The following is a 52,507-nucleotide window of genomic DNA, read 5'->3' as shown; positions in this document are numbered from 1 at the left end:
TGGAACTTTTCACCATGAGCCTGTCAATTAAAAACAAACACAAACATCTCAGAGGATCAGTGCATGGAAAAGCTAGAGCTGATCACTGTTGAGAGAGGATCTTGCATTAACAAAAGAGGAGCCTTGGCAAGGCAAAGCCGTGTCAACCAAATTCCTCAAATGAAGTGGCTGCAGAAATGAAAAGCTTGGAAGGAGAGATAAGGTATGGAAGAAATACACCAGAAAGTAGATGACAGTGACGGAAGGTAGGCAAGAACAGGACAGGAATTTTAAAGAATCATTTCAGGAAGGCCAGCGATAGAAGTTTCAGAAAAGAAAATGCTTTTTTAATAAAAGGACTGAAGGCTGTGATTCTAGACTGCAAGGTCAATACCTGGATCTGTAGATAGACAATTGAGTTTTATACCGGAAATGGTTGCACATTTCAGAATAATGGGGACAGAATCTACAAACTACAGTCAGAGGGACTGGGGATGGGGAGGGACTCATACACAAATATTTGATGGTTCAAATAGAAATATTAGATGGTTTGGTTTCATGGAACCCAACAGTGAAAACCAGAAGGTACCGAGCACTTGTGTGCAATATTCTGAAGGCAACAGTCTCTAGTCTAGAGCTTGAGGTCCAGATGGATTATCAACCAAGTGTCAAACTAAAGTACACATGTTCCTCGGTCTCATGGAGGGACAGGTTCCAGAAACCACCATGGATACTGAGATCTACAGTGCTCAAGTTCCTTATTTAATACAGCCTAGTATGTGCATATTTCTCTGCATTGTTTAAATCATCTCTAGATTATTTATAATGCCCAGTACAATGTAAATGCTCTGTAAGCTGTTGTTGTACTGTATAATTTAGGGAATAATGACAAGAAAAAGTCTGTACATGTTCTGTACAGCTGAAATTTTTTTTCCAAATATTTTCAACATGAGGTTGGTTGAATCTGAGGATGCAGAATCCACGGATATGGGGGACCCACCCAATCTGTATATGCTTTCAGGCGTATAATGGCTGAAATTTCACCTCCATGCACCCTATTAGAAGTTACTGGAGGAGTCATACTGCTGAAAGGGGAAATCAAGTCAAGTGGTAGAGCTTGAATCTGGAATGTCTCCAAAGACCCTTGTGTTGAAGGCTTGGTCCCCAGCCTGTGGTGCCATCAAGAGGTAGTGGAGTCTTTAGGAGGTGGAGCCTAGTGAAAGGAAGTTAGGTCATTGGGGGTGTGACCTTGAAGAGGATATTGGGACCCCAGCTCCTCCTCTCTCTTTTCTTGCAGCCACCATGAGTTCAGCTGCTTTCTCCACCATGCCTTCCCCACCAGGATATACTGTGCCATTTTGGCCCCAAAGCAACAGAGCCAAGCAGCCAGAAACTGAAAACTCTACAAACATGAGCCAAAATAAACCTGTTCCCCTTGTAAGTTGATTAGCTCAGGTATTTTGTTACGGTTTTGGAAAGCTGGCTAGCACATCAGGAAGGAATGGAATCCAGGGAACAGGGAAGCCGACCCCAGAGAAGTGAGAGGAGTACCCAGGATGGTGGGAAAAGGTAATCCCAGGACAGCAGATGTGCTCCAGGGATTAAGGGTAATGACTTAAGGGGGCTGTACATTGGAGGCGAGTGACAAGGACATTGATGGAACACTGATGTTCAGGAAGAGGTTACACCTGTAGCAGAAAGTTTGGTTTTCCCTGCTAAGTTCAAGGAAAACAAAGCACCCAGGCAAAGTGTGTGTTAATTCTAAGGAAAACAGAGTTCTGAATAGAATTTACATAAGCAGGATAAAAACTGACGTCAAATCAAGAAAAATTAGGTGTCTATCAGGAAGAACAGGGAGGTGGGGAAGAATGGGAACCTCTTCTACAAATCCGAAAATCCTTAAATGCAGCATAAGCATGTCATTTAGAAATATTAAAGCAAGTTCTAGAAGAAATAGATCTGAGCACTGGTTTCTAGGGATACATAGCATAGAGGGGTGGTAGGAGAAGGTAGGTGCTCCCCTCCTACTTTATATAGCTGGTGGTTTTAAAGCCAATCTGTAGGCACTGACAAAGTCCACTTAAATTAGGAAAACAGATTCATAAGAAAGGCATGGCCTAAGCACGAAGATGTAAAAAATTACAGTTATCCTCCGGCCCTTACCTGTGGTTTTGCTTTGCATGGTTTCAGTCACCCACTGAAACCATGCAATAGTAGTCCAAAAATATTAAATGGGCCAGGCATGATGGTATACACCTTTAATCCCAGTGACTCAGGAGGCTGAGGCAGGAGGATCTCAAGTTCAAGGCCAGCCTCAGTAATTTAGTAAGACCCTGTCTCAGAATAAAAAATAATTTAAAAAATAGACCTGGGGATGTAGCTCAGTGGTAAAACATTCCTGGGTTCAATCCCCAGTACCCTTCCAAATAAATAAATATTAAAGTGGAAAATTCCAGAAGTAAACAATTCATAAGTTTTACTCAGCATTCTGAGTAGCATTCTCCCCATCCTGCACCATTCCAGTTGGGAGCTGACTCACCCCTTTGGCCACACTTTACACTACCACCCTTTGGTCACGTAGTTGCCATCTAAGTTCTTAGATCAGCTATGGAAATATCACAAGGCTGTGTTCCAGTAACCCTGATCTTACTTAATAATGGTCCCAGAGCCCAAAAGTAATGGAGCTGGCAATTTGGAAATGCCAAAGAAAAAATGTAAAGTGTCTTCTTTAAGTGAAAGTACAATAAGATTTGGGATGGGGCAGGGATTACATTCACATAAGTTTTATTACACTATAATTGCTCTAGTTGTTTATGTAGGTATTAGCTTCTTACTGTACCTAATTTCTGAATTAGACCTTATCACGTGTTTGTACATAGAGGAAAATACATAGCACAGGGTTTGGTACTAGGGGTTGAGACCTGGGTTCCCCTGCAGGTAGGAAGGAACAATGATATGACTTCAGCCTCTGGGTGACCACAAAAATACATTTAATTTTGAGACTGGAAACATTTTCTTTTGATCAACCCCAAAGTCACTGGACCCACAGATCTGGAAGTTGAACCCTAAAGGCACTACCAGGCCCAATACCAAACAGTTACATTATAAATGCTGTTTTATTTTCCCATTGGAATTTATCAGAAGAGTGCAGAGACTTGCTGGGTCTAGGGCAGGTCAGACATTATCCTTGACGATGTGAAAGTAAAATATTATCTGAGAGAAGCCAGGACAAAGAAAGGTAGAAAGGATGGTAGCTGAATCCTTTTTATTGTCATTCAACTACTATTGAATAATAAACCACCCTCAGACAATAAGTGTTCATTATCGCTGGCCAGTGTATGGATTAGCTTAGGCAATTCTTCTTATCTCATCTGGGCTTCCTCCTGCATCTGTGGGTCAGAGAGGCAGTCCTGTTGATCTTGGTTGGAATCACACTTGTTTTGGGGCTGGCTGTTGGCTGGTCTCTTCTCCATGTGGTCTCTCATGCCCAGCAGGCTAGCACAACTTGTGTAATGGTGGTGGCATGTTTCCAAGAAAGCAGAAGCAGATGAGGCTTAGGCCTCAGAGAATATTGTTTGAACCACATTCTGCTGGCCAAAGCGAGTTCAGGCCAAGTCCAGATTCAAGGGGTAGGAAAACAGACTCTCTCTCTCTCTTTTTTGATGCAGGGGTAAGGGCGTGAGGATGGGAAATCTGTAAAGTCACATTGCAAAGAACATGGATATGATGAAGGATCAAGAATTGGGACTGCTTTTGCAATTCATCTACCATCAAGACAAAACAAAACACTGAAGTCAATGAAACAAAACATGCAGGGTCAGGTATATTGTTTAAAAAAGCAAAGGTAAAAATATATTCAAAGAGTACTGCATCTATTAAAGAAGACAGGGGCAGAACAAGGGGTGGTAACCCTACACTGACTTTTCATTAGGCATTAAAGAAATCAAAACATAGCCTGAAATTGGTAAGTATATTACAGGTTGAGTATCCCTAATCTGAGAATCCAAAATGCTCTAAAATCTGAAGCTTTTTGAAAGCTGACATGACACTACAAGTGGAAAATTTCACACCTGACCTCTTGCGATGGAGCCACAGCAGAAACACAAGCACAGTAAAGTCATATGAAATTATTTTCAGTCTATAAGGTATATATGATCCATAATTGGATTTTATGTTCAAACTTGGGTCCCATCTCCAAGATATCTCATTATGCATATGCAAATATTCCACAATCTGAAAACATTTGAAATCTGAAATGCTTCTGGTCCCAGGCATTGCTCTGAAGCAAAATTGGGAATATGAAGTTGTTTAAGCTTTTCTGAACTATTTGATTTAATGATTATTTCTTGGGAGGGGAAGATCAGATTTCTGAGTTGGACTCAGTAGAATATCTGTGCCCCCCACATGCCTTAGTAGCTAGGTGGGGCTGTGTCCCCCAAAGTTTGTGTACTAAAAACAATCCCCAAAGTCCTAGGTTGTAGGTAACTGGACATGGGGCTTTGAGGAGGTAATTAGGCTTAGTTGGGGGTCACAAGGGTGGACCCCTGTGATGGGATTAGTAGTTATGAGAGACCTGAGCACACATACTCCCTTTTTCTACGTGGTGACATAACAAGAAGGCCCTTACTGAGGTGAGCATCTCTGATATTGGGTTTCCCAGACTCTAGAACTGTAAGAAATGTTTCTTTTCTTTACGTACTACCTAGTCTCAGGCATTTTGTTATAATATCATGAAATAGTCTAAGACAAGTGGAAAATCTTACTTTGAATCTTTTAAAAGACCTTCCTCCTCTCCTGGCCTGCTTGAAGGGACAAAGAACTTTTTTTTTTTTTTTTGATGGTGCCGGGGATTTGAACCCAGGGCCTTGTGCTTGCAAGGCAAGCACTCTACCAACTGAGTCATATCCCCAGCCCAACAAAGAACTGTTTGAAAGCACTTGACCTTTACAGATTATGGTGGATAGAGCCCTTTGATTTTGTCTGATCTCAGACAGCTGGAACGACCTCAGGAAAGAGCTTAGATATGAACCTCTGGCTCCTTCATGATCACATTCCAAGTTAGGTAGCTACCTACCTTTTGTGTGTGTGTGTGTGTGCTGGGGATTGAACCCAGGGCCTTATGCTTGCAAGGCAAGCACTCTACCAACTGAGCTAGGTCCCCAGCCCTGCTACCTACATTTTTATGCTTGCATAATGTAGTTCTTTCTGAAAGGTGAAACACTTACATAATCAGTATGAAAGGGGGGAACATTGGTGGATAGACCAAGGGTCAGCAAACGCTTTTTGTAAAGAACCAGACAGTAGATACAGGTTCTTCCTACTCAGTTCTGCTACCTGTGGTCCAAAAGATATGAATAAACAAACATGGCTATATTCCAATAAAACTCTACAAAACAGGTAGTGGACTGAATCTGGCCTATGGGTTATAGTTTACTGACCACTGCCTAAGACTTGTGGCTTTCTTAGTTTTTTGCAGTGCTAGGGATTTAACCCAGGGCCCCGCATGTGCTAGCTACATGCTCTACTGCTGAATTACACCCCAAGTCAAACCAGTGGCTTTCAAAGTGTGGCATCTGAGTCAGTAGCAGCAGCAGCACCTGGAAGTGTCTTAGCAATGTGAATCCTCAAGTTCCACTGAGAACCTCTGAGGTGGGGGCCATTAATATGATCTAACAAGTGCTCCATGGGGTATAGATAAACCTCAAATTTGAGAAAAATACTGCCCTAAACTAATGATTGCATTAAAAAAATTATACTTGAATATCTTAGGAAAAATATGAGGGATTTTGAGTTTCTAGGGAAGACCATCATCTTAGAACTTCTTACAGTGCCAGGATACCAATTACCAGAGGAAAGAAAGCTAAGCCTCCCACCATCTCTGCTGCGCTGAGAACTGGTGATGTTATATCTTAAGTCAAAGCTTATCTGAATGGGCCATTTGACAATTGTTTGAAGTTCTTGCTCTAAGATTCTTAAAGGTAATTGCTCAAACAAATGTTCTCAAGAGATGAATTCCTCCTGGCTTTAGGATGCAAGTGATTTAAGTGACCTTTTGATAGAGAGGTGTTAGCTTTCTGTGACTATGACAAATACCTGAGGCAATCAACTTAAAAGGTTTATTTTGGCTCACAGTTTCCATTGTTTTAGTCCCTGGTCATTTGGTTCCACTGCTTTTGGACCCATGGCAGAAATGTGTGGCAGAGGAAAATGTGTTGACCTTGGGGTGGCCAGGAGGCAAAGAAAACAAGGGAAGGTGCTGGGGTTCCACTATCCCCTACAAGGCCACACCCCCAATGACCTCACTTCCTTCCCTGAGGCCCCACCTCCTAAAGGTATCACTGCCTCCCAATAGCACCACAGTCTGGCAACCAAGCCCTCAGCATATAAGCCTTTGGGTAACATTTAAGGTCAAAGCTACAGCGAGAGTTGAAAGTGTTGAACATTTTATTAAGTTTTAAAAGTTTTACATTTGTGATTCACTAAGAAATAGCAGTGCTGCTTCTCAAAGACGTTATCCTTTAGTGCATGGTCATGGGCTTTAGGACTTGTGGAGGAAGTACTGCTATTTTTTCATTGCATTCATCATGCATTCACATTCTTGGTTCAGGACCGGGAAAATTATGTCCTCTTCTTCCTTCAGGGAACACAAACAGTTATAACTCCAGAACCCAGCTGGTCGTTACCGCACATTTGACTCTACAACATCCAAGGTGGGCTAGAGTTTGTTCTTGGGGGCGAGGCCATGAGCCTCCTCAGAGGAGAGGCTGAAAGAGGGAAACATGGAAGTACTTCTCAGAAAGAACCCTAGCCTCTTAACTATATACAAGCAGATTGTTCTGTGGCCTTAAGAACATTCGCATGGGCTGGGGTGGTAACTCAGTGGTAGAGCGCTTGCCTCGCATGTACGAGGCATTGGGTTCCATCCTCAGCACCACATAAAAACAAAGGTATTGTGTCCACCTACAACTTAAAATATTTTTAAAAAAAGAACATTCACAGGGTTGCATAGCTATCGCCATCATCCACCTCCAGAACTTTTTCATCTTGCAAATCTGAAACTCTCTCCCCATTAAACACTAACTTCCCATTCCCCCTCCAGCCTGATCCCTGCACCCACTATTCTGTCTGAGTCTAACTACTCTAAGGATCTCATAGAGGTGAAATCAAACGGTATTCGTCTTTTCGTGATTGGCTTGTGTTTTATTTTTATTTATTTACTAATTTATTTTTCAAAGTACTGGGGATTGAACCCAGGGGTGCTCTACTACTGAGCGATACCCCCAGTTCTTTTTATTATTATTATTTTTTTAAGGATCTCACTAAGTTGCCCACGTTGGCCTCAAACTTGTCATCCTCCTGTCTCTGCCTCCTGAGTAGCTGGGATAACAGACAAGCATCACAGTGCCTGGCTTACTTTTTAAAAGCACCTTTAATATACATAGAACATTATCCTTACCATGAATAAGGATATAATGGGTGTAGCTGTTATTTCTAGAGCAGAAGTCTCAACCTAGAGCTCTTAAATGAGCCCCAGGGATATAAAGCCATTATGGGATGTGTCTCCTATTTGTGAAGTTCTCATATGATCTTAAACCCAGAAAAATTAAAGATGTTCATTGCTTTTCTAGGTCTTCTCTTCTGTGAGAGCATCTTCTTGGTGTCCCAAACCAAGATCGGCTACCTCCAATTAGCAACCAGTGGGATCATATGGCTTCTATGATTCCATCATACCATTTTGCTGATGATTCAAATTTGACTCCTAACAGAAGGGTCACTCCCCCTGAAAACTCCTAGCCCCAGGTTTACCTTGCCACTGAAGAACTCTGACCTTACTTTCCTCATATGAAAAGCATTTGATATAGTTTGGATATGGCTTGAGTGTGTCCCATACTCCCCAAGAGTCATATGCGAGAAGCCTGGTTCCCAGTGTGGTGGAGTTCAGGAAGTGGAACCTTTAAGAGATGGACCTGGTGCAAGGTGGTCAGGTCACTAGAGGCCTCACCCTGGGAAGGAATCAATGTTCTCAAGGGACCCCCAGTTAGTTTTCACGAAAGAAAGTTGCTATGAAAAGAAGCAAGCTTGATTCCTGACTCCTTCCCACCATGGGGCCATCTACCATATTCTGATATAGTCAAGGAGGCCCTCACCAGAGGCAAAACAGATGGGGCTGCCCAATCTGGGACACTGAACCTTCCAAAACCATGAGCTAAATAAACCTCTTTTCTTTGTAAGTTTGCAACTTTAGGTATTTTGTTACAGTAATACAAAACGGCACCCAAAAAATGCAGAAGTCAAAACCATAAGATACTACTTCATACCCATTAGGATGGTTATGATTTTTAAAAAAGACAATAATAAGTGTTGGCAAAGATGTGGCGAAATTAGAAAACTTGTATACAGTTGGTAAGACTATAAAATGCGACATCCATTGTGGAAAACCATATGGTGGTTCTTTAAAAGTTAAAGATAGACTTGCCATATAATCTAACAATTCCACTTCTGGGTATCTATTCAAAAGGATTGGAAGCAGGAGGTACTGGGGAATTAAATTGACCAAATTATGTTGTGTGCATGTTTCAATATGTAATAACAAATCCCACTAATATATATAATTATAATGCACCAATAAAACAAAATTTTCTTAAAAGGGGGAAAAATTGGAAATAGGAACTCTAACAGATATTTAGCTCACTCATGTTGATAGCAGCATTAGTCACGGAAGTTAAATGGTATAAGCAACCCAAAGTGTCCACTGATGGAAGAATTAACAAAATGTGGGGTATACATTTAATGGAACATGATTCTGCCTTTAAAAAAGGATGAAATTCTGACACAGGCTATAACACAAAAGAAACTTGAAGATATTCTGAGAAGGAGAAATAAGTCAGTCACAAAAGACCAAGTACTGTATGGTTTCATATAAATAAGGTCCCAAGAGTAGTCAAATCCACAGAGACAAAGTAGAAGAGTAACTACCAAGAGCTGGGAATAGGAAGCCATGGAGTTAGTGTGCCTGGGAAAGGAGTTTTAGTTTGGAAAGATGAAAATGTTCAGGAAGCGGATGAATTAAGATTGATAGTTGTACATTATGTGAGCATATTTAACACCAGTAAGCTACACTGGTATTAAAGGGGTTCACTTCATATTATATATATTTTACCACAAAACATTTTTTTAAATATCTAATATTTGATCATGGTGGACTATATGGCCTGCCCTAATATTTGATCATTATTCCCTGCTGCTGCAGAAAACTTAGAAGGCTTTTGTCGAATTCATCACCCAACATTGTATTCCAGAAAGAGACAAAATGGTTTCTCAAAAGTTGAACCTGACTTCCTCGTTTGCATTCTTGGGTAGAAAGTCACCTTAGTACCACTTCTTGTCCCTCTCCAACCCTCCCCAACGGAGGGAAATAGCTTTAAGCCAGAGGCATCAGGACAAGCCCCTTCTGGGCTTAGACCAGCTTCCTGACACTCAAAGGCCAACTGGACAGAAGAGTGTAGACAGCCACCAAGCGAAGTTCAGAAGGAGGGTCTGCAGGGAAGCCGATCTGCCTGGTCACCTGCCTCATGGTGACATCACCAGCAGAGTGGTCATGAGCAGAGGCAGGCCACCAGGAGGGATGGACACCTTTCCTCTTGGAAGTCACTTACCTCACCAAAGTGTTTCTCGATGATGTTCAGAGCAGCCTGGCTAATCTGACGGTTCTCGTGCAGCTGTAAAGCCTCGATCCTATCGATCCCGCCCAGCTCTTCTATCAGAAGGCACAGGCTTTCCTTCTCACCCAGTTTCTCTGCCGTCTGGGAGCCACACAAGACATGGTGAGACCTGGGATGTGTCCCGGGGAGGTAGAACCTGTGCCCCCGTCATGGGAGCTTCCCTCAAGGGAATAAGACCAAAGGTTCCTGGTCCAGCAGGAGCCAAGTTTCATGTTCCCCAGATTGATTAGAATGGGCATGATCTTAGCCAGGCACAGTGGTGTACGCCTGTAATCCCAGCAGTTTGGGAGGCCGAGACAGGAGGATGGCGAGTTCAAAGCCAGCCTCAGCAATTTAGTGAGGCTCTAAGCAACTCAGTGAGACCCTGTCTCTAGATAAAATACCAAAAAGGGCTGGGGATGTGGTTACGTGGTAAAGTGCTCCTGAGTTCAATCCCTGGTACCAAAAAAAAAAAAAAAAAAAAAAAAAGAAAAAAAGAAAATAAAAAGGAAAAGAAAGAAGAAAAAAGCATGATCTTCCCATTTCAGATGTTTATGATTTATAAATATGCCATATCATATATATGATTTATAAATATACCTATATCATATATAGGTATACCATATCATATATATTATATATATATATCATATCTAGATATGAAATACATGTATATCATAAATACATGTATATAAATATTTCTATAAAACATTTACATAAATTCTGTGTATTTTTTGGTGCCACACAAAATACAATATTTCTAGACTATCAACTTATAAGGGATGGTGAGCATTTTTTTTGACTGAATATATTACTGTCCATAAATATATTATTATCACTATTTAGTAGATATCTCCTTCTAATTAATGAAAATTGTTTTCAATACAGTTTGAAAGAATGTTCTAATAATGCTATGTAGTGCTCGCTTCGGCAGCACATATACTAAAATTGGAATGATACAGAGAAGATTAGCATGGCCCCTGTGCAAGGATGACACGCAAATTCGTGAAGCATTCCATATTTTTTTGACGTTGAGGCTGTGGGGGAAGAAGCCTTTTGCAGGGGCCTTAGCTTAGGGCTTATACTGTAAGGCTGGATCTGCTGACACTGCAGTGGGCATCTATTTAACTCTAGATTGTTGGGCTGGGGAGATAGCTCAGTGGGTAGAGTGCTTGCCTCACAAGCACAAGGTCCTGGGTTCAATCCCCAGTACCATAAAAAAAAAAAAAAAAAATTACACTCTATTAACTCTAGATTGTCTTGGTTTTGTATATGGTGATATAGCATTCTGCTTCCTTTCTTAGTTATGGAAAAAGGGGGGTCAACTGGCATGATAAGTATTTGAATTTTTTTTTTTTTAGTTAAGAAGAGTAGATTTTAAACTTTGTTTTCAAACAAACTGTAGGACTCTTCATTGTCAGCAAAGAGTCACTGCATCAATTACAGTTCAAGAATCTTCTGTACTTAAATACAATTTGCAACGTCATGTTATTTTTTGTATATTTAGAATGCCGAAAAATGTTTTTGAAATTAAACAGTATTACATATAAAAAAATAATGCTATGTAAATACAGTCTGCTCTAAGCTCCCTAGAAAACTTTAAGAGAAATCAAGAGACCCTTAGTCACAGAAGCCACAGTGTGGCAAAGAATGAAGTCCTTGAGAGCTGATCACATGAATGAATTTAATCCAGTGCCAGTCATTGGCTTATTGGCCAAAGGTTATTCATTCCCTCCAATGAATATCTATATTATGGGTGAGGCACACACAGCTAGAAATACAGTGTTGATTTAGAAAAAGTCCTTCTATCACTCACTATTGGGGGCAACCAGTAAGTAATTGTTGCAAAGTAAAAAGTACAATATCATAAATGATCAGGGTTTTGTTTTAGAAGATGCATAGGGTAGGCTTGGAAGGGATCACATATCCTTAATGAATAGCCCTTTGCCAGAGATATCATCCCTTCTTTTGGGATAATGACATTCCAAAAACAGGGATAGTAAGGAAAAAGTTTTGAAAGCAAGTGTCTTATATTATGAGGAAAAGAATAGTTTGGCTAGATATCATATTTGGAGAACAGAGTAAAAAAGTTCTCTGACGTCATAATCTGAAGGTTATAAGCAGTAACAGAAAAACATCCTATAGGTCAAATCAACATAATATAAGCCATGTTGTTGATCTGGTGAGAGTTTGAGCTGCATGTCTGAGCCTTGATATCCCTTAGTCCTGTCTTTAGGTCCAAAATGAGTTATTGGCTTGGACTAAAAAACTGAGAGAGAAGCCAAAGTCCTACATCAGTCTCAGAAAGAAAGCTGGAAAATAAGAGATGACCCCAGAGCAGCAGGATCCCCAGAGGAGGATCTCAGACCTTGAAAGAACACTAGAAGGTCCAGAAGTTACTTCACAGGACCACAGCATCCCTCTCCTGGCCACCTGAAGCTTTCTGCAACTCTACCTGATCTTTCCCACCCTCAGTCCCAGAAACCCCCATTGATATAGGTGTTTTGCTGGATCCATCAGATGCAATTTGCTCAGTCTATCCCAAGATAAAAATTCCAATGTTTAATTCAAATGAAGCAGATGAAGTTATATTTTTATAGCCTGGATGTGTTTTCATAAACCTGTCAGGTCCAACTTTGTCTAGTGGCTGCTGAGTCTCTACCCTTTATCTGTATGATTTGCTTGAAGTGTCAGGGTGTAATTGGGCTGGGTTTCAAATCTGGCCTCCACTGAGTCTATTCATTCTAAGATGGTTACATGAAAAGAATTCTCAAAGTAGGTTTTTTTAAAGGAGTTTCCTGGTGCTACTTTGAAGCTTTTCTAATGGCTTAGCCACATAAAAGGAGCTTAATCAAATGAAAATAGCTAGCCTCCAAGATGGCCCCAAATGATCCCCAAATCACTCCTGGTATTTATGCCCTTGTGTAATTTCCCATCGGATTGAATAGGGCTGTCTTGTGTAAGCAGCAGGGTACTGTTGAAATGGCAGTATGACCTCCAAGGCTATGTCACAAAAGACATTGGGACTTCCATCTTGGTTTAATTTGGCTTGCTCCCTTGAAGGCCAGCTGCCATGATGTAAGGATGCTCAGGCAGCCCTACGGAAAGGTCCACAGGGTGAGTGACTTGCCAGCCAGGTGAGTGAGCCACCTCGGCAACTGATTCAAGTGGAAGCCTGCCGGTGACGTCAGCCCAGGCTGACATCTTGACCGAACCCTGACCAAGACCCTGAGCCAGAACCATCCTGATAAGCTGGCTCCAGATCAACTCCAGAAACTTAGTGAGATACTCTGTGTTGGATTTAAGCTACAATTTATATAGCAATATAGACATAACACCAATACTATATAAACATTAGTTTAATTTTCCTTTGTTATTTCAGAACTTAGACTTTTCTAGAATTCTAGTTCAATTCTTAGTAATCACTTTCCCCAGTCACATAGCTGAATGGTGCAGGAACTTCAGTGTGGTCCCGAAAGACTGACCCCTGATAAATTGTGCTGCTCCATTCAGTATATCCTATGTTTTATCTTTCTCCACCCTCACTGTGTAGAAGGGTCTAGCACTCCTACAATAAAATTAATTATTCTCAAATAATTTACGACTTTGGTCCTGTTTCAAACCTTCCACCAGTTTCCTGGCCTCACTCAGAAAAAGTCAACATCCTCCTGGACCCTACGTGATCCAGCCCCTGGCTGCCTTAAGCCTGATCTTCTACCACTCTCCATCCTTTTATTCTGGCCACACCCCCTCCTTGCCATTCCTTTTGCCTAGAGCGTTCTTGCCCCGCGATGTCCACAGACTCACTTGCTCTCTTGATCTTGACTCAAAGGCTCCTCCTCAGAAAACATTCCTTCTCCCGCCTACGGCATATACAATAACTCTGTTGGTTCCCCACCCTGAGCGATTAGTGACTGCGCCTAATCTGATTTACTTTATCTAGAACTCCCTCCCTGGTGTGTCTGGCCCCCACCCCACTAACATAACAGCTCCTCTAGAATAGGGACTTTGCACTGGCATGTTCTGAGTATTCCGAATGGTGTCTGGCACAAAGACAGTCATCCTTCTCTAAGTCGCTTCATTTTGTGTCATCCATAGGACGCATGATGAGGGAGGGTAGAGAGGTAACAGCATCCTAGTTGGGTTTCAAGAACCAAACTAAATGTTTAAAACTAGAGACTGCTATTTACAGAGCAACCTGTTCAGAAGAGCTCACCTGGAGGATGTAAGAGAGGACATCCAGAATGATGAGAACAGTCCTCACATCTGGGGCACTGAGCAGAGGCAACAGTGGCCCCAAGACTCCCGAGTGCACAAGCACAAACAACTGGTCCACGGTGGCGCCCGTTGCAAAGTTAGCCACTGTCCACACAGCCTCTTTCTGAACTTTGAATTCTCCCTGCAGAGACAGAACATTTACATTCTCTACCTGTCCCAAAGAACCCAAATACAGTGATGCTGACTCGGGTCACCTTCTGGGTGCGATGGTGACTGTCAGGACTACCTGCCTCCAGTTCTTGATCAGAAGATGGCATCTGAGAAACCATGAAACAGGAAGCAGTTCCAGTGGGGTCCTGGAGGGAGTCCCTAAGGTCAAGTAGACTCATTTCCCTACGTCAGGCTATGGGGAAATTAGAACCAACATAATCCAGGTAATCTACACAGACTAGGAATTATGCTTGAAATTTTAGATAGTGGCCATATATACACATATATATGTATGTATATATACGTGTATATATGTGTATATGTATATATGTATATATATGTGTGTGTGATTATACACACACACATACACACACACACACACACACACACACAAACACACACCCAGGGGTGCTTAACCACTAAGCCACATCCCAAGCCTTTTTAAATTTTAATTTGAGACAGGTCTTATGAAGTTGCTGAGGCTGGCTTTGAACTTGTGATTCTCCTGCCTCAGCCTCCAGAGCCACTGGGATCATAGGTATGTACTAGGCTTTATTTCTAATCTTCCTGACCAACTACAACTTTGGACACATTATATAGTAGGGCACACAAAAGTGATCTATGGGACTGAGTCAGCCCAGAGGTAAGAGAGAAAGACCACTGAAATATTGCTCCATGAATCTTACATTTAGAGAAAGCACTTGGCCCAGAGATAGGGGCCTAATTTATCATGGATCCTTCTGTTCCTGGGTCGAAGGACTTGCTCTCATTTTTTGGCTGGGGAAAACCAGCCTCAGCATTGAACAAAAACAAAAATAAATAATTTATGGTGCCAAATGAGTTATATTTCAAAAGACGTGGTTTGAAATATGAGTACTGCTTGATTCGTAACTGGATTTTTAAAATTAGAACAGGTTTAGACTTAGGTACTCAGAATAGGAAGTGCCTCAAAAGATTGGAAGATGCTACAATCTGGACCGCACACCTGCCTAACTTTTCCTAACTGACATGCACCTGGGAACCAGCCATCCCGAATCCGAACAGAGAAGCTTCTCTTCCCCACGCAATGGCACCTGCCTCCCCACCCCCAACCAGAGCTAACCACTCCTGACTGTAGATGGTTTAAATGTAGTTCATTCAAAGGTGGCAAAAGGAAACACTGATAATAATTGCTCCAGGGAAATGGGAATCAGGAGGTAGAAGGAAGCTTTATTGTATTTCTACTTTTATATTTGAATTTTCCATTTCGATCACCTCTTTAATCAACTTCATCTGTATACTGAAAAGCTACCTTTTTTTCTTCATATGACATCACCGTAGTCTGATAAGTTTTTCCTCTTAAAACAAAGCAAGATCTCCTCCCTTTTGGCAAGCATATTCTTTGACCATGCCATTAGAGATAAGCCATTATTTGCTAGCTCAAGATTATTCTGGATGTCTGAGCTGTGGGGTAACCTTTTCATTGAACAATGTTTGTTTAGTCTTCCAGATATTCAATAGGCTCTTCACCAGGGAGGGTCCCTTCCTTTCTTCAGACAGAAAGATTCATAGCTTTGCTGTGCTCTCAATTTCCTTCTAAGCCTGTATCTAAATCCCTGAAGGAATCAGGAAATACTCTTTTGCTGTGGATGTTTCAAGTGTGCCACTTACATTCTTCAGTAGATCCACCAAAGGCGGCAGCATGTTGAAAGCAATCAGCTGCTGGATGTGCTGGTGGGGCCCGGCAGCAATGTTGCTCAGGGTCCAGGCTGCTTCCTTCTGGATGGAGGTCTTGGGGTGCTTCAGCAGCTGGGGCAGCACACTCAGCAAGCCCGCACTGATGGCCAGCTGGGTCTGGTAATCTGTTCCCGTGACAACATTCCCCATGGTGCGGAGAGAAGGGGTCTGGAAGAACAAGGTTAGGAGTCTAACCAGTATTGCAAATCTATCACAGCGGAGGTGACCATCATGCCTAGTTCTGTGCCCTCCCAAACATCAGTCACACTATGGACTTTGAAAGCTTTGAAAGCTCACGAACCAGAATTAAATCCTTATTCATTCAATACAAGCATGGCGGTGTTTACACAGTTTCAAGGTACTTGCCAACTTCCCGAAAGTTCTGGCGCAAGTGGGATAGAGATCAAGGGATACCTTTATCAGGAAATGCTGTGTCTCCTTCCACTTTCAACCGGGGAAGACACCGAATTGAGAGCGTCTATCATGTCAAAACTTCCACTGCCTTTGTATTTGGCACTAGTATTGAGCTTTTGTTTTGTGTTTAATTGGAACGAATGAGATTCCGGTGGCATTTCTTGGTGTATTCATGAACCCCCTCACAATAACTGTGAAGGTCCCCACCACGAGTTTATGACTAGACTCAAGGCAACGACTCTCCTAGAGAGACCGACTACAAACTTCTTTGGGATTCTTCGCACTATTTTGACAGACTGCATGAAAGTCCATCAATAGTTCAAGAGTTTTCCTAGCCTATTAGGCTATATAACAGCTACTCATGTGAGAGGTAGAAGCAGGATTATAGGCCAATCACTGCCTTGCCAGGACAGCTCAATTGTGCCCCAGAACCTCTAAGAAGTTGCTTCTTTTCTTATTCTCTTCACTCTGTGTCCCCAGTTTTATTCCCAAACCAATCTTGACATCTGAGAAACACTCTACTACTCTCAGGATGTAATCACTAAGGCTGTGCAATCTACAATATCAGGCATAAAAATCAAAGGGACAGAGTAGAAGCTTCTTAAATATACCACATCTCTTAAAACAGTATATTATGTGGATGGTATGTGTTTAATAACCTATCAGAGTGTCTGTTAATGGATTTTTGTGCTATTTGTATCAAGGTAACCTAAGAGTATGGACTGGGGAGAATAATTTTTCTTTATATTTTTATAATAAATTCAAATATACAATGAACTTTGCATACACACATACACACACACACACACAACTGTATAAACAAAATTGTTTAAGTTCACATGCACAGACCACTAGAAGGAAAGACAAAAATAATTCCCTGCATGGTAGGTTCTAAGCAATTTTCACTTGGTGGTTTTCTATATTTTTTCCAGTTGTCAGATTAAAAAGTAAATTCTTTTGCCAGGCACATTGGTACATGCCTATAATCCCAGCAATTTGGGATTCTCAGGCAGGAGGATTGCAAGTTCAAGGCCAACCTCAGCAACTTAGCAGGACCCTGCCTCAAAATAAAATTATTTTTAAATGGTGTTGGGGATGTAGTTAGTGGCAAAGTGCCTCCAGGTTCAATCCCCAGTGTCACACAGAGAAAAGTCCTCTAATAACCACTATAAATTTAGATCAAAATAGATCCAAATCTTTGGTTAGATCATGGCAAAGACCAGGGAAATGCAGATGACATGCTTTGTCCCAGGCAAAGGATTAGAGCTGACTGTGAAGACCAGGAACAGGGAACAGAGCCTTGCAAAGTGAATCTGACTGTCAAATTCTAACCTGAAGCAAGGCACAGTAGCGTATGCCTGTAATCCCAGTGAGGCTGAGGCAGGAGGATCTCAATTTCAAAGCCAGGCTCAGCAAAAGCGAGGTGCTAAGCAACTCAGTAAGACCATATCTCTAAATAAAATACGAAATAGGGCTGGGGATGTGGCTCAGTGGTCAAGTGCCCCTGAGTTCAATCCCTGGTACCCCACCCCCAATGAAATTCTAATCTGAAGGCCCCTACAGAAATAGGTGGGACCCAAAAGGACATTTACCAAGACATTGAGTTCCGAGCTGGTCATGAGGTCTACCAGCCTGGGCAGAACCCCAGTGTTGACCACTTGACCGATGCGCTCATTGCAGCCATCGGTAAGGTAGGACAGAGCCCAGCAGGTGTCCGAGAGAATCTCACTGTCATGATGCCGCAGCAGGTAGGACAGGACAGGCAGCATTTGCCTCACCGCTTCTTTGCAAGGATATGGGTTCTTGTTCCGGCACAGGTTGGACAAGGTCCACGTGATATTCCGCAGAAATGTGATCTGTAACAAGGAGATTGCTTCCAGCATCAGGTGCAAAGGAGAGAAATTGCAAATCACAGCGTGCCCTTCCCATCTTAGATCAATATTATCGATTGGCATGAACCAAAGCTTTAGAGCTTCAAATAGGAACTTGTTCTAGCAGGGATGCATATTGGAGACCAAGAGAACGAGCTTTGTATTCCACGTTTGAATGTTAGATGGAGGTTTCTTTTTTCAAAATGAAGAAATAGTATTCTTTACCCACTCTAGTGTCAATGGATGATCTAATTTGTTTTTCATTGATAGGAAAAAAAAAATCAAAACACGAGTCATTTTGTCTTTTTTCCAGCCTAAAACTCTACTGGCGTGTTGATCATATTTCTGATCTTCTATTTGAGATCAGTCTTCTCCACCCTACCTCCGAGTCCCATCAGGGTCTGCTTTTAAAAATTCTAGCATCATCTGTGTCTGTTGAATTTCTCCCACCAGTGTAGAAACGTGCTTGGGGACCTTCAACACCCTGCTCCTCAATCCTACCCTTGGTCCCTCTCTAGTCACTACCCCACTTCTATCTTTCCAAGTCCATTCTCAAGGATGCATCTTTCCTCATTGTTCCCTTGTTCTTCCAGCTGTCCTGATCTGGTTTCTGCCTCTACTTCTTCGCAGCTAGTAATGGAAACCAGTCCCTCCCAAGTCTCCTAATCTACTTGCTGCTTCTCAGTCCTACAACTATAGTCCCTCTCAGCTATACCGAGCAGCCAGCCATTTCCTTTTGAAAAAGTTCTTCTTGGCACTGACACTGAACCCAGTTTTCCATTGTCAAGTGAGCTGTTTCTTCTCCCATCTTCTTGCCAGGCGCTGCCTGACTTCTGAATGCTGGAGTCCCCAGGATTGGTCCTAGCCCTTGTCATACTGCGAGTCAGGGTTGGGCAAACAGTGCTGTGAAGGGCCACCTAGTCAACATATCCAGCCTTGTGGACAGTACATCTCTAACTGTGACAATTCACATCTGACCTCATCTTGCAACCCCAGCCACAGAAAATGTGTAAGCCAACAGCACGGGACTGTAAAACTCTACAAAAGCAGCAGCCAGCCGGGTTCAGTCTGCTCGTTGGTCTTGTCCAGCTGGACAACCCATGTGTGTGTGATCATCTAGATTGGCACATCCACCCACCTGCCGCAGCTGTCATGATGCCTCCAACTAACCTCTGCTGTATGTCTGTAAAGGAAGTTCTGATTCCTCTTTCCCTCCCTCTTCGTGTCTCTAAGAGGACGGTCATCTAAACAACTATCCAGAAGCCTGAGCATCCTTGCTTCCCTCCATCTGCCATGTTTGGTGTAGCTGCAACCTCATCCATCAGCCTCACCAGCTTCCTCTGCTATAATCCTACCACAGGCAGCCAGGAGGGTCTTTCTGAAAGATCAGACCACCTTCCTTCTTCCTTTGACATCCTCCATAGGCTTCCCTGTGCCACCAGAATGATGTCTAAGCCCTTGGACCTACCCGCCATCTTAAATTTCTCTCTCCTTGCAAACTCCCTTGGCTGCGACCACCTTTTACTAGTTCAAATATGTCCAGTGTTCTCCCACCTTGAGGGTTTTGTTCTTGATCCCTTTGCTTCTCTACATTTTTGTTGGAGGCAAATCCAGAATCTACTCCCTAAATCAGGTAGTCCTCTACTGTTACCATATTGATCAACTTTGTCGCCGAGTCTCAAACCTAGACCCTATCGCCCATGAACACGACCGGAGCACCATCTCATCTGTGGCTGCCCCTTTGTTGGAGATCTTAGTCAATGTTTGCAGACTGACGAGCTTTGAAAAACTTTAATGGGGGCTGGGGTTGTGGCTCAGTGGTAAAGCACTTGCCTAGCTTGTGTGAGCCACAGGATTCGTTTCTCAGTACCACAGATAAATAAAAAATAAAAGGTCCATTGACAACTAAAAATATATTTTAAAAACCCTTTCATGGACCTCTTTTAACACCCCCCAAAGAAAGATCAGTGCTACTGGTCCCTAAAGACAAATTTGGGTCAGTCTTTTCCCAAAATGATACTCTGTCCTAGACCCCTCACTATCAGAAGGGACTAGGGAGCAGCCACATGACATAGCATTGTTTTGGAACTACTTCCCCAAATTCCCAACCCTGGGAATTTGTCACCTAGCTAGGTCTTCTACTTTAAAGACACTCACTGGTATGGTTGACGAAACCAGGGTCAGCAGATGTGGGATGGCATTGCTGGAGATAACGATATCTCTGAGTTTTGGACCATCACCTACAAATAGATCAGAACATGACATTCAAAGAGAGAACAAAGGATCCTGAAGTGGGTGACTCGCTTTTAAAATGTTTATGCAAAGAAGAGAGATGAAAACTCATTCTTGGGGGTTTGGCAAGTAGGTAGTATAGTCATGTATTAGATCTGAGGTCTCCGATATATCTGTTGGGTGGACATTCCTGATGTGACAAGCAGGTGCTACTCATAGCAATTGCTAAAAGAGGAGGCTGTGGACACATGGAGACAGTCGACCTGGCCCAGGTGGTACATTGTAAATGCTGGAAACCTTTCACATCACAGTTCTCAGGAAGACAGAGGCGAGCACAGACCCATAAGACACTGGCGGGGGGCAGAAACTTACAAATGCAATTCAGAACAAAATCTGGGGATCCATGGAGGCTGGCAATCAGCCATCTGCAACTCTGACTAGCATACCTAGGAATCTTGGTATTCTTCAGCCATGAAGGCAAGGCAGAAGTCACATTAGATCACCAGGCTTGCCTGTTCCTGACTGGACCAAGAAAAATGAGAAACAATATATCTGCAATAGATGCATCACTTCCACAAGCATTTTTTAAAGTAGTTATTTTATACTCTGTTTGCTAATTCCAGTATCTGAAGTCCTTGGAGATCTAATCATACTAGTGTTTCTGCTGACTCAGTCATGGAAGGTTGCTGCTTCTCCGAACTTGAAATTGCTAATATTTGGCTGATCTTCATTTGTCAAAATCCTGAGGGGCCCAATTGAGGTTTTCTCCCCCCCGCCCCAAGAGAGCAAGTGGATTTACTTCAGCCAGGAATCTGGGGGCTTCCAGCCCTGCAGCACTAACTCTGTACCTTGTGCTTTCTCACACATGTGACTATAGCCTCAGGTCCCAAATCTACACAGTTTTAGGACTGCATTTTGGGGGATGATGTTTTACCCCAAACTAAGGAACTTCTTCCCCCTTAACACTTTCACTGGAGGAAGGGTTCTGGATCATGCAAGGATCTGTCACAAACCCTCATACTGATGGGCCAAAGACTCGTCTTTGGTTCCTGAAGCTATTAAGACTGGAGGCTGTGGGACCCTGGCATTGACAGCTGACCCAGGCAGCCTGTTGCTTTGGTACGCATGGCATTATCTAGTTTCAGTTATGACGTTTGGTCTCTGAAACTGGCTCTGAATTTCAAAATAGCTGACAGTACTTTTCCCAGAACCTTCTAGTTTTTCATACTGGGAGGGATTCCAGAATATCGAGAGCACCATACTACCCAAAGAATCTGCGTTGCCCACCGCACGCCTTAGCCCAGTAAGGAGAGCCTCACCGGCGATGTTACCGAGGGCCCACACAGCCTGCTCGCACACAGTCATGTGCGGGGAAGACAGGAGGTCGATCAAGGGCAGGATGGCACCCGCTTCCACCACGGCTTGGGTCTGCTCTGGAGTCCCAGAAGCAATGTTGGTCAGAGCCCAGGCTGCCTCAAACTGCAGGTAGGGGTGAAGAGATGACTTCAGGAACTCCACCAGCCTTGGAATGAGCCCTGCTTCAACAAAGGAGTTTAGAGGAGGGTTCCGTTCCCGGGACAGCATTTTCCTATGAAAGGATAGAGAGGGGAGTGCAGGGAAAGACACGTGAGGGAGACATTCAGGACCTCCTTTCTCCATGTTCTTGGCATTCCTGTCTATCAGATGAAACAAACAGCTGGACCAGAGGTCCTCAATGTCCTATTGCTCAGCCTGAAGCACTCTGCGGTCACCAAGCAACGTTTTCCTCTGCGTGTTTTCTATAAGCTAAAGTTCCATAGAGGCCAATGTAAATTAAGCAATTCAGCTCCGATAACACATTGCATCTTTTCAGTATAGCATAGAATCTGGCCTTGCTTTTAGAAGGGCTAGTCTTCTCCTGTGTTTTCCAGGCATTTTGACAATGCCAAGAATCCAAAGGGACCACTAGAGCTCATTTCAGACTATGAACATGTAAATAGAAGAAATCTGCTTGGTGATACCTGGCTGCCTGTGTGGCCTGGAAACATACAACTGGATCCGAGCTGTTCATACCTTTGATTATTTCGTCCAGAGAGAGGCTGACCTGCAAAGGAGGGGCACATTCAGGTCAGAGACTTTGCTAGAAGGGAGAATCACCTAGTCTACCCATTCATCTGATGAAAACAGGTTGCTGAAACCGGATGCCCCAATGTGTATGCAGGTCTATTTCAGAGAAGGGGGTACACTTTTGTGGTTCATAGGTCATAGGTCACAGTGAATACTCCCTTTGCTTAAGGGAGGAATAATTCCCTTGGATCCTCTGCACCCTTTTATTCTGTGCATTAAGAACATCATAATAGATATTAAAAAAAAAACAAATAACAAGAGAGGACCTTCAAAATAACCCTCTTCAGTAAAAGCAATGAGAAAATTGATCATCTCAAAGCAAGCAGAAGAAAGGAAATAAAGACTAGAAACAGAGACTAGGAAAATAGAGAAAAGTCAATGAGAGTAAAAGTGGGTTCTTGAAAAGATCAACCTAAATACACTTAGTCAGATTTACCAAGAAGAGAAACGAGAGAAGAACCAAGTTATTAAAAATCAGAAATGAAAGTGAGGAAATTACTACTGAACTTATAGAAATAAAAAATGGAAAGGGAAATAGGAGCAAATGTATGCCAACAAATTAAATAATTTAGATGAAGTAGACAGATTCCTAAAAATGCACAACCACCAAAAGTGATAAGAAACAGGAAATCTGAATAGAACTATAACAACTAAAGAGATTGAATTAGTAATTATAAAACATCCCTCAAAGAGAAGTCTAGACCCAAATGGTTTAATGGTGAATTTTCCAAACATCAGAAATAACACAAACTTCTACAAACTCTTCGAAAAAAAAAAAAAAAAATTGAAGAAGGGGAACTTTCTAAGTCATTCTTAGAGGTCACTATTACCTTGGTAACTGTATTAGTTCATTTTCTATAGCTATAACAAAATACCTGAGGCTGGATAACTTACAAAGTAAAGATATTTATTTGCCTCATGCTTCTGGTGGCTAGAAGGTCAACATACCATGGCATTTGTATCCCGTCAGGGCCCTTTGGCTGAATCACAATGTGACAGAGTAATGGAAAGGGAACCAATGGCATGCAAAAGGGCCAAGTTCATGAACTGACTACTTTATAACCAACTACTATTGTAAGAACTAACCATGATCTTGCAAAAACTACATTAATTCCTTCAGAGGGTGAGGCCCCCAGTGATCTAATTACTTTGCACTAGGTGCTACTTTGGAGAAGTTCTACCACCTCAACACCACCACACTGAAAAGAACAAGTTTCTAGTTCACAAATCTTTGGGTGTGGGGAACACAATCACACCATATTCAAATCATAGTAATACCAAAACAGTCAAAGCCATTGTGAGAAGAGAAAGATACACACCAATATCCCTTATCGCTACAGATGCGAAAATCCTCAGTGACAATTGTGTGCACTTAGTCCCCAAAATGCCACTACTATGTGGTGTTCAGATCTTTGGAATTAATAAATATTGAAACATTTTGAAACTGAACAAAAACTTTTATAGCTACTGAGTTTCCTGTAAGGAAGTCGTAGTTAGTAAACTCACTGCTTCTGTGATGATGTGAAATAGGAAGTTATCTACGTTGGAGGACCAATCACTGGTTCTTCATATGCTGTCTCGATGTGCAGAATTCTATTAAAAGATGTCACCATTTAATGCATCTGGTATATTTCTGAAGAGGCTTTAAAGGTTGGCTGGGTGGGCCCTGTTTATAAGTTGATGGCATCACAGTGACAGTGTACTACATAAATCCAAGGCAATAAGATCTGTGAGAAACTAGGACCAGCTTAACTTATATGATGGGTATTATGTTAGGAAAAGAAAATTTCCAATATCCAGTCATAATCCGTTTAAACAGACTTATGTGTAAACCAGGATCATCTTGCTTTAATAACCATATATTTTTCTCTTATTTCATATAAGATATATACCCTCTGGTTTTATCCAAGCCAGCTTCTACCTTCTGAGTATGCCTCTTTGGTTTTGCTGGCTCCATATTGTATGTTGAGAAATGAAGACATTTTTGCATTTATGATGTTACAGAGTTCCAGAAAGTCCACCTTTGTGACTGACTGGGGACATAAGACAGACAGGTATCTTGTGGGCAGCCTCCAAGTAGGTATTCTAATTTTGGAACAAAGAGGGTTTTGCTTTCTTTTCCAGATCCCAGGATGCTAAACCAATTAAGAAAATAATTTATTTTGAGCAGCTAAAGTATGTTCATTTAAAGTTGTCTGCTTACTTGGTTGAGCAACTTCATTGGTAAAGTGTCATTCTTTAGAAAAGGAAACATAAAATGGACAGCTATATAGGTACCTGTGGTCTGCAGAAACTGCTTCTCTAGCAATAGTACCAAAGTAAGTAATGACATTTTCTTAAAAGCAGGTCTGCAATAAAAGATAGAATTTCTTTTCTTAGTCATTCTGCTCTCAACTCTCAGTTTGTTAACATTTTGCCTTTAAAAATGTAGGTCTTAGTGTAAATAACCCCAAATGATAACTATTTCTAGAATAGCCAACATTGATTTCTTGGGACTTAGGGAAATTCCCTATAGTTGCTTACATTAATTGCAAGAAATGACAACTTGAGAAGGAAACATTTTAAAAAATGAAGTTCTGATATAGAATGAAACCAAAACACTCAGTAACAGTCAAACAAAATTGGTGAAAAGAGTTGTAGATCAACTTAAAAATCCATTTGTTAGCAAACCGATTTGAGGGGGTAGAGATTGTATTTCAACAGTATCAAGTTTAGAAATTAGTTGTAAGATTCTGCCTTTCTATGTTTATACTTTCCCATGTATTTTTTAAAAACTGGAAATCTCTACTTTAATAAAAAAAAAACTTCCTTGGTATAAAGAAATCCTCAGCGAAATACTAGAAAACCAAATGTGTCAACCTATGAAACATATGCATCATGAGATTTAACCCAGAAATGCAAGCATGGTTCAAGATACAAAAAAAAATATCGTGGGGCTGGGTTTGTGGCTCAGTGGCAGAGCGCTTGCCTTGCATGTGTGAGGCACTGGGTTCGATCCTCAGCTCCACATAAAAATTAAAAAACAAAATAAAGGTATTGTGTCCATCTACAACTAAAAATATTTTTAAAAAAACAATGTGGTACCCTCTATAACAATAAAAGGGAAAACAATCTTTTCAATAAGTGCAGAAAAGACATTTGACAAAATGCAGTACATTTCGATGATTAAAAACATTTGACAAACTAGGAATAAAAGACAACTTCCTTATCCTGATAACAGCATCTATAAAAATCCCACAATTAGAATCATACTTAATGTTGATAGCCTGAAAGTTTCTCCCCCTACGATCAGAACTAAGACAGGATATCTGTTCTGCTCCTTTTACTTAGCATAGTATTAGAAGTTCTAGATAGGCTATTTAAGTAAGAAAAAGAAATAACGTGCATCTAAATAAGAAAGGAAGATGTAAAACTATTTCCACTTGCAAATGACTTGATCTTCTATATAGAAAATCCTAAGGAATTCACAACAAAAAATTTTAAACTAATAAACAAATCTAGTTACATTGTAGGATCAATATATAAAAATCAACTATATTTCTATGCACTAGCAATGAATAATCCAAAAATAAAACAATTTACAAAAGAATAAAAATGAGTAAAGGAATAAAAAGTATAAGACATATGCTGAAAACTAAAAAAATTAAACTGCATCTAAATAAATGGAAAGACATCCTATGTTCATGAAATGGAAGACTTGACATAGTTAAGATGGCTATTTTTCACCAACTATTTTATTGAGTCAATGCAATTACCATCAAAATCTTAATTGACTTTATTGAAGACATTGACTAGCTGATTCTAAAATTCATAGGGAAATATAAAGGACACAGAATAGTCAAAATAATCTTGTAAAAGTTACCATTTTCAAAACTTACTACAAAGCTATAACCATCAAGTCCCTGTTGTACTGACATAATGGTAAACATATTAGGTTTTCTGACAAGGGTGCTGAAAATATTCAATGAATAGAAAATAATCTTTTCAAAAAATGAACTTTTAGTCATACAGTTTACAAATATTAATTCAAAATGGATCAAAGATTTAAACATAAGAGCTAAAACTATAAAACTCTTAGAAGGAAACAGACAAAAGAGAAAAACGTGTGCGTGATAAGAAAATGGGTCTAGTACTCAAAATATAGAAAGAACTACCACTCAACAAAAAAGACAAATTACTTGACCTAAAAAAAAAAAAAAAAAAAAAAAGAATGTAGGGTTTGAATAGACATTTCTCTAAGAAAAACACAGCCAACAAGCATATGAAAAGATGCTCATTATCATTAGTCAATAGGAAAACATATCAAAATTACAAATAGCCCTTTGTACCCATTGGAGGGCTATCATTTTAAAAATGTACATTTTCACATTCTTAATAATACTTGTTATTGTCCAATAGTGTGGCCACTTGGGAAAACAGTTTGTGAGCATATTAGTTTCCTATAATTGCTGCAAAAATTACCACAACCCCAGTGGCTTAAATGCTCTCGTAGGAATCCATTTCCTTGAATTTTTCAACTTCTAGTGGACTCCCTTGTATTCCTTGCCCTGGGGCCTCTCTCTCCATCTTCCAAGCACAACACCTCTCTTTCTGCTCTGGCTTCTCCCTTGTCCTTATAAGAACCATGTGATTATGTCAGGCCCACCCAGAAAATCCAAGAAAATCTCCTCCTATTAAGATCCTTAATTGCAAAGTCCCTTTTGTTTTAAGGTAACATTCACAGGTTCTGGGATTAGAAGATAGAGATATCAGGGGATCATTATTCAGCCTATCCAAAGAGTTAAACATAGAATTAGCATATAACCTAGCAATGCTATATATTCCCAAAGGAATCGAAAATACTTGCCTAAGCAAAAACGTGTGCACACATATTAATAACAGCATTAATCATAATGGCCCCAACATGGAAACAACTCCAACATCCACCATTAATGGATGGATAAACAAAACATACTTTATCCACACAATAGAATAACATTCGGCCAAAAAGAAATGAAGGTGCTACAACCCAGATGGAGCTTGGAAACACTATGCTAAGTGGAAGAAGCTAAGCACCCAAGGTCACATACTGAAGGATTCCATTCAGACTAAATGTCCAGAATAGGGAAACAAGACAGTAGATTCGTATTTGCCAGGGGTTATGGGGAATGAGATATAGGGAGTGAATGTTTAATGGGCATGGGATTTATTTTTTGGGGCAGAGGGAAGTGCTGAGGAATGAACCCAGGGGTGTTTTAACACTGAGCTACATCCCCAGGGCCTTGTGTGTATGTGTGTGTGTATGTGTGTGTGTGTGTGTTGCAAGGGATTGAACCCAGGGCCTTGTGCATGCGAGGCAAGCACTCTACCAACTGAGCTACATTCCTAGCACCCCCAAACTTTTTTGAGACAGTCTAAGTTGCTGAGGTTGGTCTTTAACTTGCAATTCTCCTGCCTTGGCCTCCCAGGTGGCTGGGATTATAGGTATGCACCACCACACCTGGTTGGGCATGGGGTTTCTATCTGAGGTGATGAATATGTTTTAGTGATGATGATCATGTAACCTTGTAAACATGAGAAATAATTTATTATATATTTTAAAGGGGTGAATTTGAGAGTATGTAAATTAGATCTTATTTTTTTTTTAAAAAGAACATGCTAATAAAGGATAAAAAGGGAAACAATTTTTTACATTGTTTTGTTTCATACCTTCCTCAGTTGGGAAAAACCATAAGGACTACTCTAGACAAATGAAGTTAACTGATATATATGGTTCATGTCCCTGTGGCAATTCAGAGAGTGATTATATCCATTACCTTGGATGAAAGGGGAGGCATCATTGGATCCACTTGACAAAATTGAAACCATCTCTGCCCTCAAAGAGCCCTAAACAGCTGGGTGCATGCCTGTGATCCCAGACACACAGGAGAGTGAGGCAGGAGGATTACAAGTTCAAGGACAACCTCAATAATTTAGTGAGGCCTTTAGTAACTTAGTGAGGCGCTATCTCAAAATAAAATAAAAGGGGTTAAGTGCTCTTGGGCTCAATCCCTGGTACAAAAAAAAAAAAAGAAAAGAAAAAAAATGTAGCTCAGCCATAGGGTACCCCTGGGTTCAATCTCCAGTATGAATGAATGAATGAATGAATGAACTAGCAAACAAATGAACAAATAAAGACATACAATGTTATCAAAGTTCTAAGAAAGAAAACTTAAGGCATTCAAGAGTCACAAAACAGGACTTGCCTTAGAATTTATATCCAGTGAGGTTGGGGAGGATGGAGAATGGAAGACAGATAGCAATCCAATCTTAGGAGAGACAACATGTCCAGGGACTAGCTGCCTCTACTGAGAAGTAACCTCCGTGAACCCTCATTTCCTAACTGACCAGACTTAGAGGGACAAGTGGATTTTCAGTTTGCAGTAGCTCTTTCCCCACTCCCATTAGACGGGGGTCCTACATACTCACAGTCACAAGTAAAGACCCTTAGCATTCTGAGGAAGGCACTTTGGCTTGAACCACGATTTCTTCACCACTTTCTTTAAAGGCCTAAATCAGCCTAGAAGCTCCAACTCTCTTAAACATTCCCGGGCCAGAGAATCTCGCTCAGGATGCATCTTGCACACAACTGCTCTAAACGCCACGTTGTGACCTACCCCTTTCGTTGGTTTTTCAGAAGCTGGTTCAGGGGAGACATCATTGATATTCCTTCTCTTTAAGACCTGCTCATCTTTCTTGGCTTTTCGGAGCTCCAGGCTGATGGTCATCCTCTGCTGTCGCCTCACCTGGGGAGGATAAGAAACAATTGCAACAATTAGGGCCAGGGAGCCAGGATGTCTTGCTGTTTTGCATTTTGAGCAGGTTTCAAAGCATGTGAGTTCATTTTCTACACTTGCAATAGGCTAGAAGAATCAAGGTCAGTAAATCGTCTTGGCCCTATTTACCTCCTCTGCTTTCTCCCAACATTAAACCGCTAGGAAAAAATTTAATCTTCTGCCCAAAATTAAAGGAAGGTCATGTTCATCCTTGACAGGCAGAATTCTCCGCTATAAAGACATTAGCAGAGCAACCCACTGCCGAGTCGGAGCACATCTTCAATGATGCTGATTAGTTTTGAAGAGTATAAAGTCCTGGTGGGACTAAGCCTTCTAGTGATGGCTAGATAAGTGGGGCTGGGGACTCTTGGGGACCACCTATCAACTAGATGTATAATCTCAGGGGTTTCACTTAAAGGCATTGAAGGAGATTTTTAAATAATTTTTTTAAAGACTTTTTTCTTAAGTAAGTCAACAATGCACAGACTTGGTAGTATTGTGAATCCTGGAGAAATTACCTAAACTTTCTGGATAAATGAGTTTAAAGACTAAAATAGTAATTAAACCTTTCATGGATTAATGATGGGAATGCATTGACAAATGGGTTGTTCGACAATTCTGTCATTGTGTAACATCACAGAATGCATTTACACAAACTAAGATAGTGACGATGTCACCAAGCAAGGCAAGCTTATAGGACCACCATCATCTATGAAGCCCTTATATGATGCAAGACTACATAAAGTAGTTGTATTAGATACTTCTGTTTCCTTAAACAAATCATTTAATTCTCGCTTGAGAACAAGGTCATTGGGTGTTAAAAGGTAAAGAAGGACACCTCTGAGGCCCTTAGAACCAGTTGTACTGTGGCCCTGTCACCAAATGGGACCACCTCTCGTCTCAGCTGCTGGCCCATCCCACTGCTCCCTGCAGAGAGGGTTCCGTTCCTTCGTCCTACCTGGTTTCCTTTAATCTGCAATGTCCAGGAAGCCAGAGAGCTATGCTTGCTGGAGCAGGTTACCCTAACAGAGATTTGCCTCTGGACATGTCCTAACCAGGCTTCTCTGATCAGGTGCTTCCCGCCTCCTAGGCTGCCTTTCAGAGTCCCAAGGTGTAACCTGTCTTATGTAAGATGTCAGCCAGATGCACTGCTATAGGACACAGAGGTAGAGCAGGAAAACCCGGAGACCAGAAAAGCTGAATGAGAGAATCCATACACACAGAGCCCTGCCCGCACCCTTAAGTCCCTCCCGGCCACAAGACCAGCAGTCTGGACTTTTCCATCCCAGTTCTATTTCTGGAAGATATGCGGGTTGGCTATACCTCTTTGCCAACATTTGAGTTCCTTGGTAAACAGTGTGGCATCTATAGACCTGGCCCTTCAGAGGTAGTGAGCAGCCCTGTTTTATAGATGAAGAAACTAGAACTCTGAAGTTGCATAATTGCAAAGTCACATGGAAACCTTGTTTTAAGTCCAAGGTCATCTGGCTCCTAAGTCCATAGACGTTTGTCCTCTCTACCTTTTAATATTTTGAAATTTCAAACATGCAAAAAAAATTGAATCATTCAGTGAACATCTGAACACTTAAATGAGCATTTTGCTAGAATTGCCTTCTCTCCCTGCATCTCCGCCCCATTCTAGATGCCTTTCAACCACGTGCTTTCCACGACACTGGTCCCCGATAGACTGAAGCAACTGCTTCCTACTCACAGATGCATCTTTGCCTCGGTACTTAAACTTTCTCAGTCGCTCTTCAGGAGCGTCCAAGGTAGGCATCTCGACTGGAAAGAGGAAGCCACCTGCAATCAGGGAAATTACAAAGAGGTGTTCAGTGCCCAGGGTGTGGGTACTGTGTGAACGGCATCAGGATCTCTGCTCTCCAAGGGACCAGGGGATCAGAGAGCAGACTCAAAGTCAGCGTTCAGAGTGTCACTGTGCCAACTCAAAAGGCCATGAGCACTGAGCAAACCAGTCCTGAGAATAGTAGTAAGGGAAGTCATGAACAGGCAGGGTGGTTTGAACAGGGCCACTGAGGACCAGGATAGGAAGAGGAAACATGGAAGCCTTTCACAAGGTCAAGTTCAAGGAGTTCTGTACGAAATTCAGGAGGGTAACTGGATCCAATAGGAGGATGATCTTTGCTCCCACGCCCAAACCAGAAGCATGCTGGGTCAGAGCCAACTCCAGCATGACGTTCTGCTAAGCCATTGGCCAACTTCCTCCACTTGGTCTAGGCTGCCATCATCCTTCACCCACACCCTCCCACCGCTGCCTCCCTGGTTCTACATTTCCTTTTCCCATTCTCTTCTCCATTATAGCAGTCAAGGGAGCTCTTCAAGAGAACAGTCTGATCATGAAACTTCTCTGCTTAAAAATCTTCTCCTGTCTGCCCACTGAACTTTGAAGAAAATTCAGACTGCTTTCGAGGCTCTGCATGAGCTGACCCCAGTCCACTTCATCCCCAATGACTCTTTTCTTGATCACTGGACTCTGCACCCTTGGATTCTGTTGTCAAGTATTCCCAGCTTATCCTCAAACAAGTTGATCCTCCTAGAATCTCTGCGTAGCTGGCTCCTTTTTATTCAGTCTCAGTTCAAACACAATCATCATTGAAAGTCTAAGAGTCTAAGTCTCTTCCCAAACAGTCTATTTTATTTTCTTACCAATTTTACCACTACCTAGTTTTTAAAATTTTTACTTGTTCTTTTTAGAGATACATGACAGCAGAATATATTTTGACCTATTACACATCCATAGAGTAACAACTTCCTAATTTGTTTTTCCATTTTCCTCCCCCTACTCCCAATAGGACCACATACATGTGTCTTAGGTAGTATTCGTCTGTTTTCTATTGCTGCAACAAAAGACCTGAGGTAAGGAACTTTACAAAGAAAAGAGGTTATATAACTCAGTTTTAGAGACAGAAAGTTCAAACATCTAGGACTAAGGTGGAGGAACCACCTCAGACATCATCTCCCAAAGTTCCCAGAGATACAAAGTATCAGAGCGAGAATTCAGCCTGGATCTGACACCTGTGTCCATCTTTTGATCACTAAACCTGGCAGCCAATAACCTATAACAAGGTCACAGAAAATGAGGAAGGTAGGAAGTTACCCCTGTGGGTGGCACTAATCACTTGGGGCCAGAGGTTGGAAGATGGGAAAGTAACTATTTTAAGCAATGGGGATAATGGAGTCCTTTTCTGAAAACTCTCTGCTATGTGCTGCTCCCTTGCTGCTCCCCATTGTGCGGGGTACACCTCTCAGCTCTTGAGAATGCCTACGTGTGTGTAAAATAAGAGGTTAGATGGGGACAAAAAAAGGTTTCTGCTTCTGGAGTGGCCTGAGGCCGTCATCCCCCTGCCCCATCCTAGAAGGTGGGGCTGTGACCTCAGCAGTGGGTCCGGAGGTTCAGATGTTTGCCACCTTCCTTTGAACCAAATAGCGTACGAGATAGCAGAGAAAGCTCATCTTCAGATCGGAGGGCCCTCACCTAATCCTGGGGCATCTTCAAAAGTCCCATTGGGGAGCATTCAAAAGCCCCGGATTTAGCCAGATCATTTCCTGTGGAGCCATCAGAGATGGAGCTGCAGAACCAGCGGCAAGCAGATCCTCGCTCTGACTGGCTTCCCTAGTTCAAAGCCCAACCCTGCCTTCACAGAAGAGCTGGCTGCTGTGGCATCTTTCACCAGCACGGCGACAGGGCCCAGTTAGGGGTTTCGAGTCATGTGCAAAACATCAGAAGACCCGGCTTCATCGGCTCACCCATGTTTGAAATGCAGAGAAAGCCACCTGATGATGTAGGCAAATGTCACCTACTGAGGGACTCTCTTTACCCCCGGAGTCTTGGACCAGCACTGCTGCTGGGTGGCAGAGAACCAACCAAGGGAGCTTGGGCACATTCAAGGTCACCCAGACTCCCAAACTGCTCTTGCCCTTTGAGTCCTTTTGTGTAAGGGGACATTGGGGACTTCCAAGTCTTATTAATGGCACCGAGTAACTTTCTCTGGTTGGGGCATTTCAGGCCATCTTTGTTTTTCCTGGACTGTTCTAAATTTAGCCAAGCTTTTACTGTGAGCGTCTTTCAGGAACCAAGAACCATTTTAAATTAAGACATGTCTCATCATCCAGGAGTTGGCTTCTATAGAGTAGTATATATTTTTTTAGATCTTAAAGTAATATTCTCATGACTTTAAAAAATATAAATACAATGCTTCAACTTAAAATGGGCTTATATCCGGACAAACCCATCATAAATTAAAAATAAACATTAAAATGCATTTTATCACTGGGTGTGGTGGGGCAGGCCTGTAATCCCAGGGACTTGGGAGGCTGAGGCAGGAGGATCTTGAGTTCAAAGCCAGCCTCAGCAACTCAGCGAGGCCCTGTCTCTAAATAAAACATAAAAAGGGCCGGGGATGTGGCTCAGTGGTTAAGTGCCTCTGGGTTCAATCCCTAGTACCAAAAAAAAAAAAAAAAAAAAAAAAAAAAAAAAAAAAAAAAAAAAAAAAAAACCAAAACATTTTATATACCTAAACTTAGCCTAGCTTACCTTCAACATGCTCAGACACTTACATTAGTCTACAGTCGGACAAAATCATTTAACATAAAGCCTATTTTATAAAAGGACTGAATGTCTCACACAATTTATTGAATACAGTACACTACAGGGTGTGAGGCCAGTTGTTTACGCTTATGATCCTGTTGCTGCCCAGGGTACTAAAGCTCTCTAGCCCGAGGAAAGAAAAAAATTCAAAAATAGAGTTTTTACTAAATTGCATAAGGTTTTTGCATCATGGTAAAGCCAGAGAGTTGAGACATCACTAAGTCAAACCATCCTAAATTGGGGACCATCTGTAGTTCAGAAAAAACAGTGAACCTCGATTCCCAATATCTCCACTCCTCCTGTAAGTTCACCTTTAAAAAACCTGTGCCAGATGGGTATGGTGGCACATACCTGTAATCCCAGCAATTTGGGAGGGTGAGGCAAGAGGATCACAAGTTTGAGGTCAGCCTCCACAAATTAGTGAGACCCTATCTCAAAATAAATAGGGCTGGGGGAGGGAGTTCAGTGGCAAAGCACCCCTGGGTTCAATCCCCAGCACCCTAAAAATATATATATGAACAAAAATCAATAAAAACCCATGCCACACTCTGCACGTGCCCAGTTGTTCTGCTCATGCGTGACATGCCCATTACAGAGGGGATCTTGATGGACACACTGTTTTGTGTCACGTCTACCTTCGTCTGTATCTTGGACTTGTTTGATGTCAGTATGTTCAGCTCTAAGTTACCAACAGCCATTTCTTCAAAGCAGGGTCGGGTTAAGCTAAAATCATCCATTGGATTGGAGCAGGTTAGGCTTATTCCCTAGGAAGAAGAGCTTGAAGGATTCAAGTCACCTCTACTCCAAAGCCCCCAACGTATCCCGGCTCCTTAGGCTGGGGCTAGATGGAGGTGGGGACACAAGGAGAGGAGCTGCCCAGGGACAGGAGGAGTTCAGGGAGGGGTGATGTCCCTGGGGCAGGAACTTCCTCTCCTCATTCTTTGGCTCCTCACGGGGCTTTGCCAACTGGAGAAGATGCCCTGTGAGTTCCAGACAGGAAACACACAGCAAGGGCCTTCCTCCGGGGGTCCCCACAGGGGAAGCAGGTAATACCCAGGAAGGAGGCAGATCAGGCCCTCCACCTGGGTGATTAGGCCTCCCAGCTATGGGGAGCTTCCTGGGAGGGGGCTGGATCGGTGGACAGTTCCCACAGCTGAAGGTGTTTTGAGGGAAATCTCCTTGGGGTGGGGGTGGGGGGCACAAGCCAAGGCCTAGGGTGCTCAGGATCAATAGCTCACTGCATGACTGAACTTGCTCCAAGGGCCCTGCAAGCCCCTGTCTGGGCTCAGACACCTAAACAACGTCCTAACAACGTCCTAATAAACAGACACCTAACAACATCCGTCCCCTTCCTCCATGTTCATCCTGAAACACAAGCCAAGGGCCACTTAGCACAGCGTCTAAAAGTCAAGGCGGATTTCAACAAGGAGAGACAGCAGCCTAGAACTTCTTGGAATTACCCCGAGGGTCAGGCTGCCCAGCTTTGGGGAAGGCCCCGAAAACTACCTCCATTGCTAAGGGCAAGGCCATGGTAGCCTCCTGGAGGCCCCAGACAGCCGCCTGGCCTGAACGAAAGCAATCGACACCCCAGACAGACGGGCTCCGAGCGACACTCTGAGAGCCCTGACACCCACACACGCAGGGACAAACCGCCACCCATCCTTTACTCACCTGGCAGGAAAACACTGCCTCCCGCTCCCGGGTCAGCCTTAAATGCCCTCAGCAGGCAGCAGGTGTCTCTTGGTGCTTGGTCCTTCCCCACAGGGCTGGCTTCTGACCTAATCGGTGGTTCTCAGGCCCGGCTACACATTGGAGTCACTTGGGGAGCTTTGATAACCATGGTCACCTGGGCCCAGGGACTGATTGGGTTGGTCAGAGGCAGGAAGTCCAGGCGATTCTCATAGCCAGATGAGTGAGTGCCTGGAAGCACCACGATCTTTAGCCTCTGCAAATGCACTTTTTAAGGCCCTCAAACTCTCAAAAGGGAGATCCGTCTGCCTCTGGCCAAGGGTTTGCCCCTGGAGGTTTAAGGCTCCTGAGATCTGGCTTGGTTGAATGACCTCTTCCTAAAATTGGGTATAGGCATCAAGCTGCCCACCAATGAGCATTGACTCCCCAGACAGGCAAGGAGATTGGGGGATGGTGAGAAGATTTCAAAGTGAAATGGAAATAGGAACAAAATTTCAGATGTATTTCAACAGATATTTAGAGTCCTTCCTATGTTCCAGGAGCTGACCATGCAAATGACCTGGGATGGACCCTCTCAGCCTCGGTAGAGCAAGACAGCATTTGGAACAACCCAGAGAGCAGGGGAGGTCAGGAGGGCTTCCTGGAGGAAGTGGTGCCTGAGGCAGGTCCTCAGGAAAAGCATGAGCTTGCAGGTGAAAAACTGAGAAAGATGCTTCATCTTTCAGGGGAACTGTGTAGCAAAAAGTACAGAGGAAAGAGAAAGGGTCAGGGCTTCCCTGGGGACAAAGAGCTGACTGGTGTCACTGGAGGGATGGTGGGGTCAGGTCTGGACCAAAGATGGTATACAGGAGGAGTCAGGGTTTACACAGTCGACAGGGGAATACAACCAACTGGAAGTCTGTTTGCTTTGTATTAACCTCATGATCTAGGAATTTTGAGGAGAGTCGGGAAGACACAGCAGCCTGGACACACCCACCCCGCCTCGAAAATGTTTGGCTGTTGTCCTGAGAGCAGTTGGGAACACTGAGGTCTTCAGCAGACAAACGGAGCCCTGCCTACTCAGTCATGTGACCACAAAGGTGGGTATCTGACCCGCCATGGTTTGCTGTGTTGCTAAGCTAGGATGTTCATGGCGGAGTGTATTAAATGCATTTTTATTACCATATTTCCAACTTACCATGGGTTTACTGGGATATAACCCTACTGTGAGGTGAGAAGCATTGGCATGTCTTTCTAGAATATCCCAGCTAGCCTTTCAGAGGTAGGTGGCTCAGGAGGCAGTTGGAATTTTCTGGTTCAGTAGCCAGCAGAGGTCCAGGCAGTCAGTGGGAAGGGAGAGGTCTGCTCCTGGTACTCTTTGATTCAGGACAGGGAGGGCCACGGGGAAGCAAGGACTCTGAGTGATGCTGGAACTCTGTCCGGCCTCACACCCAGGTGCCTGGGGGACACAGAGATGAGGATGCAGCGAAGTCTTCGGGGTACTGAGTTAAGTGACAGAGATGTTTCAGCTGATGCTGTGGTTTCAAGCCAAGGTGGCAGCTGAGCGGCAGTCAGGAGGGTTTGTGAAGAAGTAACCAAGACCTGACTCCCATGGGATTAGCCCTGGAAGAGTCTTGAGGGATGACCCCATTCTTCAGTGGCATTGGATGCAGTCCCCACCTTCCCACCTCTTTGGTGACACACGGGCCCAAAGGTGTCACTCTAACCCCATGACAGCTCTCCCTGCTTCGCCGGGTGCCTCTGAGACTCTTTCCCTCATGCAGCAGGAGGGATCTTATGCACATTCAAGTCAAATCATACTTCATTGAGCTGCGCAGTCACTCCAGTCTCACCCTACAAGGCCCCGGAGGCTCTACTCACACCTGTCCTGTTCCTTCTGACCTCACCACCCCCACCCTGCTGTAGTCCCAGCCATCCTACTGTCCTCACTATCCCTCAAGCACATCAGGTCCATGCTGCCTCAGGACCTTTGCACCTGCTACACCCTGTGCCTGGCACAGGCCTCCTCCCCCACTTCCTCCAGGGCTCAGTTCAGATGCTGTCTTGTTAGAGGCTCTCCCTGTCATGTGGTGGGCGATACTCCATATCTCTTAAAGGAGCATCAGGCTGAGGGCCTTTGAATAAATCTAAGCAGCCAATCATGGCAGTGCCCACAGCAGCTACCCAGAGGTGTCAAAAAAGCAGGAGGGAAGGAACTTTGGATGCATCAGAGGAATCAAAATGGAATCCACTGTGTGTCCCCCCAGTCCCTCCCAGCCTCTGCTCCAGGCTGAGTACTGGGGGCCCCCATGGTCACCGATCTGGTGGCACTTCTGCTTCTTTAATGCCTCTTGGACAAAATGTGCTTTATGTTCTCAAGAATGAATCACTGGTCCCAGGAGCCATGGTACACATCTGCAGTCCCAGTGCGCAGGAAGTGGAGGCCAGCCTCTGCCACTCAGCCAGACCCCGTCTCCGTGCAGAGAACCCCTGGGTCCAACCCCAGTACTGAAAAAAATAATTACAGTGGGTTTATTTCCCTGGTTTATTTACCAGCCTTGGCTCTTTTGCTGCAGTAGGAATTAGCAGTCCCACTTCAGAGAGAAGGAAACGGAGGCTGCGAACATCAAGGTCAGCGGTCCATGGTCACGTGACCAGGGAAGGTCCGCTCTGTGTGGTCCTTCTTCACCCTGACGCCTCACTGCCCAGTGCTGCGATCGTGCCCGCCTTCCTTCCTCCCTCCCTCCCTCCCTCCATCATTGTAAAATACACACAACCATTTGAAAGAGGACACTCTGGTGGCATTAAGGACATTTTTGTTCAGCCATCCCCCTCCTCCACCTCCAGAACTTTCTTGTCTTCCTAAACAGAAACTCTGTCCTCATCAGACTTCAAGTCCCCCCCGCCGGCTCCCCAGCCTCTGGCGGCACCTCCGTCTCGTCCCTAGGACTGTGACTGTCCTTGGGAACCCCCTAGAAGTGGCGTCTGGGAGGCTCATCCTTCTGTGCCTGGCTGACGTCATGACGTCTTCGCGGTTCACCCACATTGTCGCGGGTGTCGGAATTCCCTGCCTTCCTATTTCTTTCTTGAAACAAAAACACATTTTTCCTGTTTCTGCAGATCCGTTAATTCCGTTATTCACGGTGGCATCCCAAGAGGGGGCTGGGGAGGAATATTTCTCATTGACATTGTTCCTAATTGCCAGAGCAGGGCAGTTAAAAAAAAATAAGTCAAATAATGTCTGATGGTTTTTAAAATTGTCTTTAAATCCTCTAGAGTCAGTGTCCCTCTTGTCCACATCCCTGACCAACTACTCTTACCATCCCCGACTTGGTACATCACTAGTTATTAACATATCAACACCTTTTACTTGTATTATTTATAGAATAAAATGATTAAAAAAAAAAAACCTGAATTGGAGAGTTGATGTCATAATTCCTCAGGGGATTCAGGAAAGATTTTGTGCTTGAGGTCAGTCTTCAGGAATCCACTGGCTCCTGAAAAACGCAGCTGTCAACGTCTTGGCCTCTGTGAGGGTGTGTGTGTGTGTGTGTGTGTGTGTGTGTGTGCGCGCGCGTGCAACTGTACCAGTGTCAGGAAGTCCCCAGGGCTGGGGGATTGGACTTCTCAGGATGCTGTCCCTTAAGGAACTTATTTTAGATTCTTGGTGGAAGCCATTTGGCACAGAACCAGGAAATGGGGAAGAGAGGGGACATGAAGGGAAGAAAAAGAAGGGACATGGGAGGAGCCAGCAAAAGTAAACCAAAGGCTGGTTACTTCTTAGGTCTGCCCTGACCTATAAAATCAGAACCCTAATCCCTCCATACAGGAGTTCTTTCTTAAGAATGTGTTTTAATTTTCAAGTCACTTGACTACCACCCTACTCCGGTTTCCTCATCTGCCAGATGATCCCAAGCATTTTCTCTTTAGGGTATAGAATCTACTCCTCAGGGAGGACTCTGAATAGCAGAAACACAAACCATGCCCAGGGTCCAGGGTCACATGTGCTTTCTCCTGACCCCCTCTGACCTCAGACCCTAGGCTGTGACAAGGATCCATCTGAGGGCAGGTCCGGGGTGCCTCTGGGCGGACCCCTGTGGGGTGTGGGACTGACCCATATGTGATAGCTGCAGCCAAGGAATCCAGAACTCACTGCTACCTGAGCTTGAGCGACTTGTCTGGGCTAAGAGTCACTGAAGGGGCTTACTGTCCACTATTACAACACAGCTATGTAACAACCGTGAGGCTGATATTACAGTTGATCCTCTGGATCCATGAGTTCTACATCCAAGGACTCAACCAAACTTAGATAAAAATATTTTCCAGTATGTCTGTACTGAACATGTACGGATTCCTGGTCATTATTCCCTGAACCATACACTATAACAACTATCCACTTGGCATTTACTTTGTATCATGCATTAGCAGTAATCTAGAAACAACTTAAAGTGTACAGGAGGAGGCGCATAGGTCACATGCAAATACTGTGCCACTGTACAGGAGGGACTTGTGTACCCATGGAATTTGGTGTTCGAGGGGTATCTCGGAACCCATCCCAATGAAATGGAGGAACCACTGGATTATTTATCCCAGATGAGAAAGTGGAGCTCAGGGAGAAGCAGCGTCCCACGTTCTACAGTGAGGTTTCGAGAACTCGGAGCTCTTATCTAAAGGCCGGGACATGGTGAGGGCCATTCCCAACCTCACTCCCGTCACTGGCCTGGGACACCCCCACTCCCCTCCATGCTGTCTCTGGATTCTCTTTGTGCTTCCTCCTGCACTCTTCCCACTTTCGACTGCTTCCTTGCTTCCTGGTCCAGCTGTTGTGGCCCGTCCACATCTATATCCTGAGCACCCGGACACCCCGGGTGTTGGCCCATCTGCATTTTCCAAATCTGACTAGCGACTCTGATGGGCTTAGATCTGGGGAGTCTGCTGCAAGTCCTTTAAAGGCAACACAGAGTCCTGTGAGAGCTTAAGAGAGATGGGAAGAGAGAGAGAGAGAGAGAGAGAGAGAGAGAGAGAGAGAGAGAGCGCATCTCCTGGGCTGCAGTCAGGAGTCTCTCCAGAGCTCATCGATTTTGGCAGGTAGGCTGTACGGGGGACAGGTTGACTTGGGATGCACCTAGTGTAAGAGAACTGGACAGAACAGGGGTCATGCCTGAGGAATGATCAGCAGTCCAGCTACCCATTTGAAGAAGAGAGAAAACCTTGATCCTCTGACTCTGAATCCTCTTGTCCCTGACCTCAGCTGGTGGTGGGACCATGGAGCCAGAAGCAACAGAGATATGTGGTCATCAGAGAGATGCTTCTGATGGGTAGCTTGGAGGATCTGTCCACCCTGTCATTGATTCAACCTCCTCTCCAACAGATGTGCTGGCGCCGAGGGAAGGTGGTGGACAGGGCACCTTCTTTGCTCTCACGGAACTTATGATCCGCAAGGTTTCCAGTGTAACTAGACCGCAGCCGAGGAAGTCTGTGGGGATCTGCGAGTTCACCTGAAGCTTTTTGCACACTCCCGTGGGGAAGGGGGAAGTGTGTCCCTCCCTATAAAGCACTCCAGTCCACACTCTGGGAAAACGGAAATTCAAGGGCACCTGCCTTCCCTGTAGGAATGACAGGGAGGGGCCCTGGCTCCTCACTTGAGGCCACCCCTATCTGCTGGCTGTCTGCGAAGAACACATGAGCCAGAAAAGGTAGAGGAGGTGGAATTGATTTTCTAGCCCAAACTGACTTTACAGAGCCTCGTAATAAAGGTGGGTCATTTTCAATTCAGCCTCCTGAGGCTTTTCAATCTTCAAGAAGATGAGCAGTCTAGGGCTCCCGCTCTCCAGCCCTGGGCTGCAGTCTGACACAGAGGGGCAAAGCAGGAGAACGCGGGCCTGGGGAAGACCAAGCCCAGCCAGCACGCGACACCAGCGAGTACCGGCGCTTACCCAGCATTCCTGGTGTCGGAGAGAATGAACTTCCTCATTTCAACCATGGGTGCGGCATAGGTGGTATCTGTACTCTGCTACTATCACAGGATACTCTGCTCATGTTCTGGGGGCTGAGAAATCCAAGAGCATGGTGCCTGCATTTGCTTGGCTTCTGTAAAGGGCTTCAGCGCTGCAACGCAGAGTGGAAAGGGGACGGGCAAGCACGCATGCGTGGAAGAAGAAAAGGGGACCTACCTACCCCAGCTGCTCCATTCCTGCGACCCAACACTGCCCACCAGGCCCCACCTCAAACACGGCACACTGAGGAATTAAGGTCCCAACACATGAATTTGGTGGTGGGGGGTGGGTACACGCAAGTCAGAGCAGGATAGGGTTGAGAGCGCAGCTCAGTGCTAGAGTACCCACCTAGCAGGGGAGGGGCCCTGAGTTCAATCCCTCCACCCAACAGCATGGCATGGTGATTCCTGTACTGTGTCACAGACGGAGTAATTGGGGACACAGCGGTTAAAGAATGAGCTCTAGGGAGTTATAGGGCTGGGTTTTGTGGACAGGGCAATGGTCCTAACCCCCTACGTTCCATGGGTCATACCTGTCCAGGGCATTACATTTACAATCTCCTTATTTATTTATTTATTTATTTATTTATTTATTTATTTGATACCGGGGATTGAACCCAGGGTGCTTAACTACTGAGCCACATCCCAGCCCTTTTTTATATTTTATTTAGAGATAGGGTCTTGTTGAGTTGCGTAAGTGGCTGAGGCTGCCTTTGAACTTGCGATCCTCCTGCCTCAGTCTCCCAAGCCGCTGGGATTACAGGTGTGTGCCACTGTGCCCGGCCTCAGTTTTCATAAACCCTCCTGTGAGGCAAGCCTTTAAAGACAGCACTGTGTGCCCAAACCCATTCCCTGTGGTATCTCATGGGGAACATGGTGTCTTCATAGAGTACAGGAAAACAAAGCCAAAGTTTATTCAAGCCCAGTCCCAGGTCCCAGACAGAGTGCCTTAAGTATGTGCTGGCTGGCTGGATGGGCGCTCACCCCGCTGAGTAGGCATTTGGATCCACTTAAGATTTCCAGACGCTGGCTTGATTTGACCTTGAGAGATTCGTGGGAAGCAAAGGGACTCTCTCTTTTGAAAAAATAAGAATAGATCCTCCCTGACAAACAGCAAAGATGTTGGGTTGGTGGGGTGAAGGGGAAGAGGAAAGAACATAAAAAAATTGGAAAGACTTTCTTTTAGATATTTTCAAGATAATAAAATGAAAATGGCACCTCATCCCAAGTAAAATCAAATTGAGATGTAAATCAAACATGGTATGGAAAAAAAAAAAAGAAAGACGGGAACAAGACATCTGTATCCTGAATAAATCTGCAGCAGACTCGGTTGCCATATTTATGGGAACCTATAGAATTCACATTCATTAGGAAAACTCCACATAGCTTGGGAATTCATGAAGCTGAACTAACGAGAAGTCCTTGTCCAGATCCCAAGCTTGTCTCTGCCCCAACTTAGGAGGCTTGTGCTCAGAGGAGTCTGTCCCAGGCCCCATTTTCCATTTTAGAGCCAGCAAGGAAGTTTCCAGCAGCCACCTGCTCGGGCTCTTGCCTCCCTGAGATGACCCTGCAGAATTCCAAGGGTCTCAGGGGCGAGGGACTATTTCTGGGCCCCGGCTCTATGTCCATGTTTGGTCTTCAAGGAGTACACGGTGCACATGCCAAAGCTTCATCCTGCACCCCCCGGGAGGGCACCGATGCCCTCCCTCCTTCCTCCGCTGGGCAAACAACAGCTGGGAATGTGCCTTTTGGAACTCGCCAGGAAGGACCCTCCCACTGCCGCCCCACGGGTGGAAAGCCAAGGGAAGCCTCCTGGCATCAATGGGTATTTCTTTCCTCTTTTCATTAAAAATAATTTCAGATCCTAAAAATAGTTCTCATAAAAAAAAGATATCAGGCAATACCAATACATTTAAAGAATGTTTGAAAAAAATTTTTAATTACCTGAAATCTCACTACCCAGAGTCTCTCCCTGTCATAAACCTGACTGAGCATCCTTTCAGATAAACCATCCTTGATCCTGTCTGATATTTTCTTTCTTTATTTTATTCTTCTTATTCTTACTCTTATTGCATTTATCTTATTCTTATTCGTACCTTATTCTTATATCTGATCTTATCGCAATTTTCAGAGAAACCCCCATTGTGTAAAAATGGGGTTGAGTTGTTCTAGAGGCCTCTGTTCCACAACAATGAACACAAATTTACATCCTCGGTTTTAAAAAATATTCTTCTGTATGGAGACACGGTCTTTTATTTAACTAATCCCCTGTGGATGGACATTGATGTTGTTTCTAACTTTGTATTCTCACAATTTGCTTGACAATCTGATGCCATTTTCCAGCAGTTTCTCCTGGCGCTTCCTGTGGAAAGTCAGCTCCGGGTCACCTGACTCCATGCAGGGTTTCCCAAGACCTGATCTCGGAGCTTAGGCAGCAACCCGGGAGTTTGAGAGATTTCAGCTGCCTGCTCCACTTGAGCTGCAACTTGAATCTAGTAAACTAACTTCTGGAAACAATGTTCAGATAGACAGTGCTCTGGGGCAGCAGACCAGCAGGCAAGGGAGATCATTATCAAAATAATGTGGGCTGGGGTTGTGGCTCAGTGGTAGAGCGCTCACCTATCATGTATGAGGTGCCGGGTTCAATTCTCAGCACCACATAAAAATAAATAAATAAAATAAAGATATTGTGTGTCCATCTACAACTAAAAATATTTTTAAAATAACGTAATGATAACAATAATAATAGGTATGATATATTGAATATTGACTATATTCCAGGTATATCTCTAGAACTTTCCCCAAAAGACCAAATCCCTGTGACATAGCCAAAAACATGGAGGCAAAGCGACTAGTTATCCATAGCCATACGACCGCCCGGGGAATTTTCCAATGACTGCTTATTGTCAGGGTGACTCAACTTCCGGACCACTGGGAACATATGAAAATACAGATTCCTGGACCTGTGCTACATCAGCAGAACGTAATAAGCTCCTAATCGACCCCTGAGGAAACCCTGAGGAACACCCTATGGGAGACCTCTGCTCTCCCTAGATAATAATCAGGACCTGTGAGCCCCTTCTAAGTGGCAGGGGGTGGTGGATCCCAGCTTGCAGCCTGGTGTCAGGACCCCCTAGAACTGTATGCTGAGGTTGTGGGGGAAGCTTTGAGGGCAAAGATCTGGGTCCAAGAACTGGGCTTCCTGTGGCCCAGTCTGGAAGGGCCTTCCGTTTTGACACCTGAGTGTGTCCCAGCCTGGGACAGGAGCTGGACCACATTGCTCTGCTTAAAGCCCCTAATAAAACTCCCATTAACTCCAGCCTTGGCCCACCCTCCACTTGCTCCTGGTCCTCCTGGACCTACCCCGCCTCCACTCTGGGTTCCTCCAGCACCCTGGGCACACCTGGACCCAGAGCCCCAGGGTCCTTGCACAGGTTGTTGACTCTGCCCAGATCATCCTCTCCGGGTCCTTCCAACATTCCACCCAGGCTCTGCCCAAATGTCACCTCAGAGAGCCCTTTTTAAGGTCGCAGTGCAGCCCCCAGGATACTTACTCCCCTTCCCTGCTATACTGTCCCAAAGGCACCTGCCCAACTTGACATCCTGTGTTATTCATCTTCTGCTCCGGAATGGAAGCTCCAGAAGGGCAGGATCTTGGTCTGTTTTATTCTCTGTCCTCAGTGTATAGAATAGTGCCTACAGGGTAGGTGCTCTGTAAACACCAGGAGGGAGGGAGGGGAGGAAGGAGGGAAGGAGAGAAGGAAGGAAGGATGGAAGGAAGGAAGGAAGGAACGAACGAACGAACGAACGAAGGAACGAAGGAAGTGAGGGAGGGAGAGAGGAAGAAGGACTGGCTTGGTAGGGTTTTTAAAGAGGTTTCCCAAGTTGCTGAGGCAGGAGCCTGTGGTGGGCAGTGCTGGTGAGGGGTGAGGGGCTGCTTTGGGCCCACAACGGGAGGTAGAGGCTCCTGGGAGCCTGGGGCTTGTCTCATTATGCCCTTCCCCCATCAGAACGATCTGGAACCTGAGCACCCTGAAGACATGGGCCTAGCCTGTCCCCACCCCAACAACCTAGCAATAATGGGCATCCAAATCCTGTGGAGCTGGGAAGGCCAGAGAGAGGGCAATGGGGTGCTTCCCTGGAGGTGGGGAGGTAGGCTTCTGAGGACCCTCAGAAGCTGGCTGAGGAACCCACAGAAGCTGGCTGAGGAACCCCTAAGGCATGGTAAATATATTCTGATTCTGTCCCCTCTCCTCTGACCACTGACCCCCTGGGTGATCAGAACTCAGGTTCCAGCTCTTTATCTCGCTCACAGAAGCCAACATGGCTCCAGGGATGTGGCCCAAGAAGTAAAACTGAGGTAGGTGGAGTTGGAATGTCTGGAGTCCCCATTCTGAGTCATGTCAGGCTTACCACATGGCTGCAGGGTGCAGCTTAAAAAGCATTCTCCAGACAAGTCAGAGACCAGGAGAAAATGTTGACCCATCATGTTCTGACAATGGTCTTTTTTTCTAGAACATATTGTATACTGTATACTGTATAAAGAACTCTCAAAACTCAAGGATAAGAAAAGAAACCGATTTTTTTTAAATGGGCAAATATCTGAACAGATACTTCCCCCAAAAAAGATACATAGGTGGAATGCAAAAGAGACCCAACATCGTTCTTCCACGATGATGAGTTGAAAATTTTAAACAGCATTTTCAAGTCCAAAATCTCACTTGACCACTTACTTCATCGGATCTGTGAAGTTAGCTATTGTTATTACATCCTTATTCCCATTTTATAGTAAAGAGATGGAAGTTAAAGAGTGTACCCAAGTTCAGAACTGAAACTCAGAGTTATGAAACTCTCTCCACCCGAGAGACTTCTAGGTTCTAGAAACTTCTTAGAACCTAGAAGTCAACTTCGCAGCCAATTAGACAAGACCTCACTTCTTATGTTAAGAGAGGAGAGAAGACCAGGCCCCTATACCACCCTCCACCAGCATCCTGGATGGACAGGCCAGCCTCTTAAGCTGTAGGACCCTGCACAGAGCTTGGCCCCTGTGCATGCTCAGGAAGCATGTGGAGTGAGTGACTGTGGAGTGTCCCTTGGCAGGGACTTCCCTGGCTGGAAAGCCTGCCCTGTGGAATATCCACTGCTCCACTCTGATTCGTAGAAAGGAAGTCCATTCCAGGACCCTGGCTCCCCGCCCAAGACCTAGCACAAGCTTTGGCTTCCTGGCTGTGGACCTGGACAGGGGTCTGATCTACCTTGAAATACCTTGTATGAGAATTGAGTTCTAGTCAAGCCTTAGGGCCATGGTCCAGCACGGGGCAGGGGTGGGGAAGAGTGGGGACCCAGGATTGATCCTCACCTTTATCTCTCCATCTCCTCGACCCTCCCCAGGTTGACTCAGCTCAGCATTTCCCCACCAGAGGCCAAGAGGGAATTGCTACAAATTTCTGGAAGGCAGAGAAAGCATCTAATTAATGTCTAGCAAGGAGCCTGGCACAGAAGTCAACAAGGAACTGAAGAAAGACCGGAAGAAGGGAAAAGGAGGGGAGAGATGGACTCGCAGGGGCTAGCAGGCCTACTTCCTGGTCTGGCTGTGGGGGTGGGGCCCAGCCCTCTGCCATGCCAGGTCCAGTGGTTTCTATATACGGGCCCTGAGAACAAGTCCTATCTTGTCCGCCTCCCAAATGGAATAGTGCTTGAAGTCATTGCTTCCATCACGTGAACCTAGCTTTCATTCATTCCATAAATATTCACTATTGTCGAGTGGGTGCTAGGCACATCACGTGCATGGACTCTTAATTCTTTTAACCATCCTATTTGCTAAGTACCACTGTAACTCCATCTTACAGACAAGGAAACCGAGGCAGTGAGGTCACAGGGCTAGCAGGGAGCAGAGCGGGGGCTCAAACCTGGGGCAGCTGACTCCAGAGTCCAAGTTCTCGATCACCACATTCTCCTGCCTTCCAGTAAGGAGATCAGCTGTGACATAGTAATAAATATAAAAAAATGTATCTTTGATCTTTGTCCCTGATTCCTAGCACAGAGTTCCTAAAACCCTTGCAATTTCCTGGGTATTTCTTGTATTCTCATGAGGCAACTCTTGGTGGGCTTTGTTAGGGGACTGCTTCCAGGAAGTCCACACCATGATCAGAAACTTGGAACTTCCAGCCCCACCCTGGTCCCCGGGAATTCAGACATTGAGCTAATAATTGATCATATCTATATGATAAAACCTCATGAAAATTCCTGAACTACAAGATGCAGAAATCTCCCTGGTTGGTGAACAAGAACACATCTATATGCAGGAAGGGAGATGTGCCCAGACTCCTCCTGTCCCTGGACCTATCTGTACTTTATCCCATGTATCTTTTTGCCTGGTTATTCATTTGTGAACTTTTCAAATATCCTTTGTAAACTGAGTACAGTGGTGCACACCTGTAATCCTGATATGTGGGAAGTTGAGACAGGAGGATTGAAAGTTGGAGGCCAGCCTTGGCTACTTAGGGAGACCCTACATCAAATTAAAAATAAAATTAAAGGGGGGAAGGCATGGCTGGGATGTAGTTCAGTGGTGGTGAGCCCCTGAATTCAATTCAAATAAGCAAGAATAAGTAAACTGCTTTCCTGGGTTCTGTGAGCCCCTCTAGAAAATGATTCAACCCAAGGAGAGGGTAATGGAACCTGAGATTTGTAACAAAATGGGACAGAGGCTTTGGGTATTCTGGGAACCTCTACTTGCGATTGGCATCTGAAGTAGAGGGGTAGTCTTGTGGACTGATCCCTTAGCCAGGGATCTGTGGGGTCTGTGCTGATTTCCAGGTAGTGTCGGAAAGGGGGTGAATTACAGGACCCCTCATGAGTGTCTGCAGAGAATGGAAAATCGCCTGACGGAGGAAGATGCGCACACACAGCTGGTCACAGAAGGGCTCTGTGTTGGGTATGAGTGTGGAAGGAAAAACCCCTGCCCTCAATCATTTGCATTCTAATGAGGAAAAGGGTCAAGAAATGATCTCATATATCTATCATGCATTGTCAGATGGTGATAAGCTCTAGAAAGAAAAACAAAGCCATGTCTCAGTGATGACTCACTGTGTGTCTTTGGGCAAGTTGCTTCACCCCTCTGAGCCTGTTTTCTCATCTGCTAGAAGGGGGTCCTTACTCACCTGCCCCACCCACCCACCTTCACAGGTTGTCAGAAGAATCAAAATGAGCTCATGGACACAGGAGCCCTTTGGATTTTGCTGTTGTACCAATCCTAACCATGACTACAAGGACTTTCTTCCTCCAGGGACCTAGAATTCTTTCTTTCCCTAGAAGAACACTAAACTTTCCCCAGATACTATGAGCTGGAGTTCCACCCACTGCACTCTGTTTTAATTTGTGGTTTTGTTTTTGTTTTTGCAGTTCTGGGACAAAACACAGGGCTTCAGGCGTATTCATTGAGCACTCTACCACTGAGCTACATCTCCAGCACTATTTATTTTTTATTTTGAGATGAGGTCTCACCAACTTACTCAGACTGGCCTTGAACTTGGGATCCTCCTGCCTCAGCCTCCTGAGTCAATGGAATCACAGGCATGGGCCACTGTGCCAGGCTCTGACTGTGTTTTTAAAGAAGGAGAGTATTGCATGGTCCACTTCTTGGGAGGTGGTCATCATATGACTCTTACCTTGGAGGCCTTCTGCAGATCAGCACATTTTTCTGATATGGAACTTTCTAGAATGCTGACCATAAAAAGCCACCGTGAGAAGCTTAACCCATAAGGGACTGAGGGGCAGGTCTCACCACACTAGCCAGCCTTTGGATGTCCTACGTGCTCTCCTGCTTTAGATTTATTTGCCACCCTTGGCCACCCTGTTCTGTATCCCAGGGGGCTAACATGTACCCTGCTCTCTGGCCTCTGGAGGGGTCAGTCTAGGGGAGATGCTGGGAGGACATGGGTGAGCAGGAGGGAGAGGCAAGCACGCCCCGGGCTGCTGGTCTGGTTGGGCAGTGGTTGCTCTGTGTCCCTGAGGGTCACCGCTTTCGCTACAGCCAGATCCAGGTGCAGTGGCTTTTCCTGACACTTGTCCATGGAGTGCCTCACCCTCCCCTGGTGGCTCCCCTTAACCCTGCCCTTGCTCCTGCCCAGGAACTTCCTTCCCAGGATCTTGGTGGGGCAGGCTCCTGTTTCTGCTCAGTGGCTCCCGCTCTCTTGAGCCAGAGGACAATGACAAAAAAAAAAAAAAAAAAAAAAAAAAAAAAAAAAAGAAAGAAAGAAAGAAAGACAAGAAAGGAAATCATCTCTGGGCCCAGGGAGGTTCCTTTTCTCTTCTAAGAGTGAATTGTGGGGGCTGGGGTCATGGCTCAGTGGCAGAGCGCTTGCCTGGCACATGTGAGGCACTGGGTTTGAGCCTCAGCACCACATATAAAAAATGAATAAATAAATAAAATAAAGGTATTGTGTCCATCTATGACTCAAAAAAATTTTAAAAAGAGTGAATTGTGGGATCAAGAACCCAAATATAAAAGCAAAAACCATACAATTCTAAGAACAAAACACAAGGGCAAATCTTCACGACCTTGAATTTGGTACTGTTTTCTTAAATATGACACCAAAAGTACAAATGACAAGAGACAAAAATGGATACCTCGGGCTTCACTGCAACTAACTTTGCCTCAAAAGGAGATTAAGAAAGTGGAAATGCTTACGGAATGGGAGAAAATATTTACAAATCGTATATTTGGTAAAAGTCTAGTTCCCAAAATATATAAAGACTTACCACTCAACAACAGGACAAACAAGCCAATTTAAAAATGGCCCAAGGACTCCAACAGACATTTCTCCAAGGAAGATGTACACAGGACCAAGAGGAGAAGATGGTCAACAGCATCCGTCATTAGGGAAATCAAAATCCAAATGAGATACCTCTCTATGCCTATTACCATGACAGAAGAAAGAAAGAAAGAAAGAAAGAAAGAAAGAAAGAAAGAAAGAAAGAAAGAAAGAAAGAAAGGAAGGAGGGAAGGGAGGGAGGGAGGGAGGGAGGGAGGAAGGAAGGAAGGAAGGAAGGAAGGAAGGAAGGAAGGAAGGAAGGAAGGAAGGAAGGATAGAAAGAAAGAAAGAAAGAAAGAAAGAAAGAAAGAAAGAAAGAAAGAAAGAAAGAAAGAAAGAAAGAAAGATGTGTGGGTGAGGATGTGGAGAAATTGAAACCCTTGTGAACTGCTGGCAGGAGTGTAAAATGATTCAGCCGCTGAGGAAGACAACCTGGCGCTTCCTGGAGAAGCCAGCCAGCATTATCACGTGATCCACCGATTCCATTCCTAGGTAAATGCCCAAAAGAATGGAAAGTGATGCTCAAATAAATACATGGCCACGTAGGCATCATTCACAGCAGCCAAAAGGTGGAAACAACCTGAACATCCATCAACTGAAACTGCAGGATATCCATAAGTGGATTATTATTTATTGGTATTAACATTGTTTTGTACTGGGGCTTGAACCCAGGAGTGCTTTACCTCCGAGCTATATCCCCAGTTCTTTTTGCTTTTTATTTTGAGACAGGGTCTTGCTAAGTTGCTTAGGGTGTCCCTAAATCGTCCAAGCTGGTCTTGAACTTGGGATCCTCCTGTCTCAGCCTCCTGAGCCTCTGGGATTACAGGCGTGCGCCACTGTGCCTGGCCATAGTGGATTTTTTTTTTTTTTTTTTTTTGCGGTGCTGGGGATTGAACCCAGGGCCTTGTGCCTGCTAAGCAAGCACTCTACCAACTGAGCTATCTCCCCAGCCCATAGTGGATTATTTATTCAGCCTTACAAAGGAAAGCGGTCTCATGTTATGCTTCAACATAGATGAGCTTTGAAAACGTGATAAATCAAAAAAGCCAGATGCAAAAGACCCTACTCTAGATCCCATTTATTTCAAATATCCAGAACAGGCAAAGCCATAGATAAAAAGCTGATTGAGATGACCAGGGTACCAGGTTTCCTTCTGAGCTGATGAAAATGTGAAATTTGAGGTGGCAATTGTACAACATTGCGAGTGTACTAAATGTCACTGAACTGTTTGCTTAAAGTAGTGAAATTTATGTTGTGTAAATTTCATGTTAATAAAAAGTGAATTTGGGAGTTGCGAGGGATAGAGATGGGTTGATGGTGGATGCCGAGAGGAACAAGCCAGAGACAGTTCCTCCCTCCAGACCCAGAAGCCATCTTTGAACTTGAGAGAGCACAGAGGACCCTGAGAGTCTGTCCGTCCAGCCACCCATTTTACAGATGGGAAAGGCAAGTCGGAAGCCACAGAGGAGTTAGAGGCAGGGCTGGCATTGTATCAGGATGCCACATGGCCTCTGTGGGCCATTAGAGCTGAAGGGGCCCATGGGCATGATCAGAGAAGTGAAGTTCAAGCTGACATGGGCCTTCCGCCCGGAGCACGTGGAAGGGACAAAGTCATCACCCAGTAGGTTCCCTGGGCTCATCCATGCCAAAGGCTGCAGCTGAGTCAACCCAGGTTTTGCCTCTTGAGAGTCAGCCCCTCCTTTGGTGCGGTTATAACTTTATCTTTAAGAGGAAAACTCATTACCCAGCTGTTCTATTTCTGCCCGCGGGCTGCACCCCTGGCTGAGGGCATCAGTTTCCCCCCAAGGGCAGTGGGAGGAAGATAAATGTCCTGGATTCAGGGCACTCACTGATCCCCCCAGAGGGACCCAGAGCATCCATCAGGCCCTGGAAGACGAGGCCAGCTAAGCCACTGGGCCCTGAGGGGTTCTTTTCTTTCTCTGGGTTTTGCTGGCTCAGAGCTTCCGGGCAGGTTTAAAAGGGAGCGGCCAGGCTCAGCAGGACACCCAGTCTCTTCTGGTGTGGTCTCAGGTAGGTGCTGTGGGATGCCGGGGAGGCGGAAACGGGAGGGTGGGCGATGGAGAACTGATGGGAGGTCCCTGAGGAGGGTGGGTGTGACAGATGGCAGGTGAGCAAGGGGCACTGAGGCGATGAGCTTTGGGGGAACCCCTGCCTGCCCCC

General features: G+C 44.4%; 1 protein-coding gene and 1 non-coding gene across 2 annotated transcripts; one reads left to right on the top strand and one right to left on the bottom strand.

Annotated features, from left to right (window-relative positions):
- Positions 1 to 6,510: 6,510 nt before the first annotated feature.
- On the bottom strand, positions 6,511 to 31,018 carry Kpna7 (karyopherin subunit alpha 7). The gene is made up of 11 exons (XM_047534326.1): positions 30,953 to 31,018; positions 29,079 to 29,211; positions 28,319 to 28,320; positions 22,342 to 22,424; positions 21,661 to 21,929; positions 20,267 to 20,349; positions 17,831 to 18,094; positions 15,759 to 15,992; positions 13,897 to 14,079; positions 9,636 to 9,782; positions 6,511 to 6,613 (listed from the first exon to the last, which is right to left on the bottom strand). The coding sequence occupies exons 1-11, from the start codon at positions 31,016 to 31,018 to the stop codon at positions 6,542 to 6,544; spliced, it is 1,536 nt and encodes a 511-aa protein (XP_047390282.1). The 3' UTR covers positions 6,511 to 6,541.
- LOC124970855 (U6 spliceosomal RNA) lies at positions 10,599 to 10,705 on the top strand. Its single transcript, XR_007106225.1, has one exon. It is a non-coding gene; the product is annotated as a U6 spliceosomal RNA (small nuclear RNA).
- Positions 31,019 to 52,507: the final 21,489 nt, after the last annotated feature.

Source organism: Sciurus carolinensis, chromosome 18 (genome assembly GCF_902686445.1).
Source record: "Sciurus carolinensis chromosome 18, mSciCar1.2, whole genome shotgun sequence".
NCBI lineage: Eukaryota > Metazoa > Chordata > Mammalia > Rodentia > Sciuridae > Sciurus > Sciurus carolinensis.
Note: the sequence above shows the minus strand (reverse complement) of the source record. Positions and strands in the feature narration are given on the sequence as shown.

Bases quoted from the DNA above. Each gene is read 5' to 3' on its own strand.
- Kpna7 (XM_047534326.1), bottom strand. From the start codon at position 31,018: ATGCCTACCTTGGACGCTCCTGAAGAGCGACTGAGAAAGTTTAAGTAC. The intron at 21,930-22,341 runs GTATCACCAAGC...ATCCTTTCATAG, and splicing joins CAGGCCACACAGGCAGCCAG to GAAAATGCTGTCCCGGGAAC. The intron at 20,350-21,660 runs GTGAGGCTCTCC...ATCTATTTGTAG, and splicing joins GGCCCTCGGTAACATCGCCG to GTGATGGTCCAAAACTCAGA.